This window comes from Solea senegalensis, linkage group LG15, assembly GCF_019176455.1.
Source record: "Solea senegalensis isolate Sse05_10M linkage group LG15, IFAPA_SoseM_1, whole genome shotgun sequence".
Lineage (NCBI taxonomy): Eukaryota > Metazoa > Chordata > Actinopteri > Pleuronectiformes > Soleidae > Solea > Solea senegalensis.
This window is the reverse complement of record NC_058035.1, coordinates 22,444,418-22,516,506: the sequence shown is the minus strand read 5'-3', so window position 1 is coordinate 22,516,506 and position 72,089 is coordinate 22,444,418. Positions and strand designations below refer to the sequence as shown.

The window sequence follows — 72,089 nt, the reverse complement described above, 5'->3', positions numbered from 1 at the left end:
ATAAGTCCACTAACCAGTGGTAGCAATGTGCTTGTAAAAATCCTGGGCTTTTTGCGGAGAGTCAAAGTATAAGTTCTCATTATGGAACGAGACCTGGAGACGGGCAGGGTGCAGCAAGCGGAATTTAATGCCTTTCAGGTAAAGAGAGTGTTTGATGGCGTTGAATGCAGCCCGTTTTTTTGCCAAAGCAGCACTGATGTCTGGATATACTCTCAGCTCGAGCCGCGGTAATCCATCTTGTGTTGTCTGGCCCATCGGAGGACTTTTTCTTTCTCTTGGAAGCAGAGGAATTTGACGATGAAGGCTCTCCGGTTCCCCGTGCCGGCATCGCTTGGTCTGGGGCAGAGGGAGCGGTGAGCTCTCTCTATCTCGGGAGGGCTGTTAAAAACATCGGGCCCCGTCACCGCCATCAGCAGGTTGGAAACAAACTTCGTCGGGTCCTGATCTTTCTCGCTCCCTTCGGGTATGTTGATAATCCGCAAGTTAGAGCGCCTGGACTTATTTTCGAGGTCATGCACGTGTTCCAGGAGCACCATGGCTTGGGATTGTAAGGTCTTAACAACAGCTTCCATCTCTGTGATTTTCACGAAGTTTTCACTCCCCACAACTTCAGTATTAGTGAGACGGTTGTTAAATGACGTCACCTGTTGACCTAGTGAATCCACTGACTGCATCAGAGATTCAGTTGATTGTTGAATCAGGATAGCCATGTCAGCTTTGAAGCTGTCACGTTGTTTGCAGAATAGAGCCTCAAGGTCGATCATGGTGACTGGGTCGGAGTGGCCTCTGCTGCCGGCGCTTCTGCCCCCCGGGTCTGGAAGCTCTGGCTCGGCGGCCATGCTAACAAGCTTGGCTGAAATGCTAGGGGCTCGAGTTGTTACTGACGTTGAGGATTAGAATTTGAGGTGCTCATTACGCCGCAATACACTTTCCCATATAAAAACTAAGTAATTTGCGAGTTAGCCCAAGGAAAAGCACTGTTAAACTGGTAGACTTGAAAAGTAAATGAAAAGTTCGGCTGGAGCCCCCTGCTCACACGTCTGATCTCTAACTAATCAAACCGAAAGCCCATCCTTTTTTTTTTTTTTTTTTGTGTTATATTTTTGTTTGACAGTACAACATATGTCACCTTCACAAAATACAAGACATAAATACATACTCTACTGTCCCCTTCCAATATTAAAAATGTAAAATAAATAATACAAATAAAATAACCAAACAACATTGTGTGCCTTACACTTATGTTTAACATTTGACCTCTCATTCCACCAGATAAACGTTACTTTCGGTTAGATCAGATCCACAGACAACCCCTCTATTGACATCAAGAAGGAGCCCCAAACTTGATTAAAGATATCCTCTCTCCCCAATACTCTGTAAGTGACTCGCTCATAAGTAGCCATTCTTGTCATTTGTTCAGTCCATTCCTTAAAACAACACGGAGTAGATGACTTTCAGTGTCTCAGAATTATTCTACATCCTGTTGTAGTAGCCAAACGTACCCATAATCTCTGTCTTCCAGTCAAGGTGATATTGTCTGGCAGCAGACCCAGAATACACAGAGAGGGGTTTTGATGAGTTGTAAACCAAATAAATCATTTAAGAGGGTCACAACCCTTACCCACAAAAGTACATTTTTTTCACAAGAATACAACATGTGTATAAGCGTACCCACTTCCTTCCCACACCTCCAACACGTGTCATTGTCCTTGAGTTTTAGTTTTGCCATTTTACTGGGGGTCCAGTGGTTCCTGTTGAACAATTTGTACTCAATAAGCTGTGATTGTGCCTCACAAGAACATTTATACCAGGATGCCACCAACTCCACCCATCTGTCATTGGAAATCTGTTCGCCCACATCCTTCTCCCAGCAAAGTCTCAACCCTTCCAGGTGGTTTGATCGTGCCTCCCTGAAAATCACATAAAATTTAGAGGCTCCGCATTTTTTATGCCTAGTTACCTGGACCAATTCCTGAATGCTGGTCACATGATCCGGGTTCTTCCCTCAAGTAGCTTTAATACAGTGCACAATTTGCAAAAAATTCCAAAAATCCTCTTGTGCAAGGCTATACTCCTGCTTGAGTACAATGATTTCAAACCACTATCACCAATTAGATCACAAAGCAAGTTTATTCCAGCTTTTGGCCATTTCTCCCACATAATAGGTTTTTTGCCAATTGAAATGTTTTTGTTTGTACCAAATAGAGGATTTAGGGGTAAGATATGGGCTACATTTTATATGCTGATGAGCATTCAACCAGGTTTCTTGCACAAAAAGCCAAAACTGGGTCCTTAAAGGGGACAGGTCTTCCCATCTGAGTAAAAAACGCCTCAAGGGAGGTTGGAGCCACCAGCTCCTCTTCTATTTTAACCCATGAAGGCACCTGTTCCTGTGGATTGTTAATCTTAGCTAACTGGGAGAGTGAAAAGGCATAATGATACCACTGCACTTTAGACAATGATAAACCTCCACTTTCTTTAGCCGCATACAATTTTGACCAGTTAAAGCTTGTTTTTTTACCTGCCCATATATAAGTCTCTATGACAGTATTGTACAGTTTCAAGAGGTTAGGAGGAAAACTTAACATGAACAGAATATATTGGATTTTAGGGGAGACGATCATCTTGATCAAGTTAATCCTTCCTAACAAAGATAGATTCAATTTAGCCCAGTTTTGCACTAGAGGCTGAATAGCTTTAATAACCGGAGAAATGTTAGACTGCATTATTTTATCCAATCCTGGATCAGCTTAATCCCTAGATAGGTCAGGCCTGCTGGCATCCACTTGTACTGCCAAGATTCCCTAACGGCCGGAGGACATATTGTAGATATAGGCATGGCCTCTGACTTTGTCCAATTAATCGTGTAGCCAGATATTTCTGAAAATGAGTCAATAATTGAAGAGATCTTGGATACTGCTGCGTTTGGTTGCGCATAATCAAAAGAATGTCATCAGCATATAAAAAAAGCTTATGTACTACATTGCCCATTTGAACCCCTTTAATGTCTTTACTTTCCCGCAATGCAATAGCCAGTGGTTCCAGAAACAAGTCAAATGTCAGCGGCGACAGGGGCGACCCCTGTCTGGTGCCACGACTAAGCTTGAATGAAGGTGATATCACACCATTAGTAAGTACTGTAGCCATTGGCTCTGTATATACTAATTGTAACCACTGCATGAAGGATGGGCCGAACCCGAATTTCCGCAGTGCATGAAAGAGGAAAGCAAATTCAACCTTATCAAAAGCCTTCTCCGCATCCAGGGAGAAGGCAACTATGGGGTCTATATCAATCCTGTTTTTCCACATTATGTGCAATATCCTGCGGAGATTGTCAGCTGAGCACCTGTGTTTTACAAAACCAACCTGATCAGCATGCACCAGGTTGGGAAGCATCCTTTCTAGCCTGGCAGCAAGCACCTTGGAGATGATTTTTTCATCAACATTAATTAACGAGATTGGACGATAGTTTCCACAACATTGTGGGTCTTTCCCTTTTTTATGGAGTAAAGTGATAACAGCAGACATCATACTAGCTGGTAAAGCATCCTGGTAAACAGCTAACAATCTTGGGGTAAGATCTTCAACAAATTTCTTATAAAAATCTGATGGAAATCCATCATTACCAGGAGCTTTGCCTAACCGGAGGCCGAGAATTGCGTGTTTAACTTTTGCTAACTTTTTTTTCCTTCTAATATATTTCTTTGTTCCTCTGTTAGAGTTGGAATTTTAATGGACGAAAAGAAACCCGTCATTTTCTGTTCATCAATGTTTCCTTGAGACATATATAATTTTTGATAAAATATTTGAAATACCTTACCTGCTGTCTCATCTTGTTCAAAGTACTTTTGATTGGAACAGAACAGAGCATATTCAACTTTTTTCTGTAGATTATTATTCAGCTCATATTTTAACTAAATTAATTTATTCCATATTTCCCTCTCAGGGTGCTGCATATGTTGCTTCTCAAGTTCCTTGATGTCTTGCTCGAGCTTCTGTAATTTATCTCTGTTCGAGAACTATATTGAATAATACGCCCCCTTACATAGGCTTTCAAAGCATCCCAAGTTATGCCAATATCATCAATTGAACCCTCATTAAACTCCCAAAATTCCTTAATTACATTTCTTATGTACTCACAACATTCCTCACTATTTAGTAATCGATTATTCAAGCGCCACCTCATCGCAGATTTTGTATTTTCTGTAATAGATAAAGCTATATCGACTGGGGCATAGTCCGATAAAACCACCACTAAGAGTCTGACTCACCAGCGAGCGGAAGATCAGGAAATAATCTATCCTGGAATAGGTAGAGTGTGGGTTAGAGAAAAACGTATAATCTTTTTCTTGGGGATAAAGTATTCTCCACACATCGACCAATCCCAGATCTTCCATCATCACATCTACCGCAGCACGTGCTGGGTCATTAACTGGCCTAGGTTGAGAGGATTTATCCAAATACACACACATTAACACCTTCACAAATACAATATACTAATGTTGCAGTTATGTGTACGTAGAAAGTAAATTAAATCATCTTACCCATTCAGTGAAAAACAAACAAAAAACAGAGAGAAGGGGGGGAAAATAACGAGCTCTGCAGGCAGTGAGTGTAACCCGACAGCGAGATAGAGATAAAAGAAAAAAAAGGCGCTCATCCAAAATCAGACCCCCATCTGAGTCCAGTTGTCCTCCCCATCGTAAGCGGTGATAGTAAATTTCGAAATCAGTCCATACATTAAGATTAATCAATGTCAGACATAATCATCCTGTTTCGCCCATGTTAAGTGGCATCTGTCCCCCGCTGTCCTCCGCCGGACAATCCGTCGATTCACGGCCGCTGAAAAAACTCTTCACCTCCGCGGGGCTCGAGAAACGGTGTCGCCAGTTATCCAACATGAAAGTCATGACCGCAGGGTAACGCAATGAGTATTCGATTTTGCGTTGGAGTATACGCCGTACCTCATCGTATTTCTTGGGCGTAATCTTGGAAAAAGCAGACCCTCATGTCCCTCCAGGTGATCAGTTTCTTTTTCCTTCCTTCCTTTTCTTTGTCCCGTACAAAGCGGACGATGATGTGCCTCGGTCTTAAGTCGTTAGCAGGTGCAGGGCCGACGCGGTGGATTCTGTCAATCTCATACCAAGCATCCGCTTCAATGTCTAGCGCCTCACTCAACAGAGTTTTAAAACATCCTTCCAAATCCCGACCCTCCGTTCCTTCTCTAATACCAGAGATTCTGATATTCTGGCGTCGGGAAAATCCCTCTAGCGCCGTCACTTTCTCCCGCAGCTGTTGGTTCTGTCTCACCAAGTTTTCCATGATTGGGCTAGCCTTAGCTTCTTCATCCTCTAACCGGGAGATTCTCTCTTCAGCTTCCGTGATCCTACCACCGAGGTTGTTAACAGTTTCGTTCAAAGACCCAACACCGTTTTTCACCTCATTCATGTCTTTAGCCAGGATCTGGAGGATAGCTCGGATGTTGGTTAATTCAGCCGCCACGTTCTCTGTATGAGGACTCTTCGATGTAACCGGTGTCTCCACCATTTTAGGCTGTAGCTTTACCTGAGGGTCCGCCGCAGACTTCCCCCTGGAATTAAGAGGCTGATTGCGAGTGAAATAGTGACTTTTCTGACTCATGCCACCTCCCAAGAATGTCCGAAAAGTAAAAGTAGAACAACGACTTAAAGTCAAGTTTTTAGTGGGATTTGGGGCATAGGCGAGCTCCGGTCTCCCCTAGGCTGCCATCTTGGGTGGGCGTACCACGTGACTCCCCACCGGAAGCCCATCCTTATGGTATTTTGACCAAAGCATGTCACAGACATGTTCATTATGACACAAGGGAACTATTTTAACTTGGAGAAATAGGGTATAATATGGGACCTTTAAAATATTTAATTTAGACATACTTCAATGACACAAAGTGACCACACAAGGCAGCAGAGGACCAGCAGCTCCTGTGTCACTGATTTTCTCCATGGACTTTGGTGTGGGAGAGTGAGTGGTTTACAATAGTGACTCACATTTTTCTGCAAAGGGCAGGAATAGTGTGTGTGGACACAATGATACACACACACACACACACACACACACAGAGCCACTAAAAACAATACTTCACTCCGTGAGGAGGAGTAATAACTTCCTGTTCACGTCTCTCTCTCTCTCCTGCAGATCAGTGAGTGTCTGACCTTTGACCTTTGGTCGTGGCCACAGTGACATTCTGTGGAGGAGGTGATGAGGAGGAAGATGACGAGACGTTACCACAGGTCACCTGCACATGGATTACACAACAGAGAACGTTTGGGATTAAAAGTCAAAAACAAAGAAATGTTTATCTAAAGAACACGTTTGTGGAAAATCTTTTTTCTGCTGGAGGAAAATGTCTTTTTTTTACTTTGACTCTTGAACTAATGATGGGAAGTTAATCCCTGCAGGAAGAAAAGCTGTGAGAGTGAGTTGGAAAAACAAAGAAAAAGAGAGAGAACATGTCGTGGAAGAGGAACTACTTTGCGTCAGGCAGCACTGGAGGCAGCGGAGTCTGCAGCAGCGTGGACCAAATCCTGGCGCCTCGCACCACCACGTCCATCGCTCCCAGTAAAGGTCTGAGCAACGAGCCGGGACAGAACAGCTGTTTCCTGAACAGTGCCCTGCAGGTACACACACACACACACACACCCGCTTCAGTGACACAAAGTGACCACATGAGGCAGCAGAGGACCAGCAGCTCTTGTGTGTGTGTGTGTGTCACAGTGAGATAAAGACGTGAGCTCGTGCTGGATAAATCTTTATATTTAAGATGTGCTAGCGCTCCTGTGACTGGACATGCTAACAAGTTAGTCTGTTTGTTATGTTTCATAATGACGCAGTGAATCCTCAATGAATTCATGAACCACAGTGTGGAGTCCCATGACTTAACAACCACTTACCTGCTGTGTGTGTGTGTGTGTGTGTGTGTGTGTGTGTGTGTGTGTGTGTGTGTGTGTGTTAAATGGAGACTGACTCATAAACTGTGGGTGGGGCTGAAATGACAGACTGGTCCAAAGAGGAAACAGTCATCATATCATTAAATTAAGCCTCTCTCACACACACACACACACACACACGGGTGTAGAGTAGGTCAGAGGTTCACACACACACACACACACACACACGGGTGTACAGTAGGTCAGAGGTTCACACACACACACACACACACACACACACACACACACACACACGGGTGTACAGTAGGTCAGAGGTTCTCACACACACACACACACACACACACACCGGTGTACAGTAGGTCAGAGGTGCACACACACACACACTGGGATGTGTAGGTCAGAGGTTCACACACACACACATGGATGTACAGTAGGTCAGAGAGTTCACATTACACACACGGGATGTCAGTAGGTCAGAGAGGTTCACACACACACACACACGGGTGTACAGTAGGTCAGAGGTTCACACACACACACACACACACCTGGATGTACAGTAGGTCAGAGGTTCACACACACACACACACGGATGCAGGTCAGGGTTCACACACACACACATGGATGTACAGTAGGTCAGAGGTTCACTCACACACACACACACACACGGATGTACAGTAGGTCAGAGGTTCACACACACACACACATGGATGTACACAGTAGGTCAGAGGTTCACACACCTGGGATGTACAGTAGGTCAGAGTGTTCACACACACACACACACATGGATGTACAGTAGGTCAGAGGTTCACACACACACATGGATGTACAGTAGGTCAGAGGTTCACACACACACACACATGGATGTACAGTAGGTCAGAGGTTCACACACACACACACACGGATGTACAGTAGGTCAGAGGTTCACACACACACACACACGGATGTACAGTAGGTCAGAGGTTCACACACACACACACACACGGGCTCTGAAAGTGTTTTGCATCTTGTGCATCTGTCCAATATCACAGCACATGATACTATACACTATACTACACACGATACTATACTATACACTATACTACACACTATACTATACTGTACACTATACTACACACTATACTATACTATACACTATACTACACACTATACTATACACTATACTACACACTATACTATACTATACACCAGGGGTGTCAAACTCATTTTTGTTCAGGGGCCACATACAGCACAATTTGATGTCAAGTGGGCCGGACCAGTAAAAATAGTAAAATAATAGCATAATAACCTATGAACAACAAGAACTCCTTGCTTTTTTCTCCTTTGTTTTACATTTAATGAAGTATATTTTTACACAAACATGACATTTCTTGAGAAAAATAAGTGCAATTTCAACAATATCGTGCCTAAATGTACTATTTACACAGCACACTGGATCTAAAAAGGCACAAACATTTAGTCACAGGTATCTGGAAGAGAAAAATATTGTATTTGACGTTACGTTTAGATTGTAATCGTAGTGTGAAATTTTAACAAATTCATCCTGTGGGCCGGATTGGACCCTCTGGGGGGCCGGATCTGGACCCCGGGCCGTATGTTTGACACCCCTGCTATACACTATACTACACACTAAACTATACTATACACTATACTACATACTATACACTAAACTATACTATACACTGTACTATACTATACACTGTACTACACACTACTATACACTATACTATACTATACACTATAATATACTATACACTATACTACACACTATACTATACTATACTATACTATACACTATTTTGAAAGTGAATATTTTCATACAGGCATCTTCAGGGATTGACTATCATCAATCCTAGCAAGTTTGGTTCGGATTGGAATAGCATTCGCAAAGTGGTAGCAGTTTGTTTTTTGTCGCAAATATCTGACTTTGCAGTGTTGTCATTGCAACACTGTTGAACAATTTGTTATCATATTAGGCACGCATCATCTACCATGTGTTTTTAATGTTTTCCCAAATTTTGAGTTTGATACAAGGAAATTTGTTAAAGTTATAAGGGAAATTGTGAACTTGTACTTTCTGTTACCACCAGGTGGCGCTGTTTCCAAAATTTACAGTTTTTGCATAGGCATCTTTAGCAAAAGCCCATCATCTATCATCACAAGTTTGGTTAAGATCTGACCTTCAATCGCAAAGTTATAAGAGTTTGTTGTGTGTTTCGAAATACCAGACTTCCTAGTGTTTGCCACCACCAGGAGGCGATGTTTTCAAAATTTACAGTTTTTGCATAGACATCTTTAGCAAGGGCCCATCATCGATTGTCACTTGTTTGGTTAATATCGGACCTTCTATCGCAAAGTTATAAGAGGTTTGTTGCATGTGGCGAAAATCTTAAATTTTCACCAACTTTGACGCCCCCTTTCTCGTACGCCATGATACTTATTAAAAAGTTTTCAGGAACTTTAGATCCTCAACTTGTCCACAGTGACCTCAGCATGTTTGAAGGTGATCCCATGAAAGCTCTATGACAAGTGCGTTCACATACCATTGGTGCGAAATGGCCAAAATCAGCAAAAAATTTACTTTCAATCCAAGATGGCGGCTTTCCCGTTCGTTTTAGAGCATAAGCTGCTTTGAATTTTTTGACCGTCTGGACCTAAGGAACGCGTGAGTACTAAGTTTAGTGCATGTACATTCAACATGCTCCTCAGGAGGATAAGTTTTACGGGTTGTAGGAGTTTCGCCTTTTGTTGTGAAAAATATGAATGAACGCCAAATTTGGCGCCCCCTATCTCAAAAACCATGTAACATTTTAAAAAACTTTTAATAACTTTAGATCCTCAACTTGTCCACAGTGACCTCAACCAGTTTGAAGGTGATCCCTTTAAAGCTCTATGACAAGTGCGTTCACATACCATTGGTGCGAAATGGCAAAAATCTGCAAAAAATTTACTTTCAATCCAAGATGGCGGCTTTCCTGTTCGTTTTAGAGCTTCGGCTACGCTGACTTTTTTGACCGTCTGGACCTAAGGAATGCGGGAGTACCAAGTTTTGTGCATGTACATTCAACGTGCTCCTCAGGAGGACAAGTTTTACGGGTTGTAAGAGTTTCACCTTTTGTTGTGAAAAATATGAATGAACACCAACTTTGGCGCCCCCTATCTCGTACACCGAGCGATATTTTAAAAAGCTTTCAGGAACTTATGCTCGGCAACTTGTTCACAGTGACCTCCCCAACTTTCAAGGTGATCGCATAAAAACTCTAGGATTAGTTCATTCAAATATCAGGTGTCATAGTGTCTGCTGTCACCAGGGGGCGCGGTTTTTGAAAGAGAATATTTTCATATAGGCGTCTTCAGGGCCAGATTATCATCAATCAGAGCAAGTTTGGTTCAGATCGGACTCGGATTCGTAAAGTTGTAGCAGTTTGTTTTTGTCACAAATATCTGACTTTGCAGTGTTGCTGTGGCAACACCGTTGAACGATTTGTTATCATATAAAGCACGCATAATCGACCATGTGTTTTGAATGTTTTCCCAATTTTTGAGTTTGATACGATTAACTCTGTAAAAGTTATTACCGAAATGTTTATTTTTTGGATTTTCTGTTACCACAAGGAGGCGCTGTGCTAAAAATGTACAGTTTTTCACAGACTTCTTCAGCAATGGTCCATCATCAACCCTAGGTAATTTGGTTGGGATGTGACCTTCTATCGCAAAGTTATAAGAGTTTTGTTGCCTGTGGCGAAACATTAAAATTTTCACCAACTTTGCCGGCCCCTTACTCTTACGCCATAATACCTATTGAAAAGATTTTGATACCTTTGGATCCTCAACTTGTCCAAAGTGACCTCACCAAGTTTGAAGGTGATCCCATGAAAGTTGTAGGACAAATCTGTTCAAATATCATTGGTGCAAAATGGCCAAAATCAGCAAAGCATTTACTTTCAATCCAAGATGGCGGCTTTCCTGTTCGTTTTAGAGCATAGGCTACGCTGACTTTTTTGACCGGCGTGACCTAAGGAACGCGTGTACCAAGTTTTGTGCATGTACATTAAACGTGCTCCTCAGGACCACAGGTTTTAGGGGGTGGAGCAGTTTTTTGGCCCGTCCACTTTCACCAGGGGGCGCTGATTTTGACTTGAAATATTTTCACATAGGTTTGTTCAGGGCCAGACTATCAACAATCCTAGCAAGTTTGGTTCAGATTGGACCAGGATTGGCAAAGTTGTAACAGTTTTTTTTTTGTAGTATTTTCTACCACCACCAGGAGGCGCTGTTTTCAAAATGTATTGTTTTCGGCAATATAGTCGCCTTCAGCAACTACCCATTATCAATCATAGGAAGTTTGGTTGGGATTGGATCTTCCATCGCAAAGTTATAAGAGTTTTGCTTTTTGTTGTGAAAAATAGGAATTTACACCCACTTTGGCGCCCCCTATCTCGTACACCATGAGACATTTTAAAAAACTTTTGATAACTTAAGCTCCTCAACTGGTTCACAGTGACCTCACCGAGTTTAAAGGTGATCGCACAAGAACTCTAGGATTAATTCCTTCAAATACCAGAGGTCATATTGTCTCCGTCACCAGGGGGTGCTGTTTTTGAAAGTGAATATTTTCATATAGACGTCTTCAGGGCTGGACTATCATCAATCCTAGCAAGTTTGGTTCAGATTGGACTAGGATTCGCAAAGTTGTAGCAGTTTGTTTTTTTGTCGCAAAAATCCGACTTTGCATCATTACCATGGCAACATCATGTAACTCTACGCCATCATATTGAGCATGCATCATCTACCTTGTGTTTTGGGTGATTTTTACCAATTTTGAGTTTGATACGATAATCTCTGTAAAAGTTATTCCCGAAATTGTAAAAGTAACTTTTTTTTTTAATTTTCTGCCACCACCAGGAGGCGATGTTTACAAACTTGACAGTTTTTGCATAGGCCTCTTCAGCAAGGGCCCATCATCAATCGCCACAAGTTTGGTTAAGATCGGACCTTCTATCGCAAAGTTATAAGAGTTTTGTTGCGTGTGGCGAAAATCTTAAATTTTCACCAACTTTGACGCCCCCTTTCTCGTACGCCATGATACTTATTAAAAAGTTTTCAGGAACTTTTGATCCTCAACTTGTCCACAGTGACCTCACCAAGTTTGAACGTGATCCCATGTAAGCTCTGGGACAAGTTCGTTCAAATACCCATGGTGCGAAATGGCCAAAATAGGCCAAAAATGGTCGTTCAACCCAAGATGGCGGCCTTCCTGTAGGACTTACAGCGGCGCTAGCACGGACTTTTTGGACCGTCCTGACATGTTTAACATGTGTACCGACTTTCGTGCATGTACGTGAAACACGAGAAAAATCGGCCTGATGAAAGCTGTTTTTCATTTTCGTAAGCCCCGCCCACTTTCAATTTTGTACGCAGTGTCCCCGAAGTACTATCAGACGTAAATTTACACCAGGTTTGATGCACTCGCAAAAATTGGTGAGTTTTCGTGTATGGGAAAGGCCTCAAAAAGGCGATTCATTTAGACGAATAATAATAATAACTAGTACCGCAAGCGGTAATGAACGGGTTCGAGCTTGAGGGCTCGCAAGTTGCCGTGCGCCCACGTCGCTGCGCGAGTCCTCTAGCTCAAGTGTCATTACTGGTGAGATGTTGTTAATTAGGAACGGAAAGCCTGTTTCTTTTAGTGGTTTTATTCACAGCAAAAGTATACATTTGTGTATATACAACGGGTATTTACATTATTATTGTACTGTATTCTAATAAATAAAATGAAAGTAATAGTGCAATGAAGGTTTGATGTTATGTTCCGTTGTCGTCAGTTTTCGGGTTTTGCTGCTGTTTTAAAGGGGGATAAAACACATAGAATTTCTGTCAATAGATGTTATATTGTTTGTTGTTATATAGGTGCATACTGATGTATGTACTTATATGTGTGTGATTTGTGTTTGTCAGGGAAAGTGATTTTGTAATATATGGTGAGTACATGTGTTTGTTTGTATATTGTAACGTGTGTGTCTTGCATTTTATGGCTTATTGTTGACAGTGTGGATGTTGTGTTCTTCTTACCAGTGTTGTCTTCCTTGTCAGATGTGTTAGGGAAAGTGAGTTTGTAATTTATGGTGAGTAAATCTGTTTTGTTTGTATATTGTTATTTATGTGTCTTGCATTTTATGGCGTATTCTTGACAGTGTGTATGTTGTATTCTTCTTACCAGTGTTGTCCTCCTCGTCAGATGTCTGGACTGCAGATATGAAGAAGATACAGTTATGTGATTAGTCATCTAGCAATGATACATAGAGTATATGTTATAATGTTTTGTGTTTGATTCATTACTTACTGTGCTCTTGTTGTAGTGGATAGTCATCGCCTGGTTATAGGAAACATGTTTGTGGTTGTCATTATGTGTTTTATTGTGGGAAAATGTATTGTGGGTAGATTTTGATGTTTGTATGGTTTGTTGGTGTCTTACCTTTTGTTCCTGTGTCTTTTGGTGATGATGTGACTGAGATTTTAAAGAAAATGGATTTACGTATGTTAACATGCTGGTGACAATGGCATATATATATAGATACAGTGTAGTGCTTTTTTGTGGTTTTGTGTTACTTACTGGTGTTGCTTGGTGTTGGTGTTGTGGCATCTGGGCATGGAGAAGGTGGTATGTCATTAATAGTTGAATGTTTAGTGGTTGTTTGTTATATTGCATATGTAATGTCTTGTTTTACTTACCAGCCATGAGTATGTCGTCCTGGGTGATCCAGTGTTCTGTGGCTTGGAGTTGTTTGGTTAAATGAATATTTTTTTGTTTTTCAGCATTCAGCTTTCTGTCCGCTGTGTTGAGTGTACTGGCCACAATGCTGGCCACATCCATTATCCGTTTGGCCAGCATCTGTCTTGGGACATGTGGGTCTGTTGAAGAGTACTGTAGGAATAGAGCAAATGTATCTGTTATTGTCCATGTAGCTGGGAAAACATGTTGGTATGTACATTATTTTGTTTATACATTTGTCAATATTGGTGTTGATGTCATTGTTGGTGTAGTTGTTGTCATGAGTGTTGATGTGGTTGATTTTGTTAGTCATGGTCATGGTGTGGTAATGTGAGTTTAGAAATGTTTGTTTTTTATTAGTGATGTATTTTATACATGCATTTAAGTGTTATTTGTAAATATATTATATGCTGTTTATGATGAGTTGCATCTTGTTGCTGATGTGTTTGTGTTTTTTGTGGAAGATCAACAGTGTGGCATTATTTCATTGTGAATGCGTGTTGGAAAGACATTATGAGTAATTATTGTGTTTCGTTGAAATGGGAGTATATGGTTCCTGTAATAGTTATGTCAGCCTGTAGTTGCAAGTGACATTGTAATTTATAGAGAATTGGCCACATTGGCCACAGATTGTGTATTGGCTGTGTTTTCAGCATGGACATTTGTTGTTGTAGTATGAATGTATTGTGGTGATGGAATTTCTATGTGTTATTGTGAGGGTGATAGATGGTCTTTATAGTAGTCTTAGTTGTACTTGTGTAAAACACATGTAATGTAAATATGAATGTGGTAGGTAAGGGCAGTTATGTGTTTAGCTGCTTGATGTTTTGGTATGTGTTTGCAAAGCATATCACCTGGGCATGTGCTTTTCTTTTTTAGTGTTTCTGTGTGGAATGACATGTTCAAATTGTATGTATTGGTATGTATCAGCAGTAATTACAATTGTATTTGAATTGTGGTGGTATCAGAAAGATGGTAGTATTTGTGTGATGTTACTATATTTTTGTGTGTCAGTGTATATGTTCCTGTGTAAAAGTTAATGCAGATGGAACTTAGCAAAATGTTTCTGCGTAATAAAATGTCGGATGTTGAAGTTACTGTCATTTTAAAAGATATGCAATGTGAGCTGTGAAACTCAAGGAAGTCATTAGTAATGTGGCCAAGTGGAAAGGGAAATTGGTTTGTAACCAGAAGGTTGATGGTTCAAGTCTTCATCAGCTTGAAGGGTCTAATTCTGAGCAATGTATCCAACTCTCATTGCTCCCTGGGCGCTACTCAGTGTGGCAGCCCACTGCTCTTAATTCTAGGATGGGTAAAAATGCTGAGAATAATTTCCCTAAGGGGATTAATAAAGTATTTTAAATTTAATAATTAATATGTGGACATCATCTGTACAGTATCTGTTGTTGTGTCAAGTGAAGGAGAGTGGCAGTACAGTGGGTTGCAGGTGTTGTTTATTTTGGTAAAGGGTGGCATTGTTTGGCACCATCTGTGCTAGTATAGATGTCTTAGGTAGCAGTAGAATAAGTTTTAGAATTTTAATCTGGAAAAATTGTATTGGCAAGTATGTTTTGACATAACAAGGTATTTGTTCTGGTGTTTGTGGTGCATAACAAACATTTTCTAAAATGAACTAATAAAATAGAAAGGGAAAAATTAAAACATAACAAAATAAGTATGTAATCACAGTATGGTGTATTGTACATTATTAAATTGCTGAAGGTTAAAGTTGATGTGATGAAAACGTATTTTTTTAGAATGGGGAAAAATTATGCACAAATCAATGTGTTTGTGCGCGCTGCGCTGCGGAGCGTGAAGACGTGTGACTGACACTGACTGCAGCGGCTGCTGGTTTGCACGGCCATAGTTGTGGTTATCATTGGTTGATTGTCATGATTGGCAGCTTGTTGATGTTTTTTAAACCAATCCAATCAATCGCCGCCGTTCAAACCCTTCTACTTGCGTGTCAAAGGAACGTTAATGCATATAACGTGATGTCACGGACATGCGCTGTTTATCAAGTACAATGTTGTTGTTGAATGGCCAATCACCCTGTGAAGCATGCTGGGAAGTGTAGTTGTGCTTTACAGGCGGGTTTGTGTGTGTGTACAATTTTCTTTTGTAATAAATAGGAAAGTTCAGTTAACTATTTTGATTGTGTTTGGTGAAAGTCAGGTGTGGTTTTATTGTGTGTTTGGTTGCGTGAGCTTTCGTTGTAAAGTGATGTGAAGTGGTAAGGTTGTAGTCGGTTCTGTATGCAAACACCGTTTTTTTCTGTTTACAGAAGTGTGGCGACTCTCCGGTTCGCGTTTTAACGCTGATACTGTTAAAGTGTGTGTCGCTTCTGTTTGTTTGCTTACTGGTGTTCAATGTGTGTGATTTAAAGAACAATGTTGTTTGTACCAAGTTGGAGTAGATTTTTCTGCTGTGTGGGTCTGTAGCAAATTGTCATTGGAGTTAGATATGTGAGTATTAAGTGTGTGAGGCTGCGTGTTATGCTACCTCTGTTATTGGGGGCGTAATGGCGGTAGTACTTTCTGTCAATAGTGTGTTGATAGGATATTGATACTCAGCAAGTAAGTGTGACAGTAGCTACTTCATGGATAACACGTTTTGTATTGAGAAGTTGTTGTGTTGTACTTACTGCAAGTAACTCCAGTTGTTGTCTGAGTCCGTCGTGTTGTCTCTGCATTTTTGGGATCTTTGTTGGTGATGCCATCTTAATAACACAGTCACATAGAAGTTATTACATACACCAAGTTAAAGCAATTTTGTATATATTTTATGTAATTGTGTTATTATTGTGGTCTGTTATAAATTGTATTGTGCTGCAGGAATTCGTACTTACCTCTAATCCGTGTACTGCTGTTTGTATTTCTGACACGACGAGTCAGACGTGTCAATGCGCAGGTAAGGCAAGAATTATATCCATACGCTGGAAAAAAAGTAGTCCCATCTGTTGCAGAACGGCAGCGTGTTGGCATGTAATTGTGTTATCACTGTGAAGTGAACACATAAAGTAGACACATAAAGTGTTTTTGTCGTAGGAAACCATTGTATTGTTTCACCGAAAATCGTGTGGTTATGTGTAGTGGACGAGTATTTTCTTCTGTGAAACGTTGGTGGAGTTTAAGCGTTTTATTTTGAAATGTTTTGCTATTACACAGTTATGCGGGTTTGTTTTATTTGATCTTCATATTTGAATGTTAAATGAAATGAGAATGTGTTGGTGCTCGTATTTATTTTGATATGCCAATAATATGTGTTACAGGTTTTACTGTTAGATCTTGCGTTCGAGTGCGACGTTGTGATTGGTCCATGTGATTGTCGATCAAGTATGTTACGTACACTTGGCCGTCCTCCTTCAGTTTGCCGTACATATACAGTAATACGCCGGCTGTGACTGGACATTCTGCAGCTATTTGCAGCGAACTTCATCTCTTCCACGGCTCTTACACGGGTCTGTTTAAGATTTTCTTCTTCAATTGAATTGTTGGGCAGGAGCAGTACAGCAGCGGAGGCAGCGACAAAGTAACGGTAAGGCATTTTCTCTGAGTACGTAGAATTGGTATTAGCTTATTAGTGTAACGTAGGTCTTCGTTCACTGTTGAAAATGGAGTTCGTTGTAATAGAACGTAGGCAACCCTATATAGTGTTTGTAAACATTGTGTTGGAGTTATAATTAGTTTATTGTCATTTAAATAATGTTTTTTGTGTATAGTAGCACTGGGTTTTATGCGGCTAGCATGGTTTACAATATGTTAAGATGTTAGGTCCAGTTAGCCGTCTTTATAGTCGTGCAAAAGTTTATTAATGTAAGTATGTCATTATTTGTAGCGCAAGTACTGCTTTATGTGAGATGTGTTTTTTTCGGGTTGTCGGTTTGTAGTTTAGTTCTTTAGCTAGATTTACGTTATTTCGGCGGTTTGCGCTAAATGTATTGAGCCCTCGAGCAGTGCTGTTAGTCATGAAGTCTGTTGGTTGTGTGAACGAGCTGTTCGTGATTTGCAGTCTCATTTTAGTACACCATAGTCACACAACGAGATGAAGTAGTCTATAGTGAGTCCATTCTACAGATGTATTCATGTTATGTTTTACGGGCGAGTACCGAGTCCAGGAACCTTTTACTATTTAGCTCCGTTTTACAGCCGAACTGGATCGTTCCGGATATTAGTAAACATAATAGAATATAGAAAAGAGTCGCGTATTTGTGTTTTGCGTTTGTGGGACTTTACTTTTAAGGTGTAGCATTACTTTGAAACGGAAGCGGGAGTCATGTAAACATGACGTTACGTGCGTCTTAGTTATCACGGAAATAATATGCGCTGCCAGTGCTGTTGTTTAGACTGGGTGAAAACAAACGTAAACAAAGCGTGATAAAATATGTTGTGAATGATTATAGTACATTCGGTCCAGTATAGAAGCAGTAGAGGGGCTGACTCGTGATTATATATGTAGGAACAAGAACAACGTGTTGCAAGTGAAACAATCTAGGACTGGGTGTGATTGTTAGTGTGGGAATTAGGCCAAACTGTGCTGTCTGTGTTTGTGTATTGAGGGTGTTGGTCAGGTGAGTGTTGGGATTTGCTTAGCTTTGTCTGAAAGTGTCCAGACGGGGCGTGTTTGTTGAGCTGAATGAGGATGATGTGCTCAAAGAGTTGGCAAATCATTAGCATCTCAGGCAGTGTTTCATACACAAAGTTGGTCATTCACACATTCTTAATGCACAGCATTAACACCATTGTCTTTATTTCTGACCAATTATGCGTACGGCCCTTAAAAGTTAGCAATGGCCTTGCACATCAGGTTGGTGTTGCATTCATATTGGTAGCAATTACTCTCATGCCCCCCTTGCAGTGTATAGTATGAGCATGTGATTTAATACAAGTTTGATGTGTGTAACATTTGCATTGTAAAACAACATCACTGTTTCAGCTAGGTTCTGATAATGTAGCCACATTCTGTTTTGAAACACACAGTGGATTATGTAAGCATAGAAAACCGTTTTGCAATCCCTGGAAACACACACTTTGGCTGTTATGGAAGAAATTGTTATTTAGTCCTATATTTATACTAAGCTTGTTATGACCACAAATTATTTTTTGAGTACAGTTGATATAGTAAAGTATAGTAAAGAGTCATGATTGCTTGTGTGAGACTTTTTTTTTGTTTCTGACTGTTATGTCTGTTTTTTGGGGTGTGTGTCTAAATTTAAAGGGAGTGTGCTGTATGTGATAGAGATCCGTGTGTGTGTTGTAATTGTGGTGTTTACAATTGTATGTGTTATTTTACAGTGGATTGAATCATCAGCGTCGTTACAAAGTCACAGAAGAACAGGAATTGGTTTAAAGTATTTTGTTCATTGAATACAACTGTTTTGTGGTATATTTTTTACTGTTTTTGTGTGAGTTTTTGTATTTCTATAAGTTAGGGTAGATGCCTCGCCTAAAGAAGCACAACCGTTCCATCGCGGCCAAGAAGAGGATGGAGGAACGCCTGGCAGCAGTGGTGGCATCTGCGCCTCGGGTCCCCACCACCTGCTTCCCACCACCAACACGTGGTCCCTCATGTATGTGTTCACCTGTTTTCCATGAAGTGTTTTCTTTAATTCTTTGGAGAGTGCATGTGGTCATGTTCAGTGTCTTTAATGTATTTTGTACGTGCAATGTATTTGGGTGATGTGTTCTTCTATTTTAATGTTTTGTCTTTTTAACTAGGTCGTGGTACTGGTCGTCGCCACCGTGTGAGCACCTGGCCAGTTTCACCCCTGACTGGCAGGAGTCACAAGATGATCATCCCAGCCGAGTCACCTGACAAGAAGGTATTGATTTTGAATTTACAAACATAATTATTTGTGTGAGGCGTAGTTATTAATGTTCTTAAATCAATCTTTTCTATTGTTATAGTTTGTTCTTTTTGTCGGTGATTCCCACCTGCGCGCCATTGTTGATGGCCATGTGAAGATTTCGCACAAGCAGCTTTCTTTTGGTCTCATGTCAACGCCAGGGGCTGACGCCAAGGACCTGAGGACTGAGATGGTGAGTGCAGTCCTTCCCAGGACACCTGACCTTGTTTGTGTTCTTGCACCCAGCAACAACTTGACTAAGGGGACATTGGATCAGGCTGCAGTGGACTTTGAGGACCTTCTCACCAGTGCCTTGTCTCGGTGGCCGAAGGCAAGATTATTTTAATATGTTCACGTCTTTCCAATCATAATGAATGTGGCTTTATAGGCTGTTGTAGATAATTTCTTTTTATTTCAATGCATGTTTGTGATTATTATATTGCTTGTTTTTAAATAATGTTATGTGTTGTTATAGCTGTTTGTCCTGGACTTCCCTCCGCGCCGGACCGTGGATCAGGACATGCAGAAACTTTTTCGCCAGGAGTTTCACCGTGTGGCTGCACGCAAGGGTATGGCCCAAAAATATTTAGTTCAGTCTAATTGAAGTTGCACGTGTCATTGGCTTTTTCTGGCAAATGGAGAAAGATTTTTTCTGTCACATTCAATTTGTTTTTAAATTAATATGATGCAAACAGATTTTATTTTATTTAAACAAACATTATATTTGTTTGTTTAGGTGTGAGGTACTACTCTATTGCAGAGTTCTTTCCTCTCAGCCAGCGTGACCTGTGGAGTTGGGATGGTGTAAGTGGAAATGATTTGTTTATTGTCCTTTCTTACCTTTATATATATACTAGGTTTTTTCAGAGTTTGTTAGAGCACTGTATAAATGATATGTGTTACTATTATTATCATCATTATAAATAAGTTGATCTGACAAAGTTTGTTTTGCAGATTAGCAACGGTATAAACAGTGCTGTTAATTTGAGTTTGATCTCATATTTTTGCAGGTGCACCTGAGTGATGGATCTGGGATGAGGACGCTGGTGACATTGCTATGCGACAAATGCAGTCAGGAGCTAGCGATGGCTCTTGCACAGGAGGAGTCGCGTAGCATGTTGCCAGCTGTCCCTGCTCCTGCTCCTCGTCTGGCTCCGAGGTTGGTTGTGGTTGGAGAGGCATGCTCTCCACGTCCGTTGCACAACCCATTGGATTGGAAGGTGGTTGAACCACGCAGGACGGTAAATGAGTTGCACACTTTGTGTTTTAGGAGAAACAGAACCATTTCCAAGCAATTGACTGCACAAATGGTCAAAATGTACATGTATAAAATGATATTTTTCATTACAGGGGAGCAGCTCGCCCCCTAAGGGAGTGAAGGTTCAGCTCAGGGTATGTTTTGTTTTTTAATTCACCTTTTGATATCTATGTTTGTTGATTGATGTATCTATTTGGTTTTCTCAACAGAAGTTGTTACTAAAATTCTTTCTTTTTTGTCTCACAAGGATTGTTCCATCCCTCTCACTCCTGTCTGGTTCAGCCCACCAATGCTGGAGATGATGGACAGTGTCCGTCCAGGCAATCTTGATCAGAAGGAGCCCAGTACTTCTGCCAAGGGACCAACGGTAATGTGCATGCTTGTTTATTAGCCAATGATTCCATTTTGAAAAATGAACTGTCAAGACTGCTTATTATCCAAAGTTGTTGCTTTTTAATCATTTAGTTTTTCTTCATTTAGGGGGTCAAGCGTCCTAGGAGCCCTTCTGCTCCAAAGAAGAGCTGTGGAAATCAGAAGGTTTGAGAAGTTGTATTTGTTTTCTAGTGTTTGGCATTAAATTGTGTAAGAACATGGAATTAATTTGTTTGTTGTTGGTTTTTTCTAAGGTGAAGGTGGAGGAGTGGCCTGAACTTCCCAAGGATGTTTCAGTAAGTGCACACTCTGTGAAAGTTATATAATTTCATGAATGGATTATGCAAGACCTTGTTATTTTGAATGTCATTTTTAAGTTGGAAGAGCTGTGGAAACCAGACAGTTGAGCGTGTTACATTTTACTTCTGGTGTTGGGGAGTAAATTGTGGAAGTGCATGCAGTTAATGTTTTTGCTGTGTTCTTTTTTTTTTGTCTAAGGTGGAGGTGGGGGATTGGCCTGGAGTGCCCAAGGCTGTGGCGGTAAGGGCAGATTGTGTGAAATGTATATATTTGTATTTTGCTCTTAAATAAGTTAAAACAAATTTCACTGTTCATATTAGTAGTTGATGGTCAAGATTGAGTTGCATATGCAAATGTTGAATTTTCCAATATTTGATTCCCTGAAAAGTATCACAAGTCCAGGTTGTTATAAATGTACAAATACAGCTGTGTTACAATGTGTAACAAGATTGATTTGGTTTTATTTTCATCAGGAGGTCCCTGTGGAGCGTCCCCGCAGACGCATTGTCTTCAAGAAGAGGCGTACTTCTCAGCAGGTTTGTCATTATTTAGATTATGATTCTATAAAGAATTTAGTTAGTGTTGATAGTGCTCAAACATTCTGGCAGTTGTAACATAGTGAGCAAGTTATTGTGAAGTCATGTGTGAGTCTAACATTCAGTGTGTTTTGTAGCAGGGTGCAGCTGCAGATGTTGTGGAGGTGATGAGTGGACCATCACCTGTGACCATTGAAGACTATCCCCCTCTGCACAGCTCCCCAGACCTCATCCAAAGTAAGGTCGCTGCGAATGTTTATACTTTGCCGGTAACGTTTGATGCTGGGTCTGTTAGTTCATGTGAAGAGGAGATCATAGTGGTCTCTGATACAGACAGTGAGGGTTCCATTTCTTTTGGGTGGACTGATACTTTGCCATTACCGGAAGGTTCAGGGTCTGTTGGGGCAGGTGTAGATGAGGGCACAGTGATCTCTGATACAGACAGTGAGGGTTCCATTTCTTTTGGGTGCTTTGATACTGTGCCGCGAAGTTTTGGGGTGCGTTCTGTGAGGGGATCTTTTCATCAGGGGGATAAGCGTTTTAAATATAGAGGTGTACAGTGTATGGCAGTAAGTTTGGCTGCCATGGCTATGCATAAGACCAAGAGTGTGTTTTCTTGGCAATCAAGACATCTGGACAAGGCTGTTGTTTGTGGTGACAAGATCTACACATCTTTGCTTGACAATAACTTGATTTGTGGTTGGCACACTATGCCGTGTATTCCAGAGTTACCAAAGCAGTTAGATAGACGTGGCCATAGTTATGATTTTGAGTATGGCGATTTTGTGACTGGAGATGTCAATGTAGTTGAGGGAGAGTTTATTGATGCAGGTGTGTGCACAACTCTCAAGGACGGTTTGGAAAAGATGTGTATGGAATATGACACATGCTTTTTCACATTGTTATCCCGTACTTGTGGGATTATTAGGGAAGGAGAACGGTTTGCTGTTGTTGACTCTCATGCACGCAGTGCAGATGGGATGGTGCATCCCAAAGGAAAGAGTGTTGTTGTGTATTTTAGTAGTCTTGAACACTTGATTCAGCATGTTAGTTGTTTTGCTGCAGGATTCAGAGGGACACAGAAGTTGTTTGAGATTGCTGGTGTTCGTGTCACTGTGAAAGTAGATGGTGGTGCTAGCCAGTCATCTTCAGGGAAGATTGGTGCAAAGCGCAGGACTACTACAATACCCACTCGTACTTCAAAGAGGGTTAAAAGGAGTGACCCAATTGATTCAGATGTAGCATTTGTTAGTGAGGTTACAGTTAAGGAGTTGGTGTTTAACCCTGTTCGTAATGATGTAGCTCGAACTTTATGTGACAAATTACATGTGGAGTCAGAGAAAGTCGACGATGTGTTTTCAATAGTTGGTGTGTTGGGGGCTCCGTGCAAAAAGGACACAATAGTTGGTGATGGCAACTGTTTTTTTAGATCAGTCAGTCAAGCTGTGTGTGGTTCACAAAAGAATCACAGGAAAATTAGATTAGCTGTAGTTAAACAATTAGAAGACAATGCTGTAGCCTATGAGAGCATTTTGAGAAGTGAGTTCTCGTCAGTGTCAGAATATGTCATTAAGTCAAGGATGCGTTATGTCGGCAGTTGGGCGACAGAGGTTGAGATTCAAGCAGCAGCAGATTGCTTAGGAGTTTCTATTTTCACTTACATGGGTGATCGCTGGCTTGAATATAGTTGTAAGAATAGCCAGTGTTCCAGTCAGGCAGTGTACTTAGATAATGTCAGCGGTAACCACTATGAGACTGTTGTTTGTGTTCATCAGCCACAGTCACAGTTTTGTTATGGTTACTGCAAAGTAGGTGAGGCTACAACAGGCTACAATTTTAGACAGCACAGTAAAGTAGTGGCACAGGCAACAACCACTATTTGTACTACTGTAAACTATTGTTTTTCTAAACATTTGACAAGTAAGAAGTTATTCAAAAATAAAACTAAATATAGAGAAAATATGTTAGAGAAGTTGAAACGTCAGGAACGGTCTAAAATTAAATATCTGGAGGATGTCATCCATAGAGAGAAAATTAGAGCATTCAATAAAGTGAAGTACACACAAGATGTCAGCCATAGAGAGAAAATGAAAGCACTGAATAAAGAGAAATACTCACAAGATGTCAGCCATAGAGAGAAAATAAAAGCACTCAATAAAGAGAAATACTCACAAGATGTCATCCATAGAGAGAAAATGAAATCTCTCAATAAAGTGAAATACACACAAGATGTCAGCCATAGAGAGAAAATGAAAGCACTCAATAAAGTGAAGTACACACAAGATGTCTTCCATAGAGAGAAAATGAAGCAGATTAGCAAAAATAAGTACTGTTTAAACGTCAGTTACAGACAGAAGAAAAAAAGTACTAGTGTAAGGAAGTATCATAGCAACCCACAGTTTCAGGAGAGTGTTAGAGCAGGGAACAAAGTGAAAAGGCACCTATTGAAAGACAACGCACTTAATTTTGATTTTGTGATGGAGGATTTTTTGTCTAAAGTGAAAGATGGACCAAATTATGTGTGTTCTGTTTGTCAAAGGTTGTTGTTTAAAAAGCAGGTTTTAAACTGTAAAAAAAATCAGTATAACAAGAGTGCAGACATGGCTCTAATTGCAGAAAAATGTATTTCAGAGGAGTATTTACATAAATGTAATGAGGACTGTGAAAGTTCATGTCAGTTGTTGAATTCACCTAGAGGAAAATTGTGGATTTGTTATGCTTGTAATTCTAAGATTAATAGAATGGAAATTCCTCCTGAGTGTGTTATTAATAATTTAGGTGTTCATCCTGTTCCTCCTGAATTGGCTTGTTTGAACAATTTAGAGCAACATTTGATAGCGTTGCATATTCCCTTTATGAAGGTGTTGGCATTGCCTAAAGGAGGACAAAATGGTGTTCATGGACCAGTAACGTGTGTTCCAGCAAATATTGTTGAGACAAATAATTTGCTTCCTCGTTCCAATATGGAGGGGTCTTTGTTGCGTGTTAAACTGAAGCGTAAGTTAACTTACAAAGGTCATTATGAGTATCAGTTTGTTGACACAATGCATGTGCGGCAGGCTTTGTTGTATTTGAAACAGAATAACATGTATTATAAAGATGTAGATTTTAACGAAGACTGGTTGAATGAGTTTTGTCGGGAACAAGAGAATGACAGTGCATTGCAGGAAACGGATGGTTGTGTAGAAAATGATGAAACACCTGCTGAGGTGGATGAAGCTGAGGATGAGCTGTTGCATGACAGGCAGCAACACTGTATGTTCCAGGACACTTGTCTTATGCCTTTAGATATTGGTCAGGAAACACTTGATCAGTATGTTGAGGGTGTTTTGAATGTGGCCCCAGCAGAAGGTAACAACCCTGTGAAGTTACTTTCTAATCGTGAAAATGAAGCAAAGTGTTTTCCTGTGTTGTTTCCACAGGGACATTATGTGTTTCATGACAATAGAGAATGTCGTTTGACCTTGTCGCGTTATCTTAATAATCGGATTCTCCATGCTGATGGCAGGTTTGCTCAGAATGTGGAGTATATTTTTTTTGCACAGTACATGTCAGAATTGGAGCAGGTTGTGTCAAATGTGTCTATAGCTTTGAGGAAAGGCAAAGGAAGTCATGTTCCTAAAAGAGTTAGAGATGTGGTGAATAATGAGGAGTCTTTAAGGAAGTTGTTAGAGTTTGATGATGGTTATCGTTTCCTTAAGCCTATTAGAGGCACTCCTTCATTTTGGCAGGCAGCGCAGCGTGATTTACTTGCCTGTGTTCGTCAGCTTGGTGTACCCACGTGGTTTTGTTCATTTTCTGCTGCAGACATGCGTTGGACTAACTTACTCAGTAGTATTTTGAAACAGGAAGGGAGAGAACAGACAGCCGAAGAGTTAGAATGGGCAGACAAATGCGAGTTGTTACGTCGTAATCCTGTAACTGCGGCGAGAATGTTTGATTTTCGATGGCATTGTTTTTTGAGGGAGGTCCTTATGTCTCCCTCAAACCCTATAGGTAAAATCAAGGACTATTTTTATCGTGTTGAATTTCAGCAGCGCGGGTCTCCACATGTTCATTGCCTGTTTTGGATCGAGAATGCTCCCTTAATTGACCAAAACTCAGATGAAGAGGTAGTTGAATTTATTGACAAATATGTTACATGTGAACTACCCTCTGATGATGACACATTATTGGACATTGTGTCATCTGTGCAGATGCATTCAAAGCGCCACTCAAAAACATGTAAAAAGAAAAACACAGTTTGTCGTTTTAATTTTCCGAGGCCAGCATCTGCAAAAACATTTATTAGTCGTGTTAAAGTAGATGAGGAGATAGTAGAATGTAGTTGTAAAAAAACTGATTCAACAGAGACTGTGTGTTTCAATTGTAAAGAGAGTGATTTTAAAGAAAGAAAGGCGCGTAAAGTAAGGGCTCATGACATTTTGGAAGCAATTAAGAAAGCACTCTCTGATGAAAATCAGAGCTTTGATACAGTGGAACAGTTGTTTGAAAGTTTAAATTTAACTCAGGAAGCATTTGAAGATGCATACAACCGTACGACAGGAGGTACAAAAGTAGTGTTAAAGAGGCAGGTGAAAGAGGTTTGGGTTAACCAATATAGTAAGAAACCTTTGAAGTGTTGGAATGCTAACATGGACATCCAGTATGTGGTAGATGCTTATGCATGTGTGGTGTATATCATTTCATACATTTCTAAAGCAGAAAAGGAAATGGGGTTGTTATTATCAAATGCCCAAAGGGAAGCAGCTAAGGAAGGTAATGTAAGTGCTAAAGAGGCATTGAAAAAATTAGGTGGTGTTTATTTACATAACAGGGATGTGTGTGCTCAGGAAGCAGTTTATAGGTTAACTAACATGCATCTGAAGGAGTGTTCTAGAAAGGTCATGTTTGTTCCCACAGGGGAAAATGTAGTTAAGTTGAGTTTGCCTTTAAATGTGTTAAAACAGAGGGCAAGTACAGATGACATAAACACTGATGAGATGTGGATGACAAGTTTAGTTGACAGATATAAGAACAGGCCCAATGACAGTACTTTTAATGACATGTGTATTACAACATTTGCTTCTGAGTATCGTGTTGTAAGTAAAAATGAAAACTGCAAAACTAAAATTGCGTTGAGCAACAATTGTGGTTTTGTCACAAAGAGAGTCAGAACACAACCTGCTGTAGTGCGTTATGCTCGATTCTCTGAAACAAAAAATCCAGAATTGTTTCATTTGAGTAGATTGCAGTTGTTCATGCCATATCGTGTTGATGATCAGTTAAAACCAGAGGGTTTTGAAACATTCCAACAGTTTTATAACAATGGTAATGTTGTGTTTTGTGATGGATCAATACATCCAGTAAAGTCAGTTGTTGATGTGAATAGGAACAGGTTTGAAGTAGATGCAGACATGTTGGACAATATCCAGAATAGGATTAATGTTGATGGTGTGGAAGAAGATGCATGGTGTCAGTTGTGTCCAGAACAGGAGTTAGAACGTTTAGAGGCTGTGGAGGAATTGGCAGAGAGACAGGAAGAAGTGGCAGAACACCATGAGCATATTCCAGATTTAGCTGTTAATCGTGAGCAGGTACAACATTTGGAGAAAAGAAACGATGTAATGTGTAGGAGTGACGGTTTGCTGTTGGTTAGATCTTTAAATGATACACAAATGCGTGTTTTTTATCAGATTCGGCAGTGGTGTTTAAACAAGGTCTCAGGGAAAAGTCCACCACCTCTACACGTTTTTATCACTGGTGGTGCTGGAACTGGTAAAAGTCATTTAATCAAAGCTATTCAGTACGAGTCAGTGCGGCTGCTATCACCATTGTGCAGTAATCCAGACAATGTCAGTGTTTTAATAACTGCACCAACAGGTATTGCTGCATACAATCTGAATGCAGCAACAATTCACCATACATTCAGTATTGGAGTAGATGTACGCTTACCGTACACTCCACTGGGTGAGGAAAAAATCAATTCTCTACGAGCTAAATTCATTGATCTGCAAATTTTGATAATTGATGAAATTTCAATGGTAAATCCCAATCTTTTGGCATATGTTCACGGTAGATTACGCCAAATGAAACAAAGTGGCAACAAGCCATTTGGAAACATTTCTGTCATTACTGTTGGAGATTTTTACCAGTTACCTCCAGTAAAAGGAAAACCCCTGTATGTAGAGGACTTGAATATTGACTTGTGGTCTTTGTTTACAGGTGTTCAGTTAACAGAAGTAATCAGGCAGAAAGATAGAGTGTTTGCAGAGTTGTTAAACAGGGTCAGGATTCATAGCAAAGGGACACCGATGTTAAAAAGTGATATTGACACATTAAAACATTGTGAAACTGGTGAAGTCAGCTCAGCTTTACACATATATGCAACAAATCAACAAGTGAATGAGCACAATATTCAGCGGTTGTGTGATGTGTGTCCTGACTATGTCACTATTGAAGCTCAGGATTATCAAAATGATAGGAGAACAGGAAAACTAAAGTTGATTGATGGCCATCATGCTAAAGCTAAAAATACTTATTTGGCTGAGCGTTTGTTGTTAGGTGTGGGTGCACGTGTGATGTTGTGTCAAAATGTTGATGTGAGTGGTGGCCTGGTGAATGGAGCATGTGGTGTTGTATCACATATAGTCCAATCAGAGAATGTTAAGTTTCCTAAAATGGTGTACGTGAAGTTTGATGATGAGAATGTAGGTGCAGAGAGGAGAAGACAGTCTCCAACTGTTTCAGCAGATTTAGTGGGTTCTACAGCTATTGCTCCAGAGGAGGAGAGAGCTTGTAGAAAAGGCGGCCTGAGACGTCAATATCCACTTAAGTTAGCATGGGCGTGTACAATCCACAAAGTTCAGGGCATCACAGTAGATGATGTTGTTGTGTGTTTTGACAAGATATTTGCAGCTGGACAGGCATATGTTGCTTTGAGTCGAGTCAGGAGTTTGTCAGGTTTGATTATTGAACAGTTTGACGAAAAGAAGATTTATTGTAGGGGTGACATTAAAGATGCAATCCAAAAAATGTCTCCTTTCTTAGTTGATTGTTTGACAGAGCAGCGATTGAGGGCAAGCAGGTTTAGTGTTTTTTTGATGAATGTGCAGGGTTTGACTCGACATGTGCCAGATTTAGTTTTGTGTACACAGCAGTTACAGCTTAACTGTATTGCTGTAACTGAAACTTGGTTAGCTGCATCATCTTCTGTTGAATCAATAAACATTGAGGGTTATAGTTTTCATGGTTGTTCACGCAGTTCATCTTACTCTAGTGATGACCCCAGATTGGTCGCATTAAAAGAGCAACAACGTGGTGGTGTTGGCATTTATATCGCACCAAACACAGTATTTGAGATAATAGAAGTCCCTTCTTTTAATTTAGAATGCATAGTGTCCAAATTCGCTACACACCTGCTAGTTATTGCAGTTATATATCGTCCACCATGTTATCCCATGACCTTATTTAAAGAACATTTAGGCACATTTCTTGATTGGCTAGATTCACCAAATGAAACTATTGCAGTAATGGGTGATTTTAATGATGATATTTTGAAATCATCATCAACATGTACACTTTTAACAGAAAAAGGTTTTGTTCAAATTGTAACTGATCCAACAACAGAGAAGGGTACTTTAATAGATCACATTTACATTAAACGAGCAGATAATGGGGCAGAATCACTAGTGCTGCCTACATATTTTAGTGATCATGAGGCAGTCCTGTGTTTATTTAAGTGATGGCCGTTTATACCACCACATTGTGGCTGCTTGATCCAACATGAAAACTGTAAAAATCAATGTTTGAGTAGTTTTTTAGTCTGTGATGGATAGTTTGTTCCTTGACATCTATTACTACATAGTGAATATAAATGTGTGAAATGTGTTATAGCTCCATATTAAGTTACTATTGTATTTTTTGAATTCTAAATGTGTTATTGCTCCATATGAAATTGCTTTTGTTTTTGTAGTATTATGAAATGTGTTGTTGCTTTATATGTAATTGCTGTTGTATGAAATGTGTTATTGCTCTATATGAATTTTGTGTTGTATGTGTTGTATTATGAAATGTGTTTTTGCTCCATATGTAATTGCTGTTGTATTTGTTGTATGAAATGTGTTATTGCTGTATATGATTTTTATGTTGTATGTGTTGTATTATGAAATGTGTTAATGCTCCATATGAAATTGCTTTTGTTTTTGTAGTATTATGAAATGTGTTGTTGCTTTATATGTAATTGCTGTTGTATGAAATGTGTTATTGCTCTATATGAATTTTATGTTGTATGTGTTGTATTATGAAATGTGTTGTTGCTCCATATGTAATTGCTGTTGTATTTGTTGTATGAAATGTGTTATTGCTCTATATGAATTTTATGTTGTATGTGTTGTATTATGAAATGTGTTGTTGCTTCTTATGTAATTGCTGTTGTATTTGTTGTATGAAATGTGTTATTGCTCTATATGAATTTGCTGTTGTATTTGTTGTATGTGATTTAATGATGTTGTGAATATTGTTGTTATTTTAAATTATCTATTTGTCCTTGCTGTGCTGATACCCATTTGTCTTGGGCTGTAGGTTCCATATCAAGTTGTGATTGTTATGAATTTATTTGAATTTGCATGTATATGACATCATGAGGACATTTCAATAAATCAATACATGTATTACCAAAATTAACAACTGTTAATAAAAATGTGTCATATAATAATCCTTTCACTTTCCGTTTTTTTTGGAAGAATGCAGTTTTAATCTTATCCTAATGCAAAGTTGTTGTTGCAAGAGTGATTGTCATGATTTCATACATATGAAACAAGTATGTATACTATTAACATAAGAATTTTATATTATTTTACATGAGTTTTGTACAGTCAAATGTACAGAATATTGAAGTCATAAATCACATTCAATTTAAATTGTTTACAAAGTTTGTGTTCAGTGTCACCAAGAGAAATATGGTATTTTACATAGGTTGGGCAGATGTAGCCATGGCAAACAAATCTATCAAAGTTTGAAAGCGCATCACATTATATTTAATTCATCTACAATGTATATGCTCTTTGTCACCAGCAGGTGGAGCTGTGACCTTGGTTTGGCACTACAAGTAAATATTCACAGAGGTGCAATCAAGAACACGGATGATAATGTCAAAGTTCCATTTTATTTCCTGTTTTGAACATTCCACTTCCTATTCCATGTGTTTTGAAGACATGTTCAGGGCAGGTCACTGATCTTCAATGTCACACAACAATTCCTGTGTTGACGCATGAAAGGGTATGAAATGTAATGTTATTTCCAGCAACCAGGTGACGCTGTTTTTGATAAGGAAAATACATATAATTCATGTAGATGTCTCCATGGTCAGACAATCATCAGTCCTAGAAAATTTGGTTCAGATTGGACTGTGGTCAGTGTGTCTTTTGGGCATTGGATTTTCAATTCACAAACAGATATCTAAAAACAAAAAAAATGACTTCATTAAATGTATGTTGTAAAATACATAAAAACTAAAAAAAAACATTGATATTATATTACAATCCTTTTTTTTTGTCAATGTGATAAAGAGATTGACTAAATTTAAAAAATGTAAATTGTCTGATCTGTGTGTAGCCAAGTTAAAGTGTACTTCTTGTTTAATATGGCCAACTCCCTGTTGGGTGGGAGGCGTGTTCGTAAACTTGTTCAAGGAAGGACCCATGACTCACATATCAAGTTTCGTATAAATGTTAGACTTTAGTCCTGTTTCAGGCATTGTACTTCCTGTTGGGAGGTGACCTTTTACAGACATGTTCAAAATGTGTCTGAGGTCTCACATGTCAAGTTTCAAGTGGATACAGCAATCCCAATTAAAGCAGCATGAGAAACTGTAAATGTTAGATTTGAAAGATTTGTAGGCAAATGCCTCCATCATGTGGCGAACAAAGGTTACTGCACTGACAAACCACTCAGGAGAGTGAATCCTTTGCAGTGTTCCTATGTCAACACCGTTGAACGATTTGTTATCATATTCAGCAAGCATCATCTACCATGTGTTTTACATGTTTTCATTCATTTTGAGTATGATACAATGAAATTTGTTAAAGTTATAAGGGAAATTGTGAAATTGTATTTTCTGTTACCACCAGAAGGCGCTGTTTTCAAAATGTACAGTTTTTGCATGAGCATCTACAGCAAGATCCCATCATCGATCGTCACTAGTTTGGTTAAGATCTAACCTTTCATCGCAAAGTTATAAGAGTTTGTTGTTGTAGCAAAATACCAGACGTCATATTGTCTGCCGTCAACAGGGGGCGATGTTTTCAAAATGTACAGTTTTTGCATAGACATCTTTAGCCAGGGCCCATCATCGATTGTCACTTGTTTAGTTAATATCTGACCTTCCATGGCAAAGTTATAAGAGATTGTTGTGTGTTGCGAGGAATCGTGATTTTCGCCAACTTTCCTGACCTTCTTCTTGTTCGCCGTGATACTTAATGAAAAGATTTTGATACCTTTGGATCCTCAACTTGTCCACAGTGACCTCACAAAGTTTGAAGGTGATCCCATTAAAGCTCTTTGACAAGTGCGTTCACATACCATTGGTGCGAAATGGCCAAAATCTGCTAAAAATGTACTTTCAATCCAAGATGGCGGCTTTCCTGTTCGTTTCAGAGCTTAGGCTGCTTTGAATTTTTTGACCGTCCCGACCTAAGGAACGCGTGAGTACCAAGTTTAGTGCATGTACATTAAACGTGCTCCTCAGGAGGACAAGTTTTACGGGTTGTAAGAGTTTTGCCTTTTGTTGTGAGAAATATGAATGAACGCCAACTTTGGCGCCCCCTATCTCGAAAACCATGGGACATTTTGAAAAACTTTTAATAACTTTAGATCCTCAACTTGTCCACAGTGACCTCACAAAGTTTAAAGGGTATCGCACAAAAGCTCTATGACAAGTTAGTTCACATACCATTGGTGCGAAATGGCCAAAATCTCCCAAAAATTTACTTTCAATCCAAGATGGCGGCTTTTCTGTTCGCTTTAGAGCGTCGGCTACGCTGACTTTTTTGACCGTCTGGACCTAAGGAACGCGTGAGTACCAAGTTTCATGCATGTACATTCAACGTGATCCTCAGGAGGACAAGTTTTACGGGTTGTAAGAGTTTTGCCTTTTGTTGTGAGAAATATGAATGAACGCCAACTTTGGCGCCCCCTATCTCGAAAACCATGCGACATTTTGAAAAACTTTTAATAACTTTAGATCCTCAACTTGTCCACAGTGACCTCACAAAGTTTAAAGGTGATCGCACAAAAGCTGTAGGACTAGTTCATTCAAATACCAGGCGTCATAGTGTCTGCTGTCACCAGGGGGCGCTGTTTTTGAAAGTGAATATTTTCATATAGGCGTCTTCAGGTCTGGACTATCATCAATCCAAGCAAGTTTGGTTCAGATCGGACTCGGATTCGTAAAGTTGTAGCAGTTTGTTTTTTGTCACAAATATCTGACTTTGCAGTGTTGCTGTGGCAACACCGTTGAACGATTTGTTATCATATTAAGCACGCATCATTGAACATGTGTTTTAAATGTTTTCCCAATTTTTGAGTTTGATACGATTAACTCTGTAAAAGTTAGAACCAAAATTGTTTTTTTTTGTATATTTTGTTACCACAAGGAGGCACTGTGCTCAAAATATACGTTTTTTTCACAGACTTCTTCAGCAATGGTCCATCATCAACCCTAGGTAATTTGGTTGGGATGTGACCTTCTATCGCAAAGTTATAAGAGTTTTGTTGCCTGTGGCGAAACATTAAAATTTTCTCCAACTTTGCCGGCCCCTTACTCTTACGCCATAATACCTATTGAAAAGATTTTGATACCTTTGGATCCTCAATTTGTCCAAAGTGACCTCACCAAGTTTGAAGGTGATCCCATGAAAGATCTAGGACAAATCTGTTCAAATATCATTGGTGTGAAATGGCCAAAATCAGCAAAGCATTTACTTTCAATCCAAGATGGCGGCTTTCCTGTTAGTTTTAGAGCATAGTCTACGCTGACTTTTTTGACCGGCCCGACCTAAGGAACACGTGTACCAAGTTTCGTGCATGTACATTAAACGTGCTCCTCAGGACCACAAGTTTTAGGGGGTGGAGCAGGTTTTTGGCCCATCCACTTTCACCAGGGGGCGCTGATTTTGACTTGAAATATTTTCACATAGGTTTGTTCAGGGCCAGACTATCAACAATCCTAGCAAGTTTGGCTCAGATTAGACCAGGATTGGCAAAGTTGTGACAGTTTTTTTTTTTTGTATTTTCTACCACCACCAGGAGGCGCTGTTTTCAAAATGTATTGTTTTCGGCAATATAGTCGCCTTCAGCAACTACCCATTATCAATCATAGGAAGTTTGGTTGGGATTGGATCTTCCATCGCAAAGTTATAAGAGTTTCGCTTTTTGTTGTGAAAAATAGGAATTTATACCCACTTTGGCGCCCCCTATCTCGTACACCATGAGACATTTTAAAAAACTTTTGATAACTTAAGTTCCTCAACTGGTTCACAGTGACCTGACCAAGTTTAAAGGTGATCGCACAAGAACTCTAGGATTAATTAATTCAAATACCAGAGGTCATATCGTCTCCGTCACCAGGGGGTGCTGTTTTTGAAAGTGAATATTTTCATATAGACGTCTTCAGGGCTGAACTATCATCAATCCTAGCAAGTTTGGTTCAGATTGGACTAGGATTCGCAAAGTTGTAGCAGTTTGTTTTTTTGACGCAAAAATCCGACTTTGCATCATTACCATGGCAACATCATGTAACGATACGCCATCATATTGAGCATGCATAGTCTACCTTGTGTTTAGAGTCCTTTAACCAATTTTGAGTTTGATACAATAATTTCTGTAAAAGTTATTCCCGAAATTGTAAAAGTAACTTTTTTTTTTAGATGTTCTGCCACCACCAGGAGGCGATGTTTACAAACTTGACAGTTTTTGCATGGCATCTTCAGCAAGGGCCCATCATCGATCGCCACAAGTTTGGTTAAGATCGGACCTTCCATCGCAAAGTTATAAGAGTTTTGTTGTGCGTTGCGAGAAATTGGTAATTTACTCCAAATTTGGCGCCCCCTATCTTGAAAACCATGATACTTATTAGAAACCTTTCAATGACTTAAGCTCCTCAACTTGTCCACAGTGACCTCACCAAGTTTGAAGGTGATCCCATGTAAGCTCTGGGACAAGTTCGTTCAAATACCGATGGTGCGTAATGGCCAAAATCGCCTCTGTTTTGGCGTGCAATCCAAGATGGTGGCCTTCCTGTAGTATTCACAGGGAAGTCGTCATCGACTTTTTTGACCGTCCCCACCTCATGAACGTGTGTGCCAAGTTTCGTTCATGTACGGTAAACCCAAGAGCAGATGACCTAATAGAAGTTTTTTGCGTCAGTTTTTAGCCCCGCCCACTTTCATTTTTTGACGCACATTCCCCGAACCAATAATATACGTAATTTTACACCAGGTCTGATGGGGTTGCAAAATTTGGTGAGTTTTGGGGCATGGGAAAGGCCTCAAAAACGCGATTCATTTGGAGGAATAATAATAATAATAATAACTAGTACCGCAAGCGGTAATCAACGGGTTCGAGCTTGACGGCTCGCGGGTCTCCCTGCGCCCACCTCGCCGTGCGAGACGTCTAGCTCATCTTCCGTTCATTCACCGCTTGCGGCAGTAGTAATTTTCAGCTTAGACTATTTTCAGCGTCCATGTGCTAAGTTAGATGGCACTTCCTGTTTAAAATGGCCGACTTCCTGTTTGGTGAAAGGTGTGTCCGTAAACGTGTTCAGGGACGTTCCTCACATATCAAGTTTTGTGAAGATTGGAAAATGTTAGACTTGACTTCCTGTTTCGGGAGTTCTACTTCCTGTAGGGAGGTTATCCTTTACAGCACATATGTCAGAATCAAGGCCCGTGAATGAGTTATGTCTGGCCCACGGGATGATTTTTAATTACTATTAAAACCGGCTTGCACTATTATGTGCCCTCAGCACCATAATACTACAAATCCCAAGATGCACTGCGAGTGCGATCCCGTGTCATCATTCATGAACAGCATCACAGTCACAGTGGAGGACTAAACATTGCTGTCATTTTTCATCTCCCTCTCCCCCAAATAGACAAATAGAAAAGTAGACGGTGAAAACAGGGTTTTCAAGACAGGTGGGAGGCAGAATAATGTTCACCGAAGTAAAAGGAAAGCCTGTGTGTCTTGTGTGTGGAGACAGTGTGTCGTTATGAAAGAATATAACTTAAGAAGGCACTATGAAACTTGCAACTGTTTTGCACTTTTCAAGTTTGCATTAACTTCTAATTTTATTATAAAAGACAAACATTGGTGAGGATCAGAGCAGCACACTGATTTGTTTTGTAACATGCTGTTTCATTTTTGCATTTATCTTGCCATTGAGCTTTGAAGGAAAATAACATTTTGCTGTTTACCTGTTAAAAAGAAGAAGGAAAAATGTTTTCAATTTGTTACTGAAAGAGCCTTAAGAAAATATTGCAACTGATTTTATTTATATTTTGCTTAATTTAATTTAATTTAATTTAATTTAATTTAATTTAATTTAAATTAATTTAATGATTGAGAGCAATATAGGCTTTTGTATTGGTATTGGTTCAATATGTGCAGTAATTGCAAGTTTTAATAAATATTTAACCCTCCACCTGTACCATTTTTTTTATTTTGGCCCCCCGTGTATTTGACTTTGGCATTACTGCTTTACAGACATGTTCCGGACGGGTCTGAGGTCTCATGTATCAAGTTTCAAGTGGATACAACAATCCCAATTAGAGCAGCATGAGAAACTGTAAATGTTAGATTTGATAGATTTGTAGGCAAATGCCTCCATCATGTGGCGAACAATGGTTACTGCATGAACAAAACACTCAGTTGAGGGAATCCTTTGCATTTTTGCCAGGCAAAACCGTTGAACGATTTGTTATCATATTCAGCAAGCATCATCTACCATGTGTTTTACATGTTTTCATTCATTTGGAGTATGATACAATGACATTTGTTAAAGTTATAAGGGAAATTGTGAAATTGTATTTTCTGTTACCACCAGAAGGCGCTGTTTTCAAAATGTACAGTTTTTGCATAAGCATCTTCAGCAAAATCCCATCATCGATCATCACAAGTTTGGTTAAGATCTGACCTTCAATTGCAAAGTTATAAGAGTTTGTTGTGTGTTGCGAAATACCAGACTTCCTAGTGTTTGCCACCACCAGGAGGCGATGTTTTCAAAATTTACAGTTTTTGCATAGACATCTTTAGCAAGGGCCCATCATCGATTGTCACTTGTTTGGTTAATATCTGACCTTCCATGGCAAAGTTATAAGAGATTGTTGTGTGTTGCGAGGAATCGTGATTTTCGCCAACTTTCCTGACCTTCTTCTTGTTCGCCGTGATACTTAATGAAAAGATTTTGATACCTTTGGATCCTCAACTTGTTCACAGTAACCTCACAAAGTTTCAAGGTGATCCCATGAAAGCTCTATGACAAGTGCGTTCACATACCATTGGTGCGAAATGGCCAAAATCTGCAAAAAATGTACTTTCAATCCAAGATGGCGGCTTTCCCGTTCGTTTTAGAGCATAGGCTGCTTTGAATTTTTTGACCGTCCTGACCTAAGGAACGCGTGAGTACCAAGTTTAGTGCATGTACATTAAACGTGCTCCTCAGGAGGACAAGTTTTACGGGTTGTAAGAGTTTCGCCTTTTGTTGAGAAAAATATGAATGAACACCAACTTTGGTGCCCCCTATCTCGAAAACCATGCGACATTTTGAAAAACTTTTAATAACTTTAGATCCTCAACTTGTCCCCAGTGACCTCACCTAGTTTGAAGGTGATCCCATAAAAGCTCTATGACAAGTGTGTTCACATACCATTGGTGCGAAATGGCCAAAATCTGCCAAAAATGTACTTTCAATCCAAGATGGCGGCTTTCCTGTTCGTTTTAGAGCTTCGGCTACGCTGACTTTTTTGACCGTCTGGACCTAAGGAACGCGTGAGTACCAAGTTTTGTGCATGTACATTCAACGTGCTCCTCAGGAGGACAAGTTTTACGGGTTGTAAGAGTTTCACCTTTTGTTGTGAAAAATATGAATGAACACCAACTTTGGCGCCCCCTATCTCGTACACCGAGCGACATTTTAAAAAGCTTTCAGGAACTTATGCTCGGCAACTTGTTCACAGTGACCTCACCAACTTTCAAGATGATCGCATAAAAACTCTAGGATTAGTTCATTCAAATATCAGGTGTCATAGTGTCTGCTGTCACCAGGGTGCGCTGTTTTTGAAAGTGAATATTTTCATATAGGCGTCTTCAGGGCCGGACTATCATCAATCCAAGCAAGTTTGGTTCAGATCGGACTCGGATTCGTAAAGTTGTAGCAGTTTGTTTTTTGTCACAAATATCTGACTTTGCAGTGTTGCTGTGGCAACACCGTTGAACGATTTGTTATCATATTAAGCACGCATCATCGAACATGTGTTTTAAATGTTTTCCCAATTTTTGAGTTTGATACGATTAACTCTGTAAAAGTTATAACCGAAATTGTTTTTTTTTGTATATTTTGTTACCACAAGGAGGCACTGTGCTCAAAATTTACGTTTTTTTCACAGACTTCTTCAGCAATGGTCCATCATCAACCCTAGGTAATTTGGTTGGGATGTGACCTTCTATCGCAAAGTTATAAGAGTTTTGTTGCCTGTGGCGAAACATTAAAATTTTCACCAACTTTGCCGGCCCCTTACTCTTACGCCATAATACCTATTGAAAAGATTTTGATACCTTTGGATCCTCAACTTGTCCAAAGTGACCTCACCAAGTTTGAAGGTGATCCCATGAAAGATCTAGGACAAATCTGTTCAAATATCATTGGTGTGAAATGGCCAAAATCAGCAAAGCATTTACTTTCAATCCAAGATGGTGGCTTTCCTGTTCGTTTTAGAGCATAGGCTACGCTGACTTTTTTGACCGGCCCGACCTAAGGAACACGTGTACCAAGTTTCGTGCATGTACATTAAACGTGCTCCTCAGAACCACAAGTTTTAGGGGGTGGAGCAGGTTTTTGGCCCGTCCACTTTCACCAGGGGGCGCTGATTTTGACTTGAAATATTTTCACATAGGTTTGTTCAGGGCCAGACTATCAACAATCCTAGCAAGTTTGGCTCAGATTGGACCAGGATTGGCAAAGTTGTGACAGTTTTTTTTTTTTGTATTTTCTACCACCACCAGGAGGCGCTGTTTTCAAAATTTATTGTTTTCGGCAATATAGTCGCCTTCAGCAACTACCCATTATCAATCATAGGAAGTTTGGTTGGGATTGGATCTTCCATCACAAAGTTATAAGAGTTTCGCTTTTTGTTGTGAAAAATAGGAATTTACACCCACTTTGGCGCCCCCTATCTCGTACACCATGAGACATTTTAAAAAACTTTTGATAACTTAAGTTCCTCAACTGGTTCACAGTGACCTGACCAAGTTTAAAGGTGATCGCACAAGAACTCTAGGATTAATTCCTTCAAATACCAGAGGTCATATTGTCTCCGTCACCAGGGGGTGCTGTTTTTGAAAGTGAATATTTTCATATAGGTGTCTTCAGGGCCGGACTATCATCAATCATGGCAAGTTTGGTTCAGATTGGACAAGGATTCGCAAAGTGGTAGCAGTTTGTTTTTTTGTCGCAAAAATCCGACTTTGCATCATTACCATGGCAACATCATGTAACGATACGCCATCATATTGAGCACGCATAGTCTACCATGTGTTTAGAATCTTTTAACCAATTTTGAGTTTGATACAATCATTTCTGTAAAAGTTATTCCCGAAATTGTAAAAGTAACTTTTTTTTTTAGATTTTCTGCCACCACCAGGAGGCGATGTTTACAAACTTAACAGTTTTTGCATAGGCATCTTCAGCAAGGGCCCATCATCGATCGCCACAAGTTTGGTTACGATCGGACCTTCCATCACAAAGTTATAAGAGTTTCGTTGCGTGTAGCGAGAAATTACAAATTTTCGCCAACTTTGCCGGCCCTTTTCTCGTACGCCATGCGACATTTCAACTAACCATAAGCATCGTTAGATCCCCAACTTGTCCACAGTGACCTCACCAAGTTTGAACGTGATCCCATGTAAGCTCTAGGACAAGTTCGTTCAAATACCGATGGTGCGAAATGGCCAAAATCGCCTCTGTTTTGGAGTGCAATCCAAGATGGCGGCCTTCCTGTAGGATTCACAGGGAAGTTGTCATCGACTTTTTTGACCGTCCCCACCTCATGAACATGTGTGCCAAGTTTCGTTCATGTACGTTAAACCCGAGAGCAGATGACCTAATAGAAGTTTTTTGCGTCAGTTTTTAGCCCCGCCCTCTTCCATTTTTTGACGCACATTCCTTGAAACACTGATATACGTAATTTTACACCAGGTCTGATGGGGTTGCAAAATTTGGTGAGTTTTGGGGCATGGGAAAGGCCTCAAAAACGCGATTCATTTGGAGGAATAATAATAATAAGAATAAGAAGAAGAATAATCTTAGCGATTACAATAGGGTTCTTGCGCAACCAAGTTGCTCGAACCCTAATAATAATCTTAGCGATTACAATAGGGTTCTTGCGCAACCAAGTTGCTCGAACCCTAACTAGTACCGCAAGCGGTAATCAACGGGTTCGAGCTTGACGGCTCGCGGGTCTCCCTGCGCCCACCTCGCCGTGCGAGACGTCTAGCTCATCTTCCGTTCATTCACCGCTTGCGGCAGTAGTAATTTTCAGCTTAGACTATTTTCAGCGTCCATGTGCTAAGTTAGATGGCACTTCCTGTTTAAAATGGCCGACTTCCTGTTTGGTGAAAGGTGTGTCCGTAAACGTGTTCAGGGACGTTCCTCACATATCAAGTTTTGTGAAGATTGGAAAATGTTAGACTTGACTTCCTGTTTCGGGAGTTCTACTTCCTGTAGGGAGGTTATCCTTTACAGCACATATGTCAGAATCAAGGCCCGTGAATGAGTTATGTCTGGCCCACGGGATGATTTTTAATTACTATTAAAACCGGCTTGCACTATTATGTGCCCTCAGCACCATAATACTACACATCCCAAGATGCACTGTGAGTGCGATCCCGTGTCATCCTTCATGAACAGCATCACAGTCACAGTGGAAAACTAAACATTGCTGTCATTTTTCATCTCCCTCTCCCCCAAATAGACAAATAGAAAAGTAGACGGTGAAAACAGGGTTTTCAAGACAGGTGGGAGGCAGAATAATGTTCACCGAAGTAAAAGGAAAGCCTGTGTGTCTTGTGTGTGGAGACAGTGTGTCGTTATGAAAGAATATAACTTAAGAAGGCACTATGAAACATGCAACTGTTTTGCACTTTTCAAGTTTGCACTAACTTCTAATTTTATTATAAAAGACAGACATTGGTGAGGATCAGAGCAGCACACTGATTTGTTTTGTAACATGCTGTTTCATTTTTGCATTTATCTTGCCATTGAGCTTTGAAGGAAAATAACATTTTGCTGTTTACTTGTTAAAAAGAAGACGGAAAAACGTTTTCAATTTGTTACTGAAAGAGCCTTGAGAAAATATTGCAACTGATTTTATTTATATTTTGCTTAATTTAATTTAATTTAATTTAATTTAATTTAATTTAATGATTGAGTGCAATATAGGCTGTGGTATTGGTATTGGTTCAATATGTGCAGTAATTGCAAGTTTTAATAAATATTTAATCCTCCACCTGTACCATTTTTTTTATTTTGGCCCCCCGTGTATTTGACTTTGGCATTACTGCTTTACAGACATGTTCCGGACGGGTCTGAGGTCTCACGTATGAAGTTTCAAGTGGATACAACAATCCCAATTAGAGCAGCATGAGAAACTGTAAATGTTAGATTTGATAGATTTGTAGGCAAATGCCTCCATCATGTGGCGAACAATGGTTACTGCATGAACAAACCACTCAGTTGAGGGAATCCTTTGCATTTTTGCCAGGCAACACCATTTAACGATTTGTTATCATATTCAGCAAGCATCATCTACCATGTGTTTTACATGTTTTCATTCATTTTGAGTATGATACAATGAAATTTGTTAAAGTTATAAGGGAAATTGTGAAATTGTATTTTCTGTTACCACCAGAAGGCGCTGTTTTCAAAATGTACAGTTTTTGCATAAGCATCTTCAGCAAGATCCCATCATCGATCGTCACAAGTTTGGTTAAGATCTGACCTTCCATCGCAAAGTTATAAGAGATTGTTGTTGTAGCGAAATACCAGACGTCATATTGTCTGCCGTCAACAGGGGGCACTGTTTTTGAAAGTGAATATTTTCATATAGGCATCTTCAGGAATTAAATATCATCAATCCTAGCAAGTTTGATTCAGATTGGAATAGTATTCGCAAAGTGGTAGCTGTTTGTTTTTTGTCGCAAATATCTGACTTTGCAGTTTTGTCATGGCAACACTGTTGAACAATTTGTTATCATATTAGGCACGCATCATCTACCATGTGTTTTGAATGTTTTCCCAAATTTTGAGTTTGATACAAGGAAATTTGTTAAAGTTATAAGGGAAATTGTGAACTTGTACTTTCTGTTACCACCAGGTGGCGCTGTTTCCAAAATTTACAGTTTTTGCATAGGCATCTTTAGCAAGGGCCCATCATCGATTGTCACTTGTTTGGTTAATATCTGACCTTCCATGGCAAAGTTATAAGAGATTGTTGTGTGTTGCGAGGAATCGTGATTTTCGCCAACTTTCCTGACCTTCTTCTTGTTCGCCGTGATACTTAATGAAAAGATTTTGATACCTTTGGATCCTCAACTTGTTCACAGTGACCTCACAAAGTTTCAAGGTGATCCCATGAAAGCTCTATGACAAGTGCGTTCACATACCATTGGTGCGAAATGGCCAAAATCTGCAAAAAATGTACTTTCAATCCAAGATGGCGGCTTTCCCGTTCATTTTAGAGCATAGGCTGCTTTGAATTTTTTGACCGTCCTGACCTAAGGAACGCGTGAGTACCAAGTTTAGTGCATGTACATTAAACGTGCTCCTCAGGAGGACAAGTTTTACGGGTTGTAAGAGTTTCGCCTTTTGTTGTGAAAAATATGAATGAACGCCAACTTTGGCGCCCCCTATCTCAAAAACCATGTGACATTTTAAAAAACTTTTAATAACTTTAGATCCTCAACTTATTCACAGTGACCTCACCCAGATTGAAGGTGATCCCTTTAAAGCTCTATGACAAGTGCGTTCACATACCATTGGTGCGAAATGGCCAAAATCTGCAAAAAATGTACTTTCAATCCAAAATGGCGGCTTTCCTGTTCGTTTTAGAGGTTCGGCTACGCTGACTTTTTTGACCGTCTGGACCTAACGAACGCGTGAGTACCAAGTTTCGTGCATGTACATTCAACGTGCTCCTCAGGAGGACAAGTTTTACGGGTTGTAAGAGTTTTGCCTTTTGTTGTGAAAAATATGAATGAACACCAACTTTGGCGCCCCCTATCTCGTACACCGAGCGACATTTTAAAAAGCTTTCAGTAACTTATGCTCGGCAACTTGTTCACAGTGACCTCACTAATTTTCAAGGTGATCGCACAAAAACTCTAGGACAAGTTCATTCAAATATCAGGTGTCATAGTGGCTGCTGTCACAAGGGGGCGCTGTTTTTGTAAGTGAATATTTTCATATAGGTGTCTTCGGGGCAGGACTATCATCAATCCTAGCAAGTTTGGTTCAGATTAGACTCAGTTTCGCAAAGTTGTAGCAGTTTGTTTTTTTGTCACAAATATCTGACTTTGCAGTGTTGCTATGGCAACACCGTTGAACCATTTGTTATCATAATAAGCACGCATCATCTTTCATGTGTTTTAAATGTTGTCACAAATTTTGAGTTTGATACGATTAAATATGTAAAAGTTATTACCGAAATTGTGTATTTGTTGTATTTTCTGTTACCACAAGGAGGCGCTGTGCTAAAAATTTACAGTTTTTCCACAGACTTCTTCAGCAATGGTCCATCATCAACCCTAGGTAATTTGGTTGGGAAGTGACCTTCTATCGCAAAGTTATAAGAGTTTTGTTGCCTGTGGCGAAAAATAAAAATTTTCACCAACTTTGCCGGCCCCTTTCTCGTACGCCATGATACTTATTAAAAAGTTTTTAGCAACTTTAGATCCTCAACTTGTCCAAAGTGACCTCACCAAGTTTGAACGTGATCCCATGTAAGCTCTAGGACAAGTTCGTTCAAATACCGATGGTGCGATATGGCCAAAATCGGCAAAAAATGAATTTTCAATCCAAGATGGCGGCTTTCCTGTTCGTTTTAGAGCATAGGCTACGCTGACTTTTTTGACCGTCCCGACCTAAGGAACGCGTGTACCAAGTTTCGTGCATGTACATTAAACGTGCTCCTCAGGCCCACAAGTTTTAGGGGGTGGAGCAGTTATTTGCCCCGCCCACTTTCATTTTTTAACGCACATTCCCCGAAACAGTAATAAACGTAAATTTACACCAGGTCTGATGCGCTTGCAAAAATTGGTGAGTTTTGGGGCATGTTCAGGTTCTCTAAAACGCGATTTACTTTGGTGAAGAGGAAGAAGAAGAAGAAGAAGAAGAAGAATAATCTTTACAGTTTCAATAGGGTTCTTGCAACCAAGTTGCTCGAACCCTAATAATCTTAGCGATTATAATAGGGTTCTTGCGCAACCAAGTTGCTCGAACCCTAATAATAATCCTTCCAGTTTCAAGAGGGTTCTTGCAACCTTGTTGCTCGAACCCTAATAATCCTTCCAGTTTCAATAGGGTTCTTGCAACCTTGTTGCTCGAACCCTAATAATCCTTCCAGTTTCAAGAGGGTTCTTGCAACCTTGTTGCTCGAACCCTAATAATAATCCTTCCAGTTTCAAGAGGGTTCTTGCAACCTTGTTGCTCGAACCCTAATAATAATAATAATAATAATAATAATCCTTCCAGTTTCAATAGGGTTCTTGCAACCTTGTTGCTCGAACCCTAATAATAATAACGAGTCCCTGTGCGTCCACGTCGCAGCGTGAGTCCTCTTGCTCATCTTCCGTTCATTAACCGCATCCCTGCGCAATGTCAGGCGTGTCCTTTTAAAATGGCCGTCTTCCTGTTGGGTGAAAGGCGTGTCTGTAAACGTGTTTAGGGAAGGTACCTTGACTTACATAACAAGTTTCGTGTGGATCGGAGAATGTCAGACTTTACAGACATGTTCAGGGCGGGTCTGAGGTCTAACAGTGTGATTTTGTCTATAAGTTGTTATTTTTGTGAAAAACATCTGATGGTATCAGAATTGAAGCTGAATTTTAGAAATAACTAGTTATTTTTGTGATAGAACATCTGATTTTGTACAATTTTTTTTGTACTAATTTGGTACACAGTGACCTCACCAATTTTCAAGGTGATTGCATAAAAACTCTAGGATTAGTTCATTCAAATATCAGGTGTCATAGTGTCTGCTGTCACCAGGGGGCGCTGTTTTTGAAAGTGAATATTTTCATATAGGCGTCTTCAGGGCCAGACTATCATCAATCCGAGCAAGTTTGGTTCAGATCAAACTCGGATTCGTAAAGTTGTAGCAGTTTGTTTTTTGTCACAAATATCTGACTTTGCAGTGTTGTTGTGGCAACACCGTTGAACGATTTGTTATCATATAAAGCACGCATCATAGACAATGTGTTTTGAATGTTTACCCAATTTTTGAGTTTGATACGATTAACTCTGTAACAGTTATTACCGAAATGCTTATTTTTTGGATTTTCTGTAACCACAAGGAGGCACTGTGCTCAAAATTTACCTTTTTTTCACAGACCTCTTCAGCAATGGTCCATCATCAACCCTAGGTAATGTGGTTGAGATGTGACCTTCTATTGCAAAGTTATAAGAGTTTTGTTGCCTGTGGCGAAACATTAAAATTTTCACCAACTTTGCCGGCCCCTTACTCTTATGCCATAATACCTATTGAAAAGATTTTGATACCTTTGGATCCTCAACTTGTCCAAAGTAACCTCACCAAGTTTGAAGGTGATCCCATGAAAGTTCTAGGACAAATCTGTTCAAATATCATTGGTGCGAAATGGCCAAAATCAGCAAAGCATTTACTTTCAATCCAAGATGGCGGCTTTCCTGTTGGTTTTACAGCATAGGCTACGCTGACTTTTTTGACCGGCCCGACCTAAGGAACGCGTGTACCAAGTTTCGTGCATGTACATTAAACGTGCTCCTCAGGGCCACAAGTTTTAGGGTTTGGAGCAGTTTTTTGGCCCGTCCACTTTCACCAGGGGGCGCTGATTTTGACATGAAATATTTTCACATAGGTTTGTTCAGGGCCAGACTATCAACAATCCTAGCAAGTTTGGTTCAGATTGGACCAGGATTGGCAAAGTTATAACAGTTTTTTTTTTTTAGTATTTTCTACCACCACCAGGAGGCGCTGTTTTCAAAATGTATTGTTTTTGGCAGTATAGTCGCCTTCAGCAACTACCCATTATCAATCCTAGCAAGTTTGGTTCAGATTGGACTAGGATTCGCAAAGTTGTAGCAGTTTGTTTTTTTGACGCAAAAATCCGACTTCGCATCATTACCATGGCAACATCATGTAACTCTACGCCATCATATTGAGCACATGTCATCTACCTTGTGTTTAGAGTCTTTTAACCAATTTTTAGTTTGATACAATAATATCTGTAAAAGTTATTCCCGAAACGGTAAAAGTAACTTTTTTTTTATTTTCTGCCACCACAAGGAGGCGATGTTTACAAACTTGACAGTTTTTGCATAGGCATCTTCAGCAAGGGCTCATCATCAATCGCCACAAGTTTGGTTATGATCAGACCTTCCATCGCAAAGTTATAAGAGTTTTGTTGTGCGTTGCGAGAAATTCGTAATTTTCACCAAATTTGGCACCCCCTATCTTGAAAACCATGATACTTATTAGAAACCTTTCAATGACTTAAGCTCCTCAACTTGTCCACAGTGACCTCACCAAGTTTAGAGGTGATTCCATGAAAGCTCTAGTTGTAGTACGTTCACATACCATTGCTGCGAAATGGCCAAAATCGCCTCTGTTTTGGCGTGCAATCCAAGATGGCGGCCTTCCTGTAGGATTCACAGGGAAGTTGTCATCGACTTTTTTGACCGTCCCCACCTCATGAACATGTGTGCCAAGTTTTGTTGATGTACGTTAAACCCCAAAGCAGATGACCTAATAGAAGTTTTTTGCATCAGTTTTTAGCCCCGCCCACGTTCATTTTTTGACGCACATTCCCCGAAACACTAATAGACGTAATTTTACACCAGGTCTGATGGGGTTGCAAAATTTGGTGAGTTTTGGGGCATGGGAAAGGCCTCAAAAACGCGATTCATTTGGAGGAATAATAATAAGAAGAACTAGTACCGCAAGCGGTAATTGACGGGTTCGAGCTTGACGGCTCGCGAGTCCCTGTGCGTCCACGTCGCAGCGCGAGTCCTCTTCCTCATCTTCCCTTCATTCACCGCTTGTGGTACTGGTTATTTTCAGCTGCATCCCCGCGCAATGTCAGGCGTGTCCTTTTAAAATGGCCGTCTTCCTGTTGGGTGAAGACATTACTTCCTGTTTCGGGAGTTGTACTTCCTGTAAGGAGGTAATCCTTTACAGACATGTTCAGGGCCGGTCTGAGGTCTAACAGTGTGATTTTGTCTATAAGTTGTTATTTTTGTGAAAAACAACTGATGGTATCAGAATTGAAGCTGAATTTTAGAAATAACTAGTTATTTTTGTGATAGAACATCTGATGGTATAAGAATTTAGGGTGCATTTTCTCTTTTTTCCCTCTGTTACTTTTTCGCTCTTCCCATTTTCCCTGTTTTTTTTTCCTTGGCCCCTCTTGCAGTACCTTTTGCCCCATCTTTCCCTTTCAGAGCAGCATGAGAAACTGTAAATGTTAGATTTGATAGATTTGTAGGCAAATGCCCCCATCATGTGGCGAACAAAGGTTACTGCACTGACGAACCACTCAGTAGAGTGGATCCTGTGCAGTGTTCTTATGTCAACACCATTGAACGATTTGTTATCATATTAAGCAAGCATCATCTACCATGTGTTTTACATGTTTTCATTCATTTTGAGTATGATACAATGAAATTTGTTAAAGTTATAAGGGAAATTGTGAACTTGTATTTCATGTTACCACCAGAAGGCGCTGTTTTCAAAATGTACAGTTTTTTGCACAAGCATCTTCAGCAAGATCCCATCATCGGTCGTCACGAGTTTGGTTAAGATCTGACCTTCCATCGCAAAGTTATAAGAGTTTGTTGTTGTAGCGAAATACCAGACGTCATATTGTCTGCCGTCAACAGGGGGCACTGTTTTTGAAAATGAATATTTTCATATAGGCATCTTCAGGGATTGACTATCATCAATCCTAGCAAGTTTGGTTCAGATTGGAATAGCATTCGCAAAGTGGTAGCAGTTTGTTTTTTGTCGCAAATATCTGACTTTGTAGTGTTGTCATGGCAACACTGTTGAACAATTTGTTATCATATTATGCACACATCATCTACCATGTGTTTGGAATGTTTTCCCAAATTTTGAGTTTGATACAAGGACATTTGTTAAAGTTATAAGGGAAATTGTGAACTTGTACTTTCTGTTACCACCAGGTGGCGCTGTTTCAAAAATTTACAATTTTTGCATAGGCATCTTCAGCAAAAGCCCATCATCGATCATCACAAGTTTGGTTAAGATCTGACCTTCAATCGCAAAGTTATAAGAGTTTGTTGTGTGTTGCGAAATACCAGACTTCCTAGTGTTTGCCACCACCAGGAGGCGATGTTTTCAAAATTTACAGTTTTTGCATAGACCTCTTTAGCAAGGGCCCATCATCGATTGTCACTTGTTTGGTTACTATCTGACCTTCCATGGCAAAGTTATAAGAGATTGTTGTGTGTTGCGAGGAATCGTGATTTTCGCCAACTTTCCTGACCTTCTTCTTGTTGGCCGTGATACTTAATGAAAAGATTTTGATACCTTTGGATCCTCAACTTGTTCACAGTGACCTCACAAAGTTTCAAGGTGATCCCATGAAAGCTCTATGACAAGTGCGTTCACATACCATTGGTGCGAAATGGCCAAAATCTGCAAAAATGTACTTTCAATCCAAGATGGCGTCTTTCCCGTTCGTTTTAGAGCATAGGCTGCTTTGAATTTTTTGACCGTCCTGACCTAAGGAACGCGTGAGTACCAAGTTTAGTGCATGTACATTAAACGTGCTCCTCAGGAGGACAAGTTTTACGGGTTGTAAGAGTTTCGCCTTTTGTTGTGAAAAATATGAATGAACGCCAACTTTGGCGCCTCCTATCTCAAAAACCATGTGACATTTTAAAAAACTTTTAATAACTTTAGATCCTCAACTTATTCACAGTGACCTCAACCAGTTTGAAGGTGATCGAATTAAAGCTCTATGACAAGTGCGTTCACATACCATTGGTGCAAAATGGCCAAAATCTGCGAAAAATGTACTTTCAATCCAAAATGGCGGCTTTCCTGTTCGTTTTAGAGGTTCGGCTACGCTGACTTTTTTGACCGTCTGGACCTAACGAACGCGTGAGTACCAAGTTTCGTGCATGTACATTCAACGTGTTCCTCAGGAGGACAAGTTTTACGGGTTGTAAGAGTTTTGCCTTTTGTTGTGAAAAATATGAATGAACACCAACTTTGGCGCCCCCTATCTCGTTCACCGAGCGACATTTTAAAAAGCTTTCAGTAACTTATGCTCGGCAACTTGTTCACAGTGACCTCACTAATTTTCAAGGTGATCGCACAAAAACTCTAGGACAAGTTCATTCAAATATCAGGTGTCATAGTGGCTGCTGTCACAAGGGGGCGCTGGTTTTGAAAGTGAATATTTTCAAATAGGTGTCTTCAGGGCCAGACTATCATCAATCCTAGCAAGTTTGGTTCAGATTGGACTCAGTTTCGCAAAGTTGTAGCAGTTTGTTTTTTTTGTCACAAATATCTGACTTTGCAGTGTTGCTATGGCAACACCGTTGCGCCATTTGTTATCATAATAAGCACGCATCATCTTTCATGTGTTTTAAATGTTGTCACAAATTTTGAGTTTGATACGATTAAATATGTAAAAGTTATTAACGAAATTGTGTATTTGTTGTATTTTCTGTTACCACAAGGAGGCGCTGTGCTAAAAATGTACAGTTTTTCCACAGACTTCTTCAGCAATGGTCCATCATCAACCCTAGGTAATTTGGTTGGGAATTGACCTTCTATCGCAAAGTTATAAGAGTTTTGTTGCCTGTGGCGAAAAATAAAAATTTTCACCAACTTTGCCGGCCCCTTTCTCGTACGCCATGATACTTATTAAAAAGTTTTTAGCAACTTTAGATCCTCACCTTGTCCAAAGTGACCTCACCAAGTTTGAACGTGATCCCATGTAAGCTCTAGGACAAGTTCGTTCAAATACCGATGGTGCGATATGGCCAAAATCGGCAAAAAATGAATTTTCAATCCAAGATGGCGGCTTTCCTGTTCGTTTTAGAGCATAGTCTACGCTGACTTTTTTGACCGTCCCGACCTAAGGAACGCGTGTACCAAGTTTCGTGCATGTACATTAAACGTGCTCCTCAGGCCCACAAGTTTTAGGGGGTGGAGCAGTTATTTGCCCCGCCCACTTTCATTTTTTAACGCACATTCCCCGAAACACTAATAAACGTAAATTTACACCAGGTCTGATGCGCTTGCAAAAATTGGTGAGTTTTGGGGCATGTTCAGGGCCTCTAAAACGCGATTTACTTTGGTGAAGAGGAAGAAGAAGAAGAAGAAGAATAATCTTTACAGTTTCAATAGGGTTCTTGCAACCAAGTTGCTCGAACCCTAATAAGAATAATCCTGGCGATTACAATAGGGTTCTTGCAACCAAGTTGCTCGAACCCTAATAATCCTTCCAGTTTCAATAGGGTTCTTGCAACCTTGTTGCTCGAACCCTAATAATCTTTTGCATTTCAATAGGGTTCTTGCAACCTTGTTGCTCGAACCCTAATAATAACTAGTACCGCAAGCGGTAATGAACGGGTTCGAGCTTGAGGGCTCGCGAGTTGCCGTGCGCCCACGTCGCTGTGCGAGTCCTCTAGCTCATCTCCCGTTCATTCACCGCTTGCGGTAGTAGTTATTTTCAGCTGGGACTATTTTCAGCGTCCCTGTGCTAAGTTAGAGGGCACTTCCTGTTTAAAATGGCCAACTTCCTGTTGGGTGAAAGGCGTGTCCATAAACGTGTTCAGGGAAGGTCCCTTGACTCACATATCAAGTTTCGTGTGGATCGGACAATGTTAGACTTTACTACCTGTTTCGGGAGTTCTACTTCCTGTAGGGAGGTCATCCTTTACAGACATGTTCAGGGCGGGTCTGAGGTTTCACATATCAAGTTTCAAGTGAATACAACCATCCCTGTTAGAGCAGCTTGAGAAACTGTAAATGTTAGATTTGATAGATTTGTAGGCAAATGCCTCCATCATGTGGCGAAAAATGGTATTGCATGAACAAACCACTCAGTTGAGGTAATCCATTGCATCTTGCCATGGCAACACCGTTAAACGATTTCTTCTCATATTAGGCACGCATCATCGACCATGTGTTTTGTTTGTTTTCACAAATTTTGAGTATGATACAAAAAAGTCTGTAAAAGTTATAAGGGAATTGTGAATTTGTTGTATTTTCTGTTACTACCAGGAGGCGCTGTTTTTAAAATGTACAGTTTTTGCATAGACTTCGTCAGCCATGGTCCATCTTAGCACCCAAATGTGCACCCTAGCACATTTGGTTGTAAAAAGGACCTTCTATCGCAAAGTTATAAGAGTTTTGAGTGAAAGCTTTGCAGTGTTGACATGGCAACACCGTTAAAGGATTTGTTATCATATTATGCACACATCGTCTACCATGTGTTTTAAATTTTTTCACCTATCTTGAGTTTGCTACAATAAATTCTGTAAAAGTTATATACAAAATTGTGATTGAAATTGTGAAATGTGTTGTATTTTCTGTTACCACCAGGAGGAGATGTTTTCAAAATGTACAGTTTTTGCATAGATATCTTTAGCAAGGGCCCATCATCGGATCGGACATTGTACAGCCCAGTTAAAAGGGCACTTCCTGTTTAAAATGACCAACTTCCTGTTGGGTGAAAGGTGTGTCCGTAAAGGTGTTCATGGAAGGTCCCTTGACTCACATATCAAGTTTTGTGCGGATCGGACAATGAACAGCCCAGTTAAAAGGGCACTTCCTGTTTAAAATGACCAACTTCCTGTTGGGTGAAAGGTGTGTCCGTAAAGGTGTTCATGGAAGGTCCCTTGACTCACATATCAAGTTTTGTGCGGATCGGACAATGTTACACTTTACTTCCTGTTTCGGGCGTGTCCACTTCCTGTGGAGAGGTCACGTTTTACAGACATGTTCAGGGCAGGTCTGAGGTGTCACATATCAAATTTGGTGCAGATTGGACAATGTATGGCCAAATAAAAGGGCACTTCCTGTTTAAAATGGCGGACTTCCTGTTGGGTGGAAGACGTGTCCGTAAACGTGTTCAGGGTAGGTCCCTTGACTCACATATCAAGTTTCGTGAAGATCAAACAATGTCAGAGTTTACTTCCTGTTTGGGGCGTTTCCACTTCCTGTGGAGAGGTCATGTTTTAAAGACATGTTCAGGATGGGTCTGGGGTGTCACATATTAAGTTTCAGGTGGATACAACAATCCCTGTGAGAGCAGCATCAAAAACTGTATATGTAGTTCTGTCTGCTGTCACCAGGGGGCGTTGGCTTTGACATGGAATATTTTCATGTAGACGTCTTCAAGGTCGGACTATCATCAATCCTATCAGGTTTGGTTTGGATCGGACTAGGATTGGCAAAGTTGTAACAGTTTGTTTTATTTAGTACTTTCTGCCACCACCAGGAGGCATTGTAGTAAAAATTTACTCTCTTTTGCAACGTGGTTGTCTTCAGCAACTACCCATCATCAATTATAGCAAGTTTGGTTGGTATAGGACCTTCCATCGTGAAGTTATAAGAGTTTTGTTATCTGTCACGAAAAATGAGAATCTGCGCCAACTTTGGCGCCCCCTATCTCATACCCCATGCGACATTTTAAAAAGCTTTTGATTACTAATTTTCCTCATGTGGTTCACAGTGACCTCACCAAGTTTAAAGGTGATCGCACAAGAACTCTAGGACTAGTTCATTCAAATACCAAGGGTCATATTGTCTTTGTCACCAGGGGGCGGTGTTCCCGAAATTGAATATTTTCATATAGACGTCTTCTGTGCCGGACTATCATCAATCCTAGCAAGTTTGGTTCAGATGGGACTAGGATTCGCAAAGTTGTAGCAGTGTGTTTTTTTGACGCAAAAATCTGACTTTGCATCATTACCATGGCAACATAATGTAACGATACGCCATCATATTGAGCACGCATAGTCTACCTTGTGTTTAGAGTCCTTTAACCAATTTTGAGTTTGATACAATAATTTCTGTAAAAGTTATTCCCGAAATTGTAAAAGTAACTTTTTTTTTTTAGATGTTCTGCCACCACCAGGAGGCGATGTTTACAAACTTGACAGTTTTTGCATAGGCAATTCAGCAAGGGCCCATCATCGATCGCCACAAGTTTGGTTAAGATCGGACCTTCCATCGCAAAGTTATAAGAGTTTTGTTGTGCGTTGCGAGAAATTGGTAATTTACTCCAATTTGGCGCCCCCTATCTTGAAAACCATGATACTTATTAGAAACCTTTCAATGACTTAAGCTCCTCAACTTGTCCACAGTGACCTCACCAAGTTTGAAAGTGATCCCATGTAAGCTCTGGGACAAGTTCGTTCAAATACCGATGGTGCGTAATGGGCAAAATCGCCTCTGTTTTGGCGTGCAATCCAAGATGGCGGCCTTCCTGTAGGATTCACAGGGAAGTCGTCATCGACTTTTTTGACTGTCCCCACCTCATGAACATGTGTGCCAAGTTTCGTTAATGTACAGTAAACCCGAGAGCAGATGACCTAATAGAAGTTTTTTGCGTCAGTTTTTAGCCCCGCCCTCTTTCATTTTTTTACGCACATTCCCCGAAACACTAATATACGTAAATTTACACCAGGTCTGATGGGGTTGCAAAATTTGGTGAGTTTTGGGGCATGGGAAAGGCCTCAAAAACGCGATTCATTTGGAGGAATAATAAGAACTAGTACCGCAAGCGGTAATCAACGGGTTCGAGCTTGACGGCTCGCGGGTCTCCCTGCGCCCACCTCGCCGTGCGAGTCCTCTAGCTCATCTTCCGTTCATTCATTGCTTGCGGTAGTAGTTATTTTCAGCTTGGACTATTTTCAGCGTCCATGTGTTAAGTTAGAGGGCACTTCGTGTTTAAAATGGCCAACTTCCTCTTTTTCCTATTTAATTTAATTTAATTTAATTTAATTTAATTTAATTTAATTTAATTTAATTTAATTTAATTCAATTTTATGATTAAGTGCAATATAGGCTATGGTATTGGTATTGGTATTGGTTCAATATGTGCAGTAATTGCAAGTTTTAATAAAAATTTAACCCTCCACTTGTTTTTTTTATTTTGGCCCCCCGTGTATTTGACTTTGGCATTACTGCTTTACAGACATGTTCCGGGCGGGTTTGAGGTCTCACATATCAAGTTTCAAGTGAATACAGCAATCCCAATTAGAGCAGCATGAGAAACTGTAAATGTTAGATTTGATAGATTTGTAGGCAAATGCCTCCATCATGTGGCAAACAAAGGTTACTGCACTGACGAACCACTCAGTAGAGTGGGTCCTGTGCAGTGTTCTTATGTCAACACCGTTGAACGATTTGTTATCATATTCAGCAAGCGTCATCTACCATGTGTTTTACATGTTTTCATTCATTTTGAGTATGATACAATGAAATTTGTTAAAGTTATAAGGGAAATTGTGAAATTGTATTTTCTGTTACCACCAGAAGGCGCTGTTTTCAAAATGTACAGTTTTTGCATAAGCATCTTCAGCAATATCCCATCATCGATCATCACGAGTTTGGTTAAGATCTGACCTTCCATCGCAAAGTTATAAGAGTTTGTTGTTGTAGCGAAATACCAGACGTCATATTGTCTGCCGTCAACAGGGGGCACTGTTTTTGAAAGTGAATATTTTCATATAGGCATCTTCAGGGATTGAATATCATCAATCCTAGCAAGTTTGGTTAAGATTGGAATAGTATTCGCAAAGTGGTAGCAGTTTGTTTTTTGTCGCAACTATCTGACTTTGCAGTGTTGTCATAGCAACACTGTTGAACAATTTGTTATCATATTAGGCACGCATCATCTATTATGTGTTTTGAATGTTTTCCTAAATTTTGAGTTTGATACAATGAAATTTGTTAAAGTTATAAGGGAAATTGTGAACTTGTACTTTCTGTTACCACCAGGTGGCGCTGTTTCCAAAATTTACAGTTTTTGCATAGGCATCTTCAGCAAAAGCCCATCATCAATCATCACAAGTTTGGTTAAGATCTGACCTTCAATCGCAAAGTTATAAAAGTTTGTTGTGTGTTGCGAAATACCAGACTTCCTAGTGTTTGCCACCACCAGGAGGCGATGTTTTCAAAATTTACAGTTTTTGCATAGGCATCTTCAGCAAGAGCCCATCATCGATCGTCACGAGTTTGGTTAAGATCTGACCTTCCATGGCAAAGTTATAAGAGATTGTTGTGTGTTGCGAGGAATCGTGATTTTCGCCAACTTTCCTGACCTTCTTCTTGTTCGCCGTGATACTTAATGAAAAGATTTTGATACCTTTGGATCCTCAACTTGTTCACAGTGACCTCACAAAGTTTCAAGGTGATCCCATGAAAGCTCTATGACAAGTGCGTTCACATACCATTGGTGCGAAATGGCCAAAATCTGCAAAAATGTACTTTCAATCCAAGATGGCGGCTTTCCCGTTCGTTTTAGAGCATAGGCTGCTTTGAATTTTTTGACCGTCCTGACCTAAGGAACGCGTGAGTACCAAGTTTAGTGCATGTACATTCAACGTGCTCCTCAGGAGGACAAGTTTTAGGGGTTATAAGAGTTTTACCTTTTGTTGTGAAAAATATGAATGAACGCCAACTTTGGCGCCCCCTATCTCAAAAACCATGTAACATTTTAAAAAACTTTTAATAACTTTAGATCCTCAACTTATTCACAGTGACCTCACCCAGTTTGAAGGTGATCCCTTTAAAGCTCTATGACAAGTGCGTTCACATACCATTGGTGCGAAATGGCCAAAATCTGCAAAAAATGTACTTTCAATCCAAAATGGCGGCTTTCCTGTTCGTTTTAGAGGTTCGGCTACGCTGACTTTTTTGACCGTCTGGACCTAACGAACGCGTGAGTACCAAGTTTTGTGCATGTACATTCAACGTGCTCCTCAGGAGGACAAGTTTTACGGGTTGTAAGAGTTTTGCCTTTTGTTGTGAAAAATATGAATGAACACCAACTTTGGCGCCCCCTATCTCGTACACCGAGCGACATTTTAAAAAGCTTTCAGTAACTTATGCTCTGCAACTTGTTCACAGTGACCTCACCAATTTTCAAGGTGATCGCACAAAAACTCTAGGACAAGTTCATTCAAATATCAGGTGTCATAGTGTCTGCTGTCACAAGGGGGCGCTGTTTTTGAAAGTGAATATTTTCATATCGGTGTCTTCAGGGCCGGACTATCATCAATCCTAGCAAGTTTGGTTCAGATTGGACTCAGATTCGCAAAGTTGTAGCAGTTTGTTTTTTTGTCACAAATATCTGACTTTGCAGTGTTGCTATGGCAGCACCGTTGAACCATTTGTTATCATAATAAGCACGCATCATCTTTCATGTGTTTTAAATGTTGTCACAAATTTTGAGTTTGATACAATCAACTATGTAAAAGTTATTACCGAAATTGTGTATTTGTTGTATTTTCTGTTACCACAAGGAGGCGCTGTGCTAAAAAATTACAGTTTTTCCACAGACTTCTTCAGTAATGGTCCATCATCAACCCTAGGTAATTTGGTTGGGAAGTGACCTTCTATCGCAAAGTTATAAGAGTTTTGTTGCCTGTGGCGAAAAATAAAAATTTTCACCAACTTTGCCGGCCCCTTTCTCGTACGCCATGATACTTATTAAAAAGTTTTTAGCAACTTTAGATCCTCAACTTGTCCAAAGTGACCTCACCAAGTTTGAACGTGATCCCATGTAAGCTCTAGGACAAGTTCGTTCAAATACCGATGGTGCGAAATGGCCAAAATCGGCAAAAAATGAATTTTCAATCCAAGATGGCGGCTTTCCTGTTCGTTTTAGAGCATAGGCTACGCTGACTTTTTTGACCGTCCCGACCTAAGGAACGCGTGTATCAAATTTCATGCATGTACATTAAACGTGCTCCTCAGGCCCACAAGTTTTAGGGGGTGGAGCAGTTTTTTGCCCCGCCCACTTTCATTTTTTAACGCACATTCCCCGAAACACTAATAAACGTAAATTTACACCAGGTCTGATGCGCTTGCAAAAATTGGTGAGTTTTGGGGCATGTTCAGGGCCTCTAAAACGCGATTTACTTTGGTGAAGAGGAAGAAGAAGAAGAAGAAGAATAATCTTTACAGTTTCAATAGGGTTCTTGCAACCAAGTTGCTCGAACCCTAATAAGAATAATTCTAGCGATTACAATAGGGTTCTTGCAACCAAGTTGCTCGAACCCTAATAATAATAATCCTTCCAGTTTCAATAGGGTTCTTGCAACCTTGTTGCTCGAACCCTAAAAATCAGAAAACAGCCTTATCCCTGCTGAATGCGCACAAAAACAGACACAAATAGAAAAACACATCCAAACAGTGAAATCATTGCAAAATCAAACACTGAAGGTACAGAAGTATATCTCATAAGATTTTAACTTTATTTGTGAGGTTTATGTTATGGGACAGTAGAAAAATGAAAAAAATGAGAAAACAGCCGTATCCCTGCTGAATGCGCACAAAAACAGACACAAATAGAAAAACACATCCAAACAGTGCACAAACACAGTAGTGTGCAAGGACTGAGGACCGGGCAAGCACACAGTGCGCGACATATTGTTATTCTAGTTCTAGGAATTATTCTTGCAACCTTGTTGCTCGAACCCTATTGAAACTGGAAGGATTATTATTATTAGGGTTCGAGCAACGTGGTTGCAAGAACCCTATTGTAATTGTAAAGATTCTTCTTCTTCTTCTTCTTCTTCTTCTTCTTCTTCCTCTTCACCAAAGTAAATCGCGTTTTAGAGGCCCTGAACCTGCCCCAAAACTCATCAATTTTTGCAAGCGCATCAGACCTGGTGTAAATTTACGTTTATTAGTGTTTTGGGAAATGTGCGTTAAAAAATGAAAGTGGGCGGGGCAAATAACTGTTCCAGCCCCTAAAACTTGTTGGCCTGAGGAGCATGTTTAATGTACATGCACGAAACTTGGTACACGCGTTCCTTGAGTCAGGACGGTCAAAAAACCTAGGCAAGCATAAGCTCAAAAACGAACAGGAAAGCCGCCATCTTCAATTGAAAGTTCATTTTTTGTCGATTTTGGCCATTTCGACCATCTTTTTTATTTCAACGAACTTGTCCTAGAGCTTACGTGGGATCACGTTCAAACTTGCTGATGTCACTTTGGACAAGTTGAGGATCTAAAATTGCTAAAAACTTTTTAATAAGTATCATGGTGTACGAGAAAGGGGCCGACAAAGTTGGTGAAAATTTTTATTTTTCGCCACAGGCAAAAAAACTCTTATAACGTTGCGATTGAAGGTCACATCCCAACCAAATTACCTAGGGTTGATGATGGACCATTGCTGAAGAAGTCTGTCAAAAAAACGTAAATTTTTAGCACAGCGCCTCCTTGTGGTAACAAATAATAAAAAAAAAAACAATTTCGGTAATAACTTTTTTTAGCTCCTGAGGAGCATGTTTAATGTAGATGCACGAAACTTGGTACTCACGTGTTCCTTAGGTCCAGACGGTCAAAAAAGTCAGCATAGCCGAAGCTCTAAAACGAACAGGAAAGCCGCCATCTTGGATTGAAAGTACATTTTTTGCAGATTTTGGCCATTTCGCACCAATGGTATGTGAACGCACTTGTCATAGAGCTTTCATGGGATCACCTTCAAACTTGGTGAGGTCACTGTGGACAAGTTGAGGACCCAAAGGTATCAAAATCTTTTCATTAAGTATCGCGGTGAACAAAAAGAAGGGCGGCAAAGTTGGCGCAATTCACGATTCCTCGCAACACACAACAATCTCTTATAACTTTGCCATAGAAGGTCAGATATTAACCAAACTAGTGACGATCGATGATGGGCCCTTGCTAAAGATGTCAATGCAAAAACTGTAAATTTCGAAAAAAGTGCCTACTGGTTGTGCAAACACTAGGAAGTCTGGTATTTCGCAACACACAACAAACTCTTATAACTTTGCGATTGAAGGTCAGATCTTAACCAAACTTGTGATGATCGATGATGGGATCTTGCTGAAGATGCTTATGCAAAAACTGTACATTTTGAAAACAGCGCCTTCTGGTGGTAACAGAAAATACAAGTTCACAATTTCCCTTATAACTTTAACAAATTTCATTGTATCATACTCAAAATGAATGAAAACATGTAAAACACATGGTAGATGATGCTTGCTGAATATGATAACAAATCGTTCAATGGTGTTGACGAACACTTCAATGGTGTTGACATAAGAACACTACACAGGATCCACTCTACTGAGTGGTTCGTCAGTGCAGTAACCTTTGTTCGCCACATGATGGAGGCATTTGCCTACAAATCTATCAAATCTAACATTTACAGTTTCTCATGCTGCTCTGAAAGGGAAAGATGGGGCAAAAGGTACTGCAAGAGGGGCCAAGGAAAAAAAAAACAGGGAAAATGGGAAGAGAGAAAAAGTAACAGAGGGAAAAAAGAGAAAATGCACCCTAAATTCTTATACCATCAGATGTTCTATCACAAAAATAACTAGTTATTTCTAAAATTCAGCTTCAATTCTGATACCATCAGTTGTTTTTCACAAAAATAACAACTTATAGACGAAATCACACTGTTAGACCTCAGACCTCAGACCCGCCCTGAACATGTCTGTAAAGGATGACCTCCTTACAGGAAGTACAACTCCCGAAACAGGAAGTAAAGTCTGACATTCTCCGATACACACGAAACTTGTTATGTAGGTCAAGGTACCTTCCCTAAACACGTTTACAGACACGCCTTTCACCCAACAGGAAGACGGCCATTTTAAAAGGACACGCCTGACATTGCGCAGGGATGCGGTTAATGAACGGAAGATGAGCAAGAGGACTCGCGCTGCGACGTGGACGCACGGGGACTCGCAAGCCGTCAAGCTCGAACCCGTTACTTACCGCTTGCGGTACTAGTTAGGGTTCGAGCAACTTGGTTGCAAGAACCCTATTGAAACTGTGAAGTTTATTCTTATTCTTATTATTATTTTTCCTCTAAATGAATCGCCTTTTTGAGGTCTTTCCCATACACGAAAACTCACCAACCAAAGTGCATCAAACCTGGTGTAAATTTACGTCTGAAAGTACTTCGGGGACACTGCGTACAAAATTGGAAGTGGGCGGGGCTTACGAAAATGAAAAACAGCTTTCATCAGGCCGATTTTTCTCGTGTTTCACGTACATGCACGAAAGTTGGTACACATGTTAAGCATGTCAGGACGGTCCAAAAAGTCCATGCTGGCGCCTCTGTAAGTCCTACAGGAAGGCCGCCATTTTGGGTTGAACGGCCATTTTTGGCCTATTTTGGCCATTTCGCAGCAATGGTATGTGAACGAACTTGTCCTCGAGCTTTCATGGAATCACCTCTAAACTTGGTGAGGTCACTGTGGACAAGTTGAGGATCTTAAGTTATTAAAATGCTTCTTATAAGTATCATGGTTTTCAAGATAGGGGGCGCCAAATTTGGGGAAAATTACGAATTTCTCGCAACGCACAACAAAACTCTTATAACTTTGCGATGGAAGGTCCGATCTTAACCAAACTTGTGTCGATCGATGATGGGCCCTTGCTGAAGATGCCTATGCAAAAACTGTCAAGTTTGTAAACATCGCCTCCTGGTGGTGGCAGAAAATCTAAAAAAAAAAGTTACTTTTACAATTTCGGGAATAAATTTTACAGAAATTATTGTATCAAACTCAAAATTGGTTAAAAGACTCTAAACACAAGGTAGACTATGCATGCTCAATATGATGGCGTAAAGTTACATGACGTTGCCATGGTAATGATGCGAAGTCGGATTTTTGCGTCAAAAAAACAAACTGCTACAACTTTGCGAATCCTAGTCCCATCTGAACCAAACTTGCTAGGATTGATGATAGTCCAGCCCAGAAGACGTCTATATGAAAATATTAAATTTCGGGAACACCGCCCCCTGGTGACAAAGACAATATGACCCTTGGTATTTGAATGAACTAGTCCTAGAGTTCTAGTGCGATCACCTTTAAACTTGGTCAGGTCACTGTGAACCAATTGAGGAGCTTAAGTTATCAAATTTTTTTTAAAATGTCTCATGGTGTACGAGATAGGGGGCACCAAAGTGGGTGTAAATTCCTATTTTTCACAACAAAAAGCGAAACTCTTATAACTTTGCGATGGAAGATCCAATCCCAACCAAACTTCCTATGATTGATAATGGGTAGTTGCTGAAGGCGACTATATTGTCGAAAACAATACATTTTGAAAACAGCGCCTCCTGGTGGTGGTAAAAAATACTAAAAAAAAAAAACTGTGACAACTTTGCCAATCCTGGTCCAATCTGAACCAAACTTGCTAGGATTGTTGATAGTCTGGCCCTGAACAAACCTATGTGAAAATATTTCATGTCAAAATCGGCGCCCTCTGGTGAAAGTGGACGAGCCAAAAAACTGCTCCACCCCCTAAAACTGGTGGTCCTGAGGAGCACGTTTAATGTACATGCACGAAACTTGGTACACGCGTTCCATAGGTCGGGCCGGTCAAAAATGTCAGCGTGGCCTATGCTCTAAAACGAACAGGAAAGCCGCCATCTTGGATTGAAAATAAATTTTGATTTTGGCCATTTCGCACCAATGATATTTGAACAGATTTGTCCTAGAACTTTCATGGGATCACCTTCAAACTTGGTGAGGTCACTTTGAACAAGTTGAGGATCCAAAGGTATCAAAATCTTTTCAATAGGTATTATGGTGTAAGAGTAAGGGGCCGGCAAAGTTGGTGAAAATTTTACTGTTTCGCCACAGGCAACAAAACTCTTATAACTTTGCAATAGAAGGTCACATCCCAACCAGATTACCTAGAGTTGATGATGGACCATTGCTGAAGAGGTCTGTGAAAAAAAGGTACATTTTGAGCACAGTGCCTTCTTGTGGTTACAGAAAATCGAAAAAATAAGCATTTCGGTAATAACTTTTACAGAGTTAATCGTATCAAACTAAAAAATTGGGTAAACATTCAAAACACATTGTCTATGATGCGTGCGTTATATGATAACAAATCGTTCAACGGTGTTGCCACAACAACACTGCAAACTCAGATATTTGTGACAAAAAACAAACTGCTACAACTTTACGAATCCGAGTCCGATCTGAACCAAACTTGCTCGGATTGATGATAGTCTGGCCCTGAAGACGCCTATATGAAAATATTCACTTTCAAAAACAGCGCCCCCTGGTGACAGCAGACACTATGACACCTGATATTTGAATGAACTAATCCTAGAGTTTTTATGCAATCACCTTGAAAATTGGTGAGGTCACTGTGAACAAGTTGCCGAGCATAAGTTCCTGAAAGCTTTTTAAAATGTTGCTCGGTGTACGAGATAGGGAGCGCCAAAGTTGGTGTTCATTCATATTTTTCACAACAAAAGGTGAAACTCTTACAACCCGTAAAACTTGTCCTCCTGAGGAGCACGTTTAATGTACATGCACTAAACTTGGTACTCACGCGTTCCTTAGGTCAGGACGGTCAAAAAATTCAAAACAGCCTATGCTCTAAAACGAACAGGAAAGCCGCCATCTTGGATTGAAAGTACATTTTTTTGCAAATTTTGGCCATTTTGCACCAATGGTATGTGAACGCACTTGTCATAGAACTTTAATGGGATCACCTTGTGATTGTACAGTGATTTTTTCATCATCCTGACCCACTACACATGTGTACCGAATTTCGGGCATGTGCGATAATTGTGTTGGTCATGGTGAATTTGGACAGGTGGCGCCGCACTTATTGGCCCCTCCCACATTCAATTTTCAACACACATTCCCCGAACCTTTTTCAGACGTAAATTTACACCACGATTGATGCGGTCACAAAAATCTGTGAGTTTTGGGGTATGGGAAAGGCCTCAAAAAGGCGATTCATTTGGGGGAATAATAAGAATAATTAAAGCTGCAAGCAGCGTTGTACGGGACCTCGCGGCCGCCACCCTCTACCGGCATGTCATGTATAACGTGGGCTCTGGCCGGGTTACTTATCTCACATGTGAAGTTTAGTGCAGATTGGTAAACGTATGGCAATGTTACGGGTCACTTCCTGTCCGGGAAGACCTACTTCCTGTGTGCAGGTCATGGTTTACAAACATGTTCAGGGCGAGCCCTTGGTCTCACATATCAAGTTTTGGGCCGATTGGTCAATGTTTGGCGGAGTTAAAGGGCACTTCCTGTTTTGGGCGACCTACTTCCTGTGTGCAGGTGATGTCTCGCAGATGTGTTCAGGGCGGGCCCTTGGTACCACATATCAATTTTGGAGCTGATTGGTCAATGTACGGGCAAATTACAGGCCACTTCCTGTTTCGGGCGACCTACTTCCTGTGTGCAGGTGACGTCTTGCAGATGTGTTCAGGGCAGGCCCTTGGTACCAGATATCAAGTTTTGGGCCAATTGCTAAATTTTTGGTGAAGTTAAAGGGCACTTCCTTTTTCGGATGATTTACTTCCTGTGTGCAGGTGACGTCTTGCAGGTGTGTTCAGGGCGGGCCCTTGGTCTCCCATATCAAGTTTTGGGCTGATTGGTCAATTTTTGGTGAAGTTACAGGGCACTTCCTGTTTAGCGGCGAAGTGCGCAATTGAAAATGGCCGACATCGTGTTGGGGTCAAGTTCACATTTGTAGACGTGTTCAGGGGCGGGGTCTGGTGTCACATATAAAGTTTTGTGCCGATCGGCGAATGTGTGGTGAAGTTATAGCACACGTCTTGTTTTTGTGGCGAACCGCCGAAATTCGCCAAAATTCCGATGGCTGCCGTGGCCACAACCCTTTGAATCTGCGAAAGCTTCCTATAACTTTTGATCTTGGATGGGTCTGGAACAATTTGACGCATTTTCCGTGTTGCTACGATGAACGCCCTCAGACAAGTTCGTTCAGTTACGAAACTTGTAAAACGCCATGGTGGACGCCAAATCCAAGATGGCCGACTTCCTGTTGAGTTGAGGTCATGGTGTCAAATGGATTTTTTGTTCGGCTTGCGCTGTACAATCACCCCACCAAATTTCGGGAAATTCGGTGAAACTAAATGTCGATTGGTCAATGTACGGGCAAATGGCCTGGCACTTCCTGTTTCGGGCAACCTACTTCCTGTGTGCAGGTCATACTTTGGCCGCTACTGAGCAATTTTTCATTGGTTTTTCGCAATTCGAACCCTCGAAGTCCTCGGTCCTTGCACACTACTGTGTTTGTGTCCGCGCGCTCGGTCCATGTTGCTCAAATTACAATAGGTGCACTGTGTGAGTGCTCGGTCCTCGGCCCTTGTACACTACTGTGTTTGTGCACGGTCCTAGGTCCTTGCACACTGCTGTGTGAGTGCTCGGTCCTTGTTGCTACAATTACAATAGGTCCTCGCACACTGTGTGAGTGCTCGGTCCATGTTGCTCAAATTACAATAGGTCCTCGCACACTATGTGAGTGCTTGGTCCCTAATAATGATAATAATAACTTTCACAAACACACATTGGTTTAAAGACTTTTACAAAAGTCCAATGTCTTGGGACTATTATTGTGCAGAAAAATGCAGAGGTCTTTCACAATGGATAGCTGCAGAGAAGAGGTATGTGATTTAAAATAAATGGCTACACCATAGGTAATGCATATACAAACCTTAACAGAAATGCTGCAGTCCTCCTTTGTAGCCGGGGCTCTTCCACCATCTTTGATGGAGGCTAATATCTCCCTGGTACTAAAAAAGGGGAAACCGTCTGAAGAATGCTCTTCGTACAGACCTATATCGGTTCTAAACCTATACTTGAAACTCCTTGCGAGGATTCTCGCTTCGCGTTTAGAAAATGTTCTCCCCACCGTTATTGCTAACGACCAGACTGGTTTTATACGTGGAAGGTACTCTTCTCATAATGGTGGAGTGGCTCAGTGGTTAAGACCGGTACCCTGTTTGCGAAAGACATCATGGTCGCAATGGTTGCAAGGTCGACTCCACCCCTGGCTGATTGTACTCAATTCCATTGTAAGACAGCGCACATGCCTTGGTCATCTCTCTCGACGCAGAGAAAGCCTTTGACGGGCTGGAATGGCCTTATCTTTTCTTTACACTTCAAGAATTTGGCCTCGGGGAGGGATTCAGATTTTGTATACATCGCCCCTCTCAGCTGTAATCTCGAATGGACTCCGATCTAGTAGCTTTAACATTGAACGAGGGACTAGGCAGGGCTGCCCCCTGAGCCCTCTGTTATTCGCTCTAGCTATGGAGCCCTCGGCTGCCGCTATTAGAGAGGATACTAGTATTAGAGGAATCTTGTTAAATAAATGTCAGCATAAAATTTTGTTGTACGCTGATGACGTTTTAATTAACAGTCTATTCCTAAATTGACAGAACTGATTAATAACTATGGCTCCTTCTCCGGCTATAAAATACATTTTTCTAAGAGCGAAGCCATGCCTCTTTGTTCCTAACAAACAATAGACCCAAGCATTTCACAACCTTTCCGTTGGTCCCCTGCAGGATTTTTATATTTGGGCGTAAAAGTGTCACCGTGTTTAAAAGACTTATATAAGTTAAATATCGCCGCCCTTCTATCAACAATACCCTAAGAGATGTTTTGACACCTATTTTAGTGAAGACATTTAATTGGGTTTTGCCAACAAGAGAAACTCCAACTTCATGGAAGGAAGCGATAATATCGGTTATTCCAAAACCAGGAAAGGATAAATCTGAATGCACTAATTACAGGCCAATTAGTGTACTGAAACCCAAGACAATATAAGACGCACATTACAGATTATCAGACATATCTCCCAAAACAATCTCAGGGCTATGATAGTGAGTTTAGATGCAGAAAAAGCCTTTGATTCTGTAAGGTGGACCTTCTTATTTAAAGTTATGGAAAAATTTGGCTTCAATTCGACAATAATACGAACAATAGAAACACTATATAAAAGCCCATCAGCACGATTGAAGATTAATGGAGAACTTTCAGAATCATTTATATTAGAACGGTCAACGAAACAAGGATGTCCATTTAAGTCATTACATTACATCACATGTCATTTAGCAGACGCTTTTATCCAAAGCGACTTACAATAATTGCATTTAAACATTTGGGTACAAATAAGAGCTAGAAGTAAGTAAGAGCTTCAAGTAAACCAAACCAAGTTGTTTTTTTTGTTTGTTTTTTTCTCGTCGTCGTCTTAGTCAAGGTAGAGTCGGAAGAAATGTGTTTTTAGTCGGCGGCGGAAGATGTGGAGGCTTTCAGCTGTCCGGATGTCGATGGGGAGCTCGTTCCACCATTTGGGAGCGAGGACAGTGAACAGTCTCGAGTTCTGCGAATGCCTCTGCGATCCTCTCAGTGAGGGGGCAGCGAGCCGGTATGCCGATGCAGAGTGAAGTGTGCGGGCTGGGGTGTAGGTTTTGATCATGTCCTGGATGTAGGCTGGACCGGATCCGTTTGTAGCATGGAGTCCTCTTCTCTTTGCCATTTTTATTGAGCCTCTGGCTCAGGGAATAAGACAAAATGAAGCAATTACGGGGATAACCATGGTAGATGATCAGAAATTGGCGTTATTTGCAGATGACGTATTAATATATCTTAGTAATCCATCACATTCTTTACCAGCTCTAATGACATGTTTAGATGAATATGGCACTTTCTCGGGTTATATGTATATGTATCTGTGAACGCACCTGCCCGCCCCCCAAGTGGTACCCCAAATACCATACCTCCCTCCGTCCAACAGCACACTTCCCTGTATTGGCCATGAGCCCCGCCTTCCTCAGGGACTCAAGCACTGCTCCCACCTGCTGCATATGCTGCTCCCAGGTCTCACTATGAATGATGATGTCATCCAAGTAGGTCGCAGCATATGCAGAGTGAGGCCGCAGCACCCGGTCCATGAGACGCTGAAATGTAACTGGGGCCCCGAACAACCCGAACGGAAGTGTGACAAATTGGTACAAACCATACGGAGTGGAGAAGGCCGTCTTTTCCCTGGACTCTAGCGACAAGGGAATCTGCCAGTAGCCCTTGGTCAAATCCAGTGTTGTACTAAAGTGATCCGTGCCCAGCCGATCCAGGAGTTTGTCGACCCGGGGCATTGGATAGGCATCGAATTTGGATACCTCGTTGACCCTGCGATAGTCCACACAGAGCCGTATCAGACATGAATGAACCAGACTTTCATCACTGTTTTAAAAGTTCATATTACTCAATCAGTACACACACACGCACACACACACGCAGACACACACGCAGTCACACACACAGACACACACACGCAATCACACAGACACACACACACACAGACACACGCACATACACACACAGACAGATACAGACACACATACACACATATACACACACATATACAGACACACAGACACACACACGCACACACATGCACACACACACACACGTGTCATAGAATTAAAACAGAATGCGTAGTTTTATTGTGACGATCCACTGGATACATTCCACAAATAAACACTATCTGCACAAAATAAGAAATATCAATGTAAGTTATGGAAAAATGTATTTATCACATTTTCTCTCAACTATACAATTTTGATCAAGGTGGTCTGCAATTAAAACAAGAAAAACAAGAAAAGTACAAAAATTAAAAACAAGTAAACTTGTCAGCTTGTGCTGTGTGAGACCCACAGCACTCAATCTGAATTTTTACATTTTCTACCATTTGTGTCTATGCTGTTTCGACTGTCATTCTTACTCGGATTGTGGCTACTGTGTGTGAGGTGTATTGGTTGTGCGCCGACCTGTTTGCTGATGCATTGGGGCAATGTTACATACTCTCACAATGACATGTGCATGACAGGCTAGTTTTTTTTATCGATCTGCTCCTCAGCTGTCCCAGCTAGCCTTGAGGTTGCTACCCGCGCCATCTGACTGGCTGCCGGCTCTTCTGAGGGGCCACCATTGCCTTCACGCTGTCTGGGTGATCCAGACCTCTGAAGTTGATACCACCATTATTGTTGAGTTGATCACCAATGCGAAGGCCTCCACATGCTCTCTTGACCCTATGCCCACCACTTTGGTCAAAGCATGCCTTCCCTCCTTCTGCTGCCACATTTGGGACATGCTTAATTCATCTCTCCAACTCAGTGCTGTACCCATCAGTCTGAAAACTGCCTCTGTTACCCCCATCCTGAAAAGGGCAGGTTTGGACCCTGTTGACCTCAATAACCTTTGGCCAATTTCCAACCTCCCGTTTCTCAGCAAAATCCTCAAAAGAGTAGTTGCTGCCCAGCTACAAACGGATCCGGTCCAGCCTACATCCAGGACATGATCAAAACCTACACCCCAGCCCGCCCACTCCGCTCTGCATCGACAAACCGGCTCGCTGCCCCCTCACTGAGAGGATCGCAGAGGCACTCGCAGAACTCGAGACTGTTCACTGTCCTCGCTCCCAAATGGTAGAACGATCTCCCCATCGACATCCGGACAGCTGAAAGCCTCCACATCTTCCGACGCCGACTAAAAACACATTTCTTCCGACTCTACCTCGACTAAGACGACAAAAAAAATAAATAAATAAATAAATAAATAAAAATTAAAAAAAAACTTGTACATCGCACTTATGACTAGCACTTCATAGTTTGTTCTACTTGATGCTCTTACTTACTTCTAGCTCTTATTTGTACCCAAATGTTTAAATGCACTTTTGTAAGTCGCTTTGGATAAAAGCGTCTGCTAAATGACATGTAATGTAATGTAATGTAAGCTCCATCATCACATGTCCACTAACGAGCTCTATGAAACATTCCAGTCTGCCTACTGGACCCACCATAGCAACTGCCCTGGCCTAACTTTTAAGGCCCACATGGCAAGATATTGAAGTCCTTGAGGCAATCCACAATCCACGATACCCTGAGCTCACTGACTGACCACTGATGTCCTCTCAAACCCATGCTCCACCTTTTTAAAACCTCAGATTTCACAAAATCACTCATCCAGTACAGAGAAAACCAGAAAGTCAGGATCTACTCTGATCCACAGTAGCCACAGTGAGAGCAACACTGACAGATGACGTGACCCCGAGTTGTAATTGTCAACTCAAGTCACAAACTGTTGTGATATTACACAGTTTCTTTATAGCAGCAAAAGGCAATGAGGAGTCAGTGTCGTCAGAGCTGACGACATATCTTCTGTCAAGCAGCACTGACAGTGTAAACAACCCTGATAGAAACACTTCTGCATTCCAGCGACAAGCTCACGTTGTTCAGGCGGGAACATCGTGACATGTCAGCGCTTGTCACTGAAGCCTCAACATGTTGACAGACTTGTGTTCATCGAGAGTGAGATTCACATTTTTTCCCTGATCCAATGTGTACTGTTGTGAGAGCACATATGTTTGTGGAATATGTGAAAGAAAGGATGGAGGGATGGAGTTCAGAGAGAGAGAGCGAGAAGGGTTAGCTGTCAAAGTGCACAGAGGTTGCTGTGGAGGACGTAATGGAAAAATCACTCAAGATTAACATGAAACAGGAAATGCTCTCAATTAGGCCTGATTGCTGGGTGTGTATATATAGCAGCTCCTATTGACAGGATTTCTGCAGCGATATTGAAGCTCCTCTAAAACAACATATGAAGGTGATTTCCCTCCTAAAGCAGCCGTGTCAATGATTTCCATGAAATTCCAAGCCAGGAGCATCTGTTGAGTCTTTTTAACATCCTATCCAGTCATCATCATCATCTAACCGCTTTATTCTCCACCAGAGGGTCACGGGGTGTGCTGTGCCAATCTCAGCTACATCGGGCGATAGGCGGGGTACACCCTGGACAGTTCGCCAGTCCATCGCAGGGCCACACACAGCTAGAGACAAACAACCATTCACTCTCACACTCACTCCTATGGTCAATTTAGAGTGTCCAATTTACCTAATCCCCACATTGAATGTTTTTGGACTGTGGGAGCCGGAGAACCCGGAGAAAACCCATGAACACCCGGGTCTTCTCACTGCAAGGCGAGAGTGCTAACCACTACGCCACCATGTGGCCCACATCCGATCCAATCCAACTTTATTTATAAAGCACTGAAACACTGAAAACAGCTGAACGTCTGACTGACTCCAAGATAAAGTGCATTACAGTAATCTAAGCGAGAAGTAATAAACGCATGGATTACAGTCTCAAAGTGCTGGGCTGAAAGAAAAGCTTTTACCTTTGTCAGCTTTCTTAAGTGGAAAAGCTGGACTTGACTACTGCACTGATTTGACGGTCCAATTTAAAATCACTGTCCATTTTAAAACCTAGATTTGTGACTGTAGGCTTAACATGCTGTGTCAAAGGGCCCAGGTCAACAGGAAGGGACTCACTGGAGCCATTGTCTCCAAATACTATTACTTCCGTCTTTCTTTCATTAAAATGTAAAAGTTCAGGGCCATCCCCGCTTTTATCTCGTCAAGACACTCCAGAAGTGAATTGATAGATGAGGCCTCCTTCTGCTTTAAAGTTACATAAATCTGGCTGTCAACAGCATAACAAGAATGGAACCCAGGGGAAGTAAGTAAAGTGAAAAAAGCAGGGGCCCTAAAATTGAGCCCTGTGGGACCCCGCATGACAAGGGAGCAGATGAGGATTCTGAACCAGCAAGCCTTACACACATAGTTCTGTCTGCCAGATATGACCTGAACCATTGCAATGCAGTACAGTGCAATACTGTAAACGGAACAGTAAAATGTTGTGGTCCACTGTATCGAAAGCAGCGGTCAGGTCAAGCAGGACTAGCACAAGAGCGTCACCAGAATCAGTAGCCAGTAGGATGTCATTGAAAACGTGATGACATGACATGACATGACAAAAGTGGCATTTTAATCATCAGTGACATTTTATCCTCATCAGATAGAGGCTATTAAAGGATTTGTACCCTCATTAACAGCTTCAGAGTTGTTAATCTCTCAGTCATTGTGATGGTTAAATGTATTGTTTTGGGGAGATTGGGGGCTGTCTCCACTGCCCCCTACTGTCTGTCAGTGGAAGCATTGCAGGCTTAAGCCACCGACCCGGAGTCCTCAGAATCAGGAGGTCGGAGAAAAAGAAACAGAGAAAACTGTTGTCAGAGGAAGAGGAAACGACTGTCTGACCGAGTGAAGAGTTATGAAGTGTTTCAATAAGAATTTCTCATTCTGCGGAGCAGTGCTGAGGTCACTCACTTTCAATAAAACGTGCGATTGAAGTCCAGAAAGCACTTTCCTCTTCAAAGGTTGATTAGGTAAGGGTTTCAGAGCTAAAATCGTCACACACATCGTCTCTGCAGATTCTTTGACCATGTGTGGAACATAACTTGTGCATTACATGAATAATGAGACTTTAATAACCGGGGCTGACATCTCTCCCTGTTTTTCCTTCACTGGCTTTGGAAAAGTACACAGTAATATTTGTGCAGAGCTAAAAAAACAAAACATAACAGATGATTTGACGCCCACTTCTCATCCCTGTAAATCCACAACAAACATCTCCACATTAATAAATATCAGTTCCTTATTGAATTTACAGCAGCAAAGTGTTGTTTTAATACAAATATTAATGGCA

General features: G+C 40.7%; 1 protein-coding gene across 1 annotated transcript; it reads left to right on the top strand.

Annotated features, from left to right (window-relative positions):
* The first annotated feature begins 20,711 nt into the window (after positions 1 to 20,711).
* Positions 20,712 to 31,072, top strand: LOC122782130. The gene is made up of 9 exons (XM_044046342.1): positions 20,712 to 20,778; positions 20,888 to 20,929; positions 21,043 to 21,162; positions 21,276 to 21,332; positions 21,422 to 21,463; positions 21,666 to 21,707; positions 21,941 to 22,003; positions 22,141 to 23,868; positions 31,058 to 31,072. The coding sequence occupies exons 3-9, from the start codon at positions 21,085 to 21,087 to the stop codon at positions 31,070 to 31,072; spliced, it is 2,025 nt and encodes a 674-aa protein (XP_043902277.1). The 5' UTR covers positions 20,712 to 20,778; positions 20,888 to 20,929; positions 21,043 to 21,084.
* The last annotated feature ends 41,017 nt before the right edge of the window (positions 31,073 to 72,089 follow it).

What these genes read in the sequence shown, in the direction of transcription:
- LOC122782130 (XM_044046342.1), top strand. Translation starts at nt 21,085, where the DNA reads ATGCTGGAGATGATGGACAGTGTCCGTCCAGGCAATCTTGATCAGAAG. An exon ending in CTTCTGCCAAGGGACCAACG is followed by an intron (nt 21,163 to 21,275) that starts GTAATGTGCATG and finishes TTCTTCATTTAG; the next exon opens with GGGGTCAAGCGTCCTAGGAG. An exon ending in AGAGCTGTGGAAATCAGAAG is followed by an intron (nt 21,333 to 21,421) that starts GTTTGAGAAGTT and finishes GTTTTTTCTAAG; the next exon opens with GTGAAGGTGGAGGAGTGGCC.